The following is a 70,779-nucleotide window of genomic DNA, read 5'->3' on the forward strand; positions in this document are numbered from 1 at the left end:
TTTAAGTTAAAAAATTTAAGTTAATTGTAAAAAAAAAATAATTTTAATTTAATTTTTAATTTTAATTTGATTTTACTTTTAATTTAATCTTTAATTTTAATTTTAAGTGAGTCCTTAGTCATCTCACCCGATTTATGTTTTCAATCAGAGAATTCTATAATTTTGTGAGATGAATTAGGTTCAATTTTAGAGTTTGTTTTTAACTTGTGTTAGATTCAGGTTTAGCTTTGGATTCAACAAATAGGCGTTCTCTGGATAAACTGCTGGGCTATGGTGAGTCACTTGGACATCATTAAAGTAACCATGCCTTCGAGGTTTTCCAAATAGTCATATTCACTGGACTTAGTACAAAATCTTGGTCTAACTGGTTAGGATCCATAAAGGGTAGCTTTGGTCAGTTCCACTTAGCCAAATGCACCAGGTCGAAGGCATATCTTCCTAGACATGCATAGACTAAGCTTCCCTAACGTATTATCATCCAAAATTTCACCAGTACCATTTTTCAAGTTAAACTTGAGTCCCTTTCCTAATTGGTCCTAGGTACCCTGCCGGGTAGATTAGTTTAAGTTACCCTTTCGGGTACGTTAGTTTTGGAGGTGCCAGCTATTCTGGAGCCTCCCCTGAATTATTGGTCGTTAATTTAATTTTTCATTTTGGGTTTATGTCTATTTTTTTTATAGTTATAATTTACTTGGTGATAGTCTAAGTTTTGGTGAGTTTTAAAATATTTAGATTTTGAGTTTTTTTGTTTAGGTTTGTATTTTGGGTTTTGATTTGGTTTATTTGGATTTATATAATATATTTTTTCTTTAGGTATATAGTATTGGTTAAATCCTACTTGCGTGATTAAACACGCTTTCGGAACCCAGGCTTTGCTCATTGGTTTGTGTTGGGTTATTAATGATTTAAAAGTTTTATTTGAGTTTGACTTGTATCCAAGTCCGGTTTTGTTATAACATGCTTTTTGATTATTTAAAATTAGATCTAAGTTTTTAGATCTTGTTGTGAATTTTTCTAACATTTCTTTTAAATTATTAATTTCTGATTTTAGTGATAGATTCTCCTCCTCAAGTATTAGATCTTGAGTTGGTTTGTTATTTGTGACTTGTTCCTTGTGGTTTTGATTTTCCTCAAGGAACAATTTGTTTTCATTTTCTAATTTAACTAACTTATTATTTAAGCAAGAAATAATTTTAAAAAACTTTCGGTTTAAGTTTAGGTATACCTCTTCGGAACCTTCGGAAATGAGTACGGACTCGTGGCTCGATTCGAGTTCGGACCCGTCTTCCGATTCATCTTCCGACTCTGCTTCGCGGGCCATCAGCGCGAGGTGACTCTAATGTTTTTGATCTTCGACCTCCGATTCGTCCGAGGAGGAGTCATTCTACGTCGCTTTGAGGGCCTTCTTTTCGGTCGGCTTCGTTTTGTCGATCTTCAGTCTTGGACACTCGTTCTTGTAGTGCCCCTTTTTGTTGCATCCGAAGCATGTTATGTTCCTCGAATCGGCTGGAGAATTGATCTTTTGTAGATCCTTCTTGCTGAAGCTCCTCTTCCTCCTGGTGAACATCTTCCTTACCAGGTTCACCAGGTGTTCTTCATCTTCAGAGTTCTGGTCAGAGTCTTCTTCAGGTTCAGGCTTGTTCTTCTTTTCTTTGGAGCAACCTGCAAATAAGGTAACACCTTTCTCAGCTTCAGCGTTAGTCTGCTCATGTAACTCCAATTCACAAAACAATTCATCTAATTTAAGTTTAGATAAATTCTTAGAAATTTTGTAGGCATCCACGATGGATGCCCACAAACTATTGCGTCGGAATGCGTTTAACGCGTACCTGATTAGGTCTCTGTTGTCCATCTGGTGGCCTATCGCATGGAGTCCGTTGAGGATATCCTTGATCCTCGCGTGCAGCTGAATCACTGTTTCTCCTTCCTGCATTTTTATATTAAATATTTTATTTAATAATAAATCTCTTTTTGTTACCTTAGCGTCGCTAGTTCCTTCGTGCAGCTCGATCAATTTATCCCATAGCTATTTAACGTTCTGATGCGGTCCGACTCGGTTCAGCTCTTATCTTGTTAATCCGCATTGTAATGTATTGATCGACTTGTTCTCCGTTGACGCCTTCTTCTTTATGTCTGCTGTCCATTGTTCTGGATCAAGCATATTTTCAGAGTTGTCAACTGGCGGTTTGTAGGCTTTTGTGACGCTAAGCCATTGATCGAAGTCTGTCTTTAAATAGACTTCCATCCTTTTCTTCTAGTACGAAAAATCGTCCCCGTTGAATAGGGGAGGACGCACCGTACTAAAACCTTCGATCTGAGACATCCTGCATACAAGTAAACAACTAGACAAAATATCCCAAGACTTGGCCTTGGATTAGTAGTGCGGGAAGAATTAAGATATAATGAAAAAGGAACTAAATTGGTGTTGCACTAATTTAGATTTAATTGCAACGGAAAAAATTTCCAAAAAGGTAATAATACTAGTTTGGAATTATACGAAAAACTTAAAACCAAAGACGAAAAGAAATGAAGAAAAAAAATTTAAAACAGATCCCCCCTTTGTTTGATTGGTGGTTACACCAAATCAGAACGATACCTGCTCTGATACCACTTGTTGGATCGTGAAGAATCGATAGAGGGGGGGTGAATATCGATATAAAACTTTCGAACAAAGTAAACGCAGCGGAAAAGTAAAGTAAAAAGGAACAAGGCTAACACAGGTTCTTTTTACTTGGTTCGAAGCCTTTGTCAACTCTTACTCCAATGCCCGCACTCGTCGAGTGCTTTCTTTGGGCAATCCACTAACAATTCGAATAATTGATTACAAGAATTAAGTACAGAAAAGCCAGAAATAAAATACTGACAAATATAAAGCAATAAGAAAAGAACAGAGCTTTGTCGAAGTAGCGTCGCAACGTCGCAGGAGTGTAAGAGAGCATATCGTCAATTTAGAGTTGTTGTTGGAGCTCCGTCTTTGACCCTCCGTATATAGGAGGCTCGGGGCGCCTGGAACCTTTAGGGTGCCTCGACCATGACGTAGCCGATCCAACCAGGAGGCTCCACGTATCGACGTCGCGTCAGGGGATAAAATTTGCCTCCGGACGCCTGGGTACCTCCCGGGCGCCCAGATCCCTTCCGGGCGCCGGACCACCTTTCTCCAGAAAAGTCCTTCTCCTGTAAGATAAGGTTAGTCCGAGACAAATATAATGAATTTCCTACAAAACAACGTATTAGCACAGTTTATAAATTCAACATAAAGAGTATGACTTAGATTCCGTCTCTCCAAAACCGGAATCTAGTCAAGATCTCGACTTAGAGTTCCAAAATGGTTCTAAGTCGGATTGGTGCCTAAGTTCCCTTCCCAGGAATACGTCCTCATAGTCACTCCCTTCCAGTGACTTACCTTTACTCACCTGCCAAACGTCTGGTCAACCCTTCGACCCGTCTGGACTTCTCGCCAGCTATCCGGTCAGCCCGTCGACCTAGCTGGACTTCGTGCCAAGCGTTCGGTCAGCCCGTCGACCCGTTTGGACTTCTCGCCAGCTATCCGGTCGGCCCGTTGACCTAGCTGGGCTTCGTGCCAGACATCCAGTCAACCCGTCGATCTGTTTGGACTTCGCCTGCACACTCGATCAGAGTGTTAGACAATGACAAACCTAACTTAACCTAATTTACTATTCATTAAAACCTTAGTTAGACCGTTAGTGCTAACCACACCAACACTTTTAACAAAGAAGATTATTGGTGAAGGACATGATCCAGGAGGCCTTTACATTCTTGTTACACCACTCCCAAATTCTTTTGCTCGTGTGAGTATCACTTCTCCTTTCAAAGCTCATTGTAGGTTGTGACATCCATCTCTCCCTTTGCTAAAAAAACTTTACTCATAATATGGTAAGATATCTTCATTAGATTGTGAGTAATATCAATTTACAAAATATCACCGTCTTAGTTTCAGTCCTAGAGTAAATATACATTCTACTATTCCTTTTAAATTAGTTCATTATGATATTTAAGGTCCTTATCTTATTTTGACTAAACTTGGTGTTAGGTATTCTGTTACTTTTATGAATGATTATTCTCATATAACTTAGTTATATTTAATGAAAAATTATTTAGAGTAATTTTCTTTATTTTGTGCCTTTTGTATTGAAATTAAAACTTAGTTCAATGCATCCATCTGTACTTTGCGAAGTGATAATGCCAAGGAATATATGTTCGATTTATTCCAACCTTATATGAGTCAGAATGGTATGTTTTATAAAACCTCTTGTGTTGATACTCCATCCTAATATGATGTGGTTGTATGTAAAAACAAATATCCTTTTGAAATTGCATGGACCATTTTATTTCAAATGAATGTTTCCAAACCTTTCGAGCTTGATGTAGTTTCTACAACATGTTTTCTTATTAATCGCATGTCATCCACAGTTCTTCATAGTTAGATCCCTTACAAAATTATTGTTCCCAATAAGTCATTGTTTGTAGGATATTTGGTAGCACTTATTTTGTTCGGGATGTTCGTCCGCATGTCACTAAATTAAATCTCAAATCTTTGAAGTGTATCTTCCTTGGTTATTCGTGTTTTCAGAAAGGCTATAGGTGTTATTATCCTACTATTAACAAATATATTGTCTCAATTGATGTTATCTTTATAAAAAACATACCTTATTTCCCATCCTCACCTATTTTCACTCTTCAAAAGGAGGATGATTTGTTGGTGTATTCTATCAGATCCTCTACATCAATCCTAGAGCCACCTCATGTCAAATCACATATTATTCAAATATATTCCAAGAGTTAACCTCTAGTTCATCTCTTGCCCCTACTAGTTCATCATTAGATCCATTCCCAAGCGATGATCTTCCTATTGCGTTATGCAAAGGTAAACGTTAGTGTACTTATCCTACTTTTTCTTTTATTTCTTATAATGACTTGTCATCTTCCTCTTGTTCTTGTATTGTTTCACTTGACTCTATCTCTATTCTAAAACTGTCTATGAAGTCATATTTCATCCTGGTTGGAAAGATGCAATGATAGAGGAAATGAATGCTTTAGATGACAATAATACTTGGGACTTGGTCGATCTACCTTCAAGAAAATAAGCTATTGGATGCAAATGAGTATTCGCAGCTAAAGTTAATCCAGATGGGTCAATTATCATATTAAAATATTGTCTTGTCGCTAAAGGTTATGCTCAGACCTATGATATATATTATTCTAACATTTTTTTTCTTGTTGTAAAGTTGATATCTGTTCGATTGCTTATTTCAATAGTCGTTACTCATCATTGGCCTTTACATCAACTTAATATCAAGAATACTTTTCTTTATAGTGATCATCTGGAGGAGGTGTATATGGAATAATCTCCTGATTTTGTTGCTCAGGGAGAGTCACAAGTTTGCCATCTTCAAAAATCTTTGTATGATTTGAAATAGAGTCCTCATACTTGGTTTGAAAAATTTAGTCAGATTGTTAAAAAATTTGATATGATGAAAAGCAAGTCTAACCATTTTGTGTTCTATAAGTAGTCAGGAGATGATATCATTCTATTAGTTGTATACGTAGATGGTATTGTTATCACTAATAGTGATATTACGGGAATGTCATCTCTCAAATCCTCCATTCGTACTTAGTTTCACACAAAAGACTTAGGGGTGCTAAAGTATTTCTTAGGTGTTGAAGTTACAAGAGTAAAAAAGGTATATTTCTATCTCAAAGAAAATATGTCCTCGATCTATTAACTAAGATAGAAAAATTAGGGACAAAGCCTTGTAGTGCCCCAATGACTCAAAACATGCACCTCACAAGAGATGGAGAACTATTTGAACATCTTAAGAGATATTAAAAATTGGTTGGGAAGTTGAATTTGTTGGGTTACAATGGTTGCAAACAAAGTCCCACATAAAACACATTGAAAGCATCATAGACTTACAAGGGAAAGATATCTCCATTAGTATGAGACATTTTGGGTAGCACTTAAAAGTAAAACCATGAGAACTTAGACTTAAAGTGGATAATATCATATTATTATGGAAATATCTAAATTCTTTTGGCCCTAACAATTGGTATCAGAGTCAGGACTATCAGAAGAACTAACTGCCAACTGTGCATAATTGTCATGGTCTAATCGAGTCATGTGGATGGAATATTGGGCTCAAACAAAAGAAATGAGGACTCCTATATCTGGATCAAGATGACCATATACTAGGTAGAGATAGGGCTGCAAATGAGCCAAGCCGAGCTCGAGCTTAGGTCGACTCGAGCTCGAGAAAATTAAAGAGTCTCGAGCTTGAGCGAGTTTCTGAATTTGAGCTCGAGCTTAGCTCAGCCATTTAATCATGGGCTCGAGCTCGACTCGAAAGCAGTGAATTTAAATGTAAAACAAGTGTGCACAAGATGGGATTCAAACCTTCAACCTCTAACAACCTTATGAAACACTCTAACCACAAACACCTCCTCAACTTATTACTTAACTTTAAAGTAGTAATTATTTTAAATATTAAAATATTAAATTAGTCGAGCTCAAACAGGCTCAACGAGCCTTCGAGCCAGTATTAAATGGGTTCGAGATCGACTCGAATATTAAACAAGTGGGCTCGAGCTCGATTAACTCCGAGCTCGAGTCAAGCTTTGACCGAGCTGCTCGCGAGTGGCTTGACTCATTTACACCCCTAGGTAGAGAAACCTTAGTTGTGATTAGACAAGTAAGTCATGGTAGGCGGATGGTTGTTAATCCAAGACAGTTGAAGCTCACTAAGATTCTCCTTTCGTGGTAGGCGGAGTAGTCTCTTACAGTCGTTGAAAGCACAAAAACAACTAACAAAATTCGTAGATGAAATACAAGTGTTTTGTACTGAATGAAGAAGACTAGGGCTCTATTTATATCTCACTGGTCGAAACTAGCCATTTGCTGATGTGGCATCTCCAAGCGCCATGTCTGAGCGCTCGAATTGTTGCTGACGTAGACCCAAAAGTGATCAACGCAACAATGACATTGCGACGGGGCACTCGTTGGGCACCCTGGTGGTTCGGGCACCAGGATCAGTCAGCCTCGGGCTGACTGTCTAGCACATTCTCTAATCGCTGGCTCCTTCTCCAGTCGCTTGGGTGATCCTCTGGCCTTCCAAAGTTGAGCTCACTCAAACTCAACTCCATCCTTCTCCTTGAGTAGTCTTTCACTCTGACTTCTCGTTCTTCAGAAGCGCTGCGCGTGCCCTTCTTGCTCCATCGGTGTACTCTTCCGTAGCTTGTTGCTTGTTGTCTCTTGAATGCACTGAGCCTGTCGACTCAATTCCCATGTCATCCTTCTCGCCCGCTGCGTGTTCCGCTCGACTTCTTGTGATCCTAAGCTCCTGCACACTTAAACATAAGGATCAAATACACATGACGTAACTTAACTTGGTTGATCATTTCAAAATCATCATGGAGTACTTACAAAAAGTATCATGTGTAAAATACCGGAAATAGGCGAATATTAATAAGGGAATTTTCCGGAATTTTTGGAAATTTTTCGGGAATTTTTCGGAGCTCGTACGAACGAGTTAACGGGGATAAAATTTGGGTTCCGGGAAAGCCTATTTAGGTTACCCATTTAAGTGAGGAAAAGTTTACTTTTTTCTTTATTTTTCTTTTATTTCTTTTCTTTATTCTCTTTTCCTCCGTTTCTCTTCTTCGCCGAACCCACGCGCGCCTATTCTCCTTGCCCTAACCACACTCGGCGGTTCCATCTCCCTCCGAGCGTTTATGTTGTGATCAAGGGAGAAGCCGAGCACTCCTCTTCGTTTTCTTTCTTCTTCTTTGCCTTCCGATTCCGATTCCTTGGCCACAGAAGCTTCGAGCGCCGGCCACAGGTTGCCAAACCATTTCCGGTCTCCCTCTTTGGATCACGGCCAACAGGGGCTCGCCGGAAGTCTGATCTCTGCCCACTGACGCCGGCCATCTTCCTCTTCATCATTTCTCCCGAGCCGCACACCGCCGGCCGCTTGTCCTCAGCAAAGCAGCATCGCCACACCTTTGCCAGTGCCGAGCCGTCCAATTCTGTGCCTATTTTGGGTTCACAGTCGGCCCGATCACTGCCGACCTCGCGCATCACAGCAGAACAATCCCTCACTGGTCTCTTTTGATCTGCCCTCTTCCGTGCTTAGTTTGGATCCACCTGGTCGCCGGTGCCGATCACCAGCAGAGCCGGCACAAGGAATTGGGTAAGACATCTTGATTTTTTTTATAAGTTTGTTGAGGTTTGGATGCAAAGTGTGTACATTAAGTGAGGATTGACTCAATTACAGGATTGGGGCTGTTTAATCTGTGCAGCTTGAGTAGTGAGTGATTAGTTGTTTGTTTCAGGTGATGGATTATAATTTGAGTTTTATGCTCAAGGGTTAATGTGTTGATTTTGATCCAGAGTGCAGATTTGGGAAATCAACAACTTCACCTTGCCAGTTTGCAACGACCGGCATCACACTCTTCGGCTGTGAGTCATTAGAAGTGGCTGTGAATTGAGGTAAGAAGTAGAGGGTTGTATTCGTGTTGTAGATTGAGTTGGAATTAAGAATAGATTGTTATGTGTTGATTAGGGTTCATTAATTGTGTTGGAAGGATTAGTTGGATCCAATTTAGAATTTCTTTAATTGGATTAGAATGTAGTTTGGCTAATTGTGGTATTATAGAAATAGCTAAACTAGACATTATGTTTGATATACAGGACCTTGACGCGAGACGAGTATCTCGGCGTCGGATTTGGACTGATTGGACTTTTCCTATTGGAGGCGGGTACTTTTGACTTATGTCATTTGATATACATTGTAGTGAATTTAACAAGTTGCATTAATTATGTCATTTATTTCTTTCGGTTAGTCACTACCCATTATCTGATACATGATTGATTGATTGCTTGATTTACATCTCATGTATACTTTATTTGTTTATACATGCTTATAGGGGGTAGTGATATACCATGCTTCACCATGTTCAGTACCTAGGTTTTTATACCTTCTGTGTACCTTTGATTCGATATGATCCGTTGACCTAGGGTGCACTTTTCTATATATATGGATTAGGTCAGGATGTTTTTATGGTTATTGTCATGCACCATTTGCATGATTGCATGCTGTGCGATAGTCCGCTCCATTATTGTTGAGCACATCGCCAGTTACATGGATCTGCACACACCACCACTCATGGGTTAGTGGTCGATTCAGGCAGAGTGTGTTGCAGCAGGGACTCTGTTAGGCACCGTTGGTCCACTCATGGGTAGTGAGACACAACGTGTTATCCGGCAGGGATTCCTGTACCGGGAGTTGAGAGCATCAGCGCCCCCATTTATGATTTGGGGTAGGAGGATAGGTGTACTCGACAAGATCCCGTCCACTCGGTCACTCATCGGGAGTAGTGACGACAGAGTGCACTGTCACAACCCTACCCACTCGGCTTCACTATTGTGTGAGATGATCGATCGGTGGGGTGACCAGACGCATCATTGGCATCATATGCATGATGCATTTATTGCTGTGTTTGCTGCATTTATGCTGCACATTGTTCGATACCTATGTTTGACATGCATACAGATTTCCTTATCCCTCGGATTTGACGACCTTATACTCTTATACCGGTTCTGGTTAGTACAATATTCTCCTTATCTTTCGGTTCTGTATTTTCTATATGTTATATCAGGAGATTGTACGCATAGTTATGGCTATTTGTTATACCGTTATTGATTTATATGGATTTCCAGTCGCTGGCCCCCCATCTGCACGTAGAGCCAGTTCTCTACTAGTTCGTTATTTGTTTTATTTTGGCCTTTTGCTATATCAGACTTTGTTTTAGTATTGTCTTTGGATTTTTCCTATGGATATTGTATGGAGTGATACCTTTTGATGGATTTTTGATATGATGTTGGGTTTCATTCTACTACGTGCCTGCCTGGACGGCAGAAGAGGTGAGTTCGCTGGATTTGAGTTTTACGAGTGTAGTGGAGTAGGGTGGATTTCGAGTTAGAATCCTATTGTTATTGATTACTATTATTAACTGCGTGGTTGTGACAGCCAGAGGCTGAATATCTTTATAAACTGCGTGGTGTTTGTTTTTATTTTTGTTATCATTCCAGCCGCTTGTGGCTGATGTATATGTGATATGTAGAAAGTTTCATATTGTCCACCGTACAGGGGAGATGCTGTCGAAATTTCTTCGGACAGAGACTCCTCTGGGGCGTGACATCATGGACTTATAAGGGAAAAATATCTCTATTGGTATAAAATATTTTGGATAGAGTCTAAAAGTAAAATCATGAGTGCTTAGACTCAAAGTCGACAATATCATTATAAAGATATCTAAATTTTTTTGGTCATAACTGTATTATCTTACCATAACTCATCTAGATATTGTATATATTCAGTTAATGTTGTCAGTCAATTCTTGTCATCTCCAACTGTTCATCATTGGACAATGTTAGAGTAAATTTTGTGTTACTTAAAGGGAGCATCTGGGTGGGGTATCATATATGTAAATTATGGGCACACTCATATTGAATGTTTTTCAGATGTAGATTGGACAAATTCCAAAATTGATAGAATATCTACTTTATGTTATTGTATCTTTGTGGGAGAAAATTTAGTCTTATGGAAGAGTTAGAAGCAAAACGTTATATCATGATCTAGTGCAGAGTAAAAATATAGAGCTATAGCATAGTCTGTGTATGAGACAATGTGGATATATCAACTATTGACTAAAGTAAGATTTAAAATTTCAATACTAGCAAAATTGTGATGTGATAACCAAGCAATTCTTTATATTGCATCGAATCCTGTGTTTCATAAGTCAACTAAGCACATTGAAATTAATTATCACTTTGTTCGTGAGAATATTCAGCAAAGTTTGATTTCTACAAGATATGTGAAGACTAAAGAACAACTCAAGGACATCTTCACAAAAAAATTTTAAACGGGATTCGAGTTGATTATCTTTGTGTTGGGTATAATTAATATTTATGCTCCAACTTGAGGGGAGTATTATATATATATATATTGGTTGATATATCTATCAAATTAGTTTAGGTTAATTGTCAATTAATCTAATTATAATTTCCTAAGATAGATTTCTAGTGTGTATATAAATATATGTCACTCTTGAATAAAGGGTATGAATAATTATTATTTTGTGTAACAATAAAGAATAGATTGCTTCTAGTAAAAAGTGATTACACCCTCACAATTTATTTTAGGATTCATTTTAAGGTATGTGAAAGAAGGTAAATTATAGGTTAACTTATAGTGGTCGCCAAATGGTTAGGGCGTGAAAAGAATTTTTCTCCGAGAACATGTATCCATTGAAAATTGATCTCTGTTCTACTGAAATAAATTTGTCATCGAGATGGCTTCTTAAGACACTTATTACTATTCCAGTTGTTACTTTATATTTAATTGAGGGTTAAATTATACGAGAGATTGATTTTTTATAATGGATTTGATTGTAATAGAAGGTTGGCTTTGGTGTGAATCCATTACACATCAACCCACAACTGGCTATTCAACCCGATAACCCGTTCCATAACCTTAACCTTTGTTAAGCCTCATAGTGCCGCATGCCGATCTTCCTCTTCTTACTTTCTCTATCCCTATTTCCTTCTTCCGCTCGTGATCCCCATTCTGCTCACAACCTTCGATCTTGCTCGACTCCTCTACTTGGACGGCAAACGGTGGCCTATCAAAGTCTGCTGTCGGAAAAGGCTGAAGCGGATCTACTCGAATTTGAGGCACGTGGTTTCCTCAAGCGACGATCCAAAAACAACGTCGGTACTCGTCCTCTGTACGTCTTTTGATCCTTGTTTCATGGGTTTTGATATGAGACAAGGCTGATGGAAAGCGAAAATTAAACTGAAAAATATTCCTTTTTTTTTTGTAAACGTTGCGAGCTTTTTGCTAAGAGAATTGAGGATAACTTAAGCATGATTTGGCTTACCTCCTTTTGAATGCAAGTTGGCATGGTAGGTGTTGGAAAATTAAACTAATTATACAGGTGGTTTAGAGTAATGGATATGATGATTGACAATGGTATATTATTCCTATTTTATAGCAATCGTAGCATGATGAAAATAATAGAGACATACATTAAACAAACAAAATAGTCAAAAAATTTCTTCCTGGAGTCATAGCAAATTAAAAAGGAATTTACCTTGTAATCTCCTTCCTTTAACATCCTCTCAAACAGAAGATGATGCAAGTATGTTTAGTTATGATCTAACAGAATTAAGATGATGTATAATTAGGCGTTACAAATATTTTCAGATTAATAAGGTCGGGACACATGGCTTTGACGAAGATGCAAAAGCTTCTCGGTAACAAACTTCTGCCTGGTATTAGAAAAATAAAACAAATTTTTTTTTGGAATATTTTCTGTATTATGGACTTCTTTTTAATTTATGAGGCCCAACTTGCATGTTTTCATAATCTTTTCACAGTCCGGATCTTCTGGACTGCTTTTTACGATTTAGGGGATGGTCCCTTGTTGTAGATTGGTGGGGATGAATGGTCCCCACCTATTTTATGAATGGGGACCATTCATTTCACCAATCCATACTAAGGGACCATCCCCTAGACCGCAAAAAGTGGTCTAGAGGATCTGCCCTCGTCTTTCCAATTCTCTATTTACGTTATTAATGTATCGTGTCAATGTCAGTTACGATAAATAAAATAAATAAGGATTAATCGAAGTATTATCTTATAATTTTTTTTAAATTTTTTTTTAATTTAAACAAAAGTTAAATCTATTACACTTTGAGAAAGCAATATGGGAAGGGGAAAATTTATATGCAGCCCCAATGACAAAATCTTTATTTTCATTTCTTAGCTAAATATAATAGACATTAATTTACCTAATTGCTCGTGATATTTTTATATAAAAAATCTAAAAATAAATATAATTTATTTTAAATTGCACATTGAACTAAAATCTAGTATATAATATATTAGATTTTTTTTAGATTATGTTAAATTTAGGAGAAATTATATAAAGTAGAAAAAGTCACGCTCAATTTGTTAGAAAATATATTTAATTTTAATTTAAAGTATTAAATTTAATCGAAATTATGTTTATTTTTATATTTTTTATATTAAAAAGTTCTGAGAAATAATTTTGATAGAAAATATATTTTATTTTAATTTAAAATCTTGAATTTAAGTGGAATTATATTTATTTTTAAAAATTTTATTAAAAAGTATAAGGATAATTAAGTAAAGATGTTTGGATAAAGGAGTTAATGTAAAATTAAAATCATTAAAATTGTTAGAGGAGAACGTATGGAGATTAATTTAATAAAGTTATAATTAATTAATCTAACTATAAATACTCCCGCTCCCTCCCCCCTTTCGTCCCGTGCCCTAGACCTCTAACGCCGCACCGTCGCCATCTCTCTGTCGTCGCCGCCGTGTAGCTGTAGCCGTCGGCCTGGTGAGAGCCGCCGTCGCCCTTTCGGCAGAGCCACGCCCAGCCGATCGATCCACCGCCTCTCATTCTTCAACGAGCCGTGCTCTAGCCTCCGCCGATTCTCCTCTCCATCGCCGCCTTTTCTCTCCCGATCCACTCTCGCCGCCACCCCTCTTTGCTGTGCTCGTGCTCATTTCAGAGAGCCAGTCGACGCCGCCTTTCCTCTGCACCGGTCGCCACAGCCACAGCGGCCAGGCGCGAGCGGCTGTACACGGCGCCACCATCGCGCCGCCATTCTGCTGTTCCGGCCATCGCAACTGTGCAACTAGATGCGGGTAGAAATTCTGTGGCCACCGCAGTTGGTATGCGACCACCATTAGCCGTTTGTTTTTACTAGCAACTCAGCTCACCATCGCCGGCCATCCTTCCGGCTGTGAGTCGCTCTCCGATCGTGAGCCACCATCAACCACCACTGCATTTGGTGAGTATTATAGATGATGTTAATCTGTATGTTGAACCAATTGGTTAATGGAATTGTATTTGGTGGATTAAATCTGGATTAGCTTCAAATAGCTTAGTAAATCCATGAATAAGAGTGGTAGTATTGTGATGATATTAATCCAAATATGATTATTGATAGGGGTGATTTAATTGAGTTAGGAGATGAACTAGGATGTTTGATTCATGAAGAGTTCGATTGAATCACTAGGTTAATTAACAGGTGGTTAATATTGATATGTGATGGATTGATTAATTGGTAATTACTGATTAGATTGATTAATGGATTAATAATGTGAGCAAATTCAGTGGCAGATCTAATTAATGGGTCTATTACACGACTATAGAATTGTTTAAAGTAAGAGTTGACTAATTAGTAAATGGATTTTTACATGGATTAATTAATGAGTTGATGATGGTGGGTTCAACCTAATTCAATCAATGGATTTGATGAATCGAGGTTAATCAATTCAATTAGGGTTTTTCTTAATCAGAAAGAGATTGGGTTGTAGGTTAACTAATTGATCAAGGAAATGGGGATTTATTTGAAGTTAATCATTAATTAAGGTTAATTAATGATCGTTTCGGTAGAATTTTCCCTAATTAGTTTGGGATTTGGTTTATTTAGTTGTTGTTAGGGATGTAAACGAGCCGAACCGAGCCGAACAGTATTAGGCTTGAGCTCGGCTCATTTAAGTTATATTCGGGCTCGAGCTCGGCTCGAGCTCGAATCAAGCTTTTATCACAAGGCTCGAGCTCGGCTCGTTTTAGAATTATCAAGCTTGTGAACAGTTCAAGCTCGGCTCGTTATTAGCTCGATTATCAAAGTTAACGAGCTTAACTCGTTAAGCGAGCTCGGGCTCGTTTTCGGGCTCGTTTAGAGCTCGTTTTTTGGCTCATTTTAAAGTTCATTTTAAGGTTTGTTTTAGAGTTCGTTTTTTTGGCTCGTTTTAGAGCTCGTTTTTTTGGCTCGGTTTAAGGCTCGTTTTTTTGGCTCACGAGCCTATAAACGAACATGTTCACGAGCTCACGAGCCGAATGTCATTAAGCTCGAGCTCGGCTCGATAAAACTGTCGAGCTCGAAATCGAGCTCGAGCTCGGCTCGATAAGATAAACGAACGAACTCGAACGAGCTTTTTACCGAATCGAGCTCCGAATAGCTCGCGAACTGTTTGGTTCATTTACATCCCTAGTTGTTGTATATGTGATTAGTTAAACTGTACATTATGTGATTTCAGGACTTTGATTCGAGACTACCATTTCGACGTGGAAGTTAATGTGCTGATTATGCATATGTTGTAGTGTGTACATGTGTATGGTGTGTACTATAGGAGTTATCATATTTGATTGTATATAGTCTATAGTGTACACACAAGAATGGTGTGTATAATAAGTATTACTATTTACTATACATGTTGTTTAGTAGACACATGTTAGATCTTTTCATACATTTAGATATATGTGATTGATAGATCATATTTCTGGATATACTTATGTTTATTATGTTGTTGCATTGATGATGACTATGTTTGAGTCATGGATATTAGTATCGTGCACATTATTTCATTGATTGTATGTTGATGGACTGTCTCCCTTGTGGTTGAGAGAGTCATCAGTCATGTTCGCTGTGCACTAGGCCACTCAGGGATAGTGGTAGCTAGAGTTGGGGGCAGTTTGTCCTGTAGTGCCCATTTGGCCATTTGAGGTAGTAGCTGCAGAGACCTCCTTGTTATGCAGCTACATAGCTACTCTGCATTTTGTATGACTGACCACTCAGATGTAGTGGTAGCTGAAGTTGTGAGCTATTATCACAATCCTACCCACTCGGCCACACAAATGTCGTGGTAGCTGGAGTGGTGTGTAATTTCCATAAGCGAAGATCCAAAAATAACTTAGGTACTTGTACTTTATGCGTCTTCCAATCCTTGATTCATGGGTTTCAATCTACGACAAGGCTGATGGAAAGTGAAAATTAAACAGAGAAATATTCGTTTTCTTTTGAAATGTTGTGAGCTTTCTTGTTGAGTGAAGTGTCCTCAACTTGCTAGGAGAATTGAGGATCACTTAAGCATGATTTGGCTTACCTCCTTTTGAATGCAAGTTGGCATGGGAGGTGTTGGAAAATTAAACGGATTATGCAGGTGTTTTAGAGTAATGGATATGATGATTGACAATGGTATATTAGCCCTATTTTATAGCGGTCATAGCATAATGAAAATGGTAGAGACATACATTAAACAAACAAAATAGTCAGAAATTATCTTTCAGGAGTCATAGCAAATTAGAAGGGAAATTTACCTTGTAATCTCCTTTAACATCCTCTCAAACAGAAGATGATGCAAGTATGTTTAGTTATGATCTAACAGGATCAAGATGATGGATAATTAGACGTTACAAATATTTTCAGATTAATAAGATCAGAACACATGGCTTTGACAATGATATACCCAAGTTTCTGGGTAACAGGCTTCTGCCCAGTTTTAGAAAAATAAAACAAGTTTTTTTTTGGAATATTCTCTTTATTGACTTCATGTTAATTTATGAGGTCCAACTTGCATGTTTATATAGATCAGGTTATTCCTAGTAATGCCATATCAGTCTTTCCAATTCTCTGTTTACTGTGTTAAATACTTGATTGTTGAATTATTTGATCTTATTCTTGTTTGACCTTTTCATGGTTTCAATTTCTCTTTTTTTTCAGATATTTTAATTGATTTTTTTAATTTCATTACACAGTGTGGCTTGCTAGAAGTAGTGATCGGATTAATTTCTGCAATCTTTCCGGATTTATAGTTGCTGAAAGTTGACTGAGACTATGAGCTCGGGTAGAAAGAATTTCAAGAGGGCGTTGAAAGAAGACAACCTTTCTCTCCATGAAAGCCAGAGTGTGATGCAAGTTGTATCTCTTCGTGGCTCAAATGTAATTGAGGTTAGTTGACCATAACGGGATAATACCAATCATTACTGGAACATGCACAAGTTTGGACTCTTAGGAAACATGCATAAAAGTTAATGTAGTAAAGACAAAAATATTGAGATAGAAGCACAGAGTTATATAAATGAGAAGATGAAAATGTTAATATTTGAGAGTGATTAAGTGTAGGCTAGATAGATTATGAAATGAGATACGATAAACTGAATGACTAGTTAATTATATAGTTCACAAGAGTCGAGTGTATGTGAGTGAAAGTGTAAGAATAGAGGGAGACTAAAGAATATTAGTCAATGCATAAAATATGATTTAAATAATTTCAATATTACTAGTGATATTGCAACGCATAGTGCTCCATAGAGTGATAAAATTCATATTAGATAACTCCTAATATTTGAGACAAAAACTGTTAGACGACGATGAATATGTGTTTTCCAATATGGTCCTTTGTAAATCAACTTTTATTTGCATCTCTTATGAATGATAAAAAATTAGTTTTTAAACTGTAGAGTAGTGTGGAGATGCCATCTTGGTTTTGTTAAATTGATTATTGAACTTGAGCTTTTGTTACCCAACATAATTCACTCATTGTTCCTTCATATTCAGTAACGTTTTTTATATTTCTTTTTTACTAGGTCATGGATGCTAAATCTATTAAGTCTCTGGCCCTAGTTCCTGCCAAATTCCGCAAGAGCTTTTGGATTAAAAGAGGTATGTAGTTCTCAACCACAGATTTGGTACCATAATTTCTTTTAGTCATTTTACCTTTATGAGTATTTTTTTTAACTTGAATATAATACTAATTGGTTTTTTCTTTCCATTTCTCCAACTGACATTTTCTTTCTAAAAAGGAATTGGATTATCCAACTGACTTTGATTAGTCCAATTGTTCAGGAAGCTTTGTTGTGGTGGATGAAGGTGGAAGGGAGAAAGCTCTCGAGTCAGGTAGCAAGATAGCATGTATTGTTTCTCAGGTGCTCTTCCACGATCAAGTTCGAGCACTTAGAAAATCTTCAGATTGGTGAGTTGTACAGAAATGTAGCAAGTTAACTTAGTATGATTCAGATAGTTTCATTCATTATTTTTCTAAACTAATGCAAAAATGTTTTAAGCACAAAACTCATCAGTTGGGACTGCATCACCTTCAACCTTGGAACTAACTATACTCCACTTACACAATTCGATCATGGTTAGCAGCCGAGGATGGGGATAGTGCTAACACTTGTATGGGATAGGCTTTTTTTATTTTTTATTTTTAAATTCTGGATGAGGTTCAATTGCTGGAAGACTTCCCAGAAGGCAACTATATCACAGTTTAGCATACTTGTGCATGGAATTTTAGCAATTGTAAGGATCAGAATTTTAAAAAGCTTGTGCTTGATTTTAAACAAAATTAATACTTGGATTATATATAATTGAAAAAGCAAACTAAAAAATGTTACTAACAGAAGCATCAACAAGGTGTACTTATTGTTCAGTTACATAAAAAAACGACATAGTTTGGTGAAATCTGAGTACATTGGCTAGAGTGTCTGCCATGCTTGCAGGCCTGCTGCTTTCCATGCTACAATGCTGGAGGAGCCACCCCAAGATCCCAGATTAGAATGCGAGGAAGAAATTGATTCTAGTGAAGATGATGATTACCTACCACCACTTGAGGCTAACCCGAATAGAAGAAATGTGATGCACATGGCTTCCTGTTCTGGTTCAGATGACGGTTCTGAATAGCAAAGAGGCTCTTTCTTCCATTATTCATCAGACAATTGTTGGTGCTTCAATGAATTTTGGTACGCCATTATTGATCCTAACTAATGCTTTTATATTTGATCCAACCTCATTTCACTTGAAATAACTCTTCGAAAATTGGGATTGAAGAACTGAAATAGACATCCTATGGATTTATGACTTTTCATATTGAATCAGTCAAAAATACAAATCAATTACAAGTCTTCTACAATTTCATATGCATCAAATTGACCTTCCATTACCAACAGCAATTCTATCTAGAAATAGATAGAACTAGATTTGAAGGATCTTTTACTTCCTAAGTTTCACACTGCACATTTCTATGATTAATATGACATGTTTTTTTTAGAAAATAATTTATATGTACATATAAAACAAATTGCAACATAAGTTGGATTTATTGATTCATTTTTTCCTTTGGTATTTGGCTCATGTGGTTTTGACTAACTTAAGAAAAAAATTAGAAATTATCCTGATGGTAATTGATCAGTGATCAGACTTGAGTTCAGTGTTTTAATGTAATTTTATACTAAATATTATTTATTGGAACCTTTCAATTTAATGAGAAATTTGTTATTTTTTACATTTTTAAAACAATTTCCCCCCATCATATTTAAGCGCATAATTTTGATTTAAAACATTATTTATCAAGTTTGGTTATAGGGAAGCTTGGTTCAGGAATTTCTTGCGTTATTAGGAACCGAGCTGGGAATTTACTGAATTGTCGTAGTGAAGAACAATAAATGTAGTCTTAATTACAAACAAAAAAAAAGTTTAGTCTTCTTGATTAAGTGTTTCATTCAATCCACTTCTATAACATTGCACTCAATTGCAATGTACTTCAATTGAATTTTAAGCAAACTATTATCTGTGTTTTGTTCATGCACACATATATTTGCAAGAAATAATGGTTACACTTGTTTTTTTTTTTTTTTGTAAACAAGAGATGAAAGCTTGGCCCCTAAAGAGACCAAGAGAAGACGAGTAATAAAATGTTAGTGTTCTTAGAAATAGCTAACTGGTAGTTATTTTCCTTTTATCTTCCTATCTTGAGATCATCTATTGAGAATCATGATTATAATAAGATTTGAGTTATTGCTAGGAATACTCGATCTATTGGATAAAATCTAGTCTAAGTTTCTCATCATGGAAGCCAAAATTAGGAATTTTCTCCTTTTTAATCTGATCTCCTATGTCCTATCATGTGTGTGTGTGTATTATCTTATCAGTGATTCGTAGTCTTTGCTTGCTCTGTTTACATATTATTAGTTTATTACTAGGGCATTTCTACTTCTTCCAGGTTTCTTATCATGGTTCCCTTCTTGTAGGATCCAATATCACCTTTACTATCCATGACCACCACCATTGCTGATCCAGATGACCAATTTAATGAAACACTGCCCAGCTCTAGTTTGCAAGCTGCAAACAAAACTTGTGCCAGATCTTACTCCGAATGCATCAATAAAACCACAATACAATACCACTGGAATTGAGTTTACCTGTGATCAATTATCACTTATGTTAATTTATTAGAATGTAATGTTTCAGTCATCTCAAGTCTTCTAATGTAATGTAATGCAGCATGAACCGATGCAATACCTTAGCTAAGGTGTTTGACCTTTTTTCAATTATACTTTTTTTTTTATTTCTAACAATTTTATTTTGGACAAAACTTAAAAATGATGTTTTTTGTATATTTTTTTATTTTAAAAATATATTTATTTTAGCATTGTTTTAATAGTTATATTATAGCTACTATAATCCATTAAGAGTGCTATTGTAGCATTTATATATAAAAATAAATGTTCTATGTATAATATTTTTAATTAAGTTAAATTTTTTAAAAAATTAACACATTGTAATAACTATGGTGTAACTATATATTGTAATAGTTACTATGTGACTTACAATAACATCGAAATATTTTTACATAAAAAATAATTATAATAAATATATTTAAGGAGAATGTAAATTTATAAATATTAGGTGAAATATAGATTTTAATATAATATAAGATAAGATGATATTAAAATTAAAATAATAATTAAAGATATTTATAGAATAATTCAAAGTGAAAAAAAAGAAGACAAGAGATCTTATCAAAATAAAATGTATTAAAAATAAATATAATAAGATATTAGTAAATAATGGAAAAATAAAAAAAAAAGGGTGAAAGAGGTATTTTTATCATTTTTTTAATAAATATTTAAGTAACTAACTTAGATAATTTAAGTAGGTCAAATGAGTATAGAAATTTAAATTTTTATTATAGAATTCAAATTTCAGGAGTAGAATAAGCTTTAAATGAGATATATAATGGAAAAGTCGTTGGATCAAATGATATTTCGATAAATATATGGAAGTGCTTAGGGAAACAAGGTATTGAATGACTTACGAAATTATTTAACATGATATTGAAAATGAAAAAAAAATATATAATCAACGACGGATAAATACTCTAGTTCTCTTATATAAGAATAAGGGACATATATAAAATTGAGGAAACTATAGGAGTATTAAACTAATGAGTCATACCATAAAATTTTGAAAAAAATTAATTGAAAAAAGATTAAGAAAGGAAACCATGGTGATTAAAAATTAATTTAGATTCATACTTGGAAGGTCAACGATAGAAGTTATATATTTTCTTAGATAATTAATTAAAAAATATCATGAGAAAAAAAAGATCTACACTTGGTATTCATTAACTTGAAAAAAAATATGATAAAATCTTAAGAGAAATTATATGTAGAATTCTAGAAAATAGAGCTATTAGCTTAACATATATTGAACTAATTAAGGATATGTACGAGGATATAATGACTAGAGTAAAAGACTTCATGCGAAGTAACTGAAGCATTTTCAATAAAAATAGGGTTACATCAAAGATTAACTTTTAATCTCTATGTTTTTACACTAATTATGGATGAACTTACTACACACATTCAAGACACAATACCGTAGTACATGTTATTTGTAGATGATATTATTTTGGCAGATAAAATACGTGAAGGAGTAAATGTTAAACTAGAATCTTGACAAGAAACACTAGAAGGAAAAAGTTTTAAGGTTAGTAGAATAAAGACAGAATATATGGAATTTAAGTTTAGCAATATTAGACATAATGAAACAATTGTTAAGATAGAAGATGACGAGTTACTCCGAACCAAAGGTTTTAGATATTAGATTATTTTTACCAAATGATAGAGGAATTGAAAGAGATGTCTTATATAGAATACAAGCAGGATGGTTGAAATTGAGGAAAGCGTCGGATGTTTTATGTGACCATAAAATACCTCTAAAATTAAAGAAATTTTTTACAAAATCACAGTTAGACTTGCTATGTTATATGGAGTTGAATGTTGACTATGACTCGAGCACATGAGCAAAAGATGAGAGTTGCAGAGATGATGATGTTAAGATTAATGAGTGGACATACGAGAATGACAGAATAAGAAATAAGAGCATTAGAAAAAAAATCAGAGTCGTTTCTATTGAGGAAAAACTCCGAGATACACGTTTAAGATGTTACGGATATGTACTTAAACGATCAATAAATACTATAGTTAGACGATATGAAATTATGACAAATACGTATATCAAACGAGGAAGGGGAAGACTAAAAAGAGTTGATTAGTAATAATAAAATAATATAAAGTATAAATGATAATATAATAGAAAATAGAATCCAATGACATAAAAGGATCTAAATAGTCGATCTCACCTACTAGGATAAGACTTGATTGTTATTATTATATTTTTAAAAGAAAAAAGGTACTATTTTGATTATTTTAATAATTAAGTGTGATTTTTAATATTTGTCCGTTTATATATATATATATATATATAAAAGAGATTGATGGAAAGTAATATCGAATTTGGGGATGACTAATTTAGTTTTATAGAAGTAGCATCTTACGATTATACGCTCTATTTGAAAAAAAAAAAATATTACAAATATATCTAAATGAGGGATCAATTATGGATGTTTGGGTAATAATTTAATACCCTTTCGTGTTTAATTTGTAATATAAGGTTATGCATTATGATACAACATCTTAGCTATGTCAGTAATATATTTTTAGATTTTCAGTAATTTTATTTTTATATTTTTATAAGTAGCACCAAATTACTCTTATAGTTTCATCACAATTTTATTAATATCTTTTTTAAATCTTTGACAAGAATGTGTGGCCTGCAGTGCAATAATAGTGAAACTATATGGTGCATTTTGAAAATAAAAAAAAAATATGGGAGGGAGAATGAAATTTTTTTTGGAGTTTATAAATAGCCATCACACGTCAGCAACTGCTCACTCCATCTGCACCGTCCATCGAAAAAATTAGAAAGCTGCAATTTGTGATCGAGGAGTTCAAACTTGTTCGCCCTCTCGCTTTGGCTTCTTTGGGCTTCGAGTTCGGTGGTTGTGATGGCGACGGCCTCGGCGAAGGGCGCGCGCAACCACCAGAGATTCTGCGCGCCGCCTCCGTCCCCGATCGCAACAGGCAAGGGGCTGCGGTCTGCCGCCGCCGACGATCGCGTTCTCTCCGACTTCCTCGACGTTTCGCTCCGCGTCCCCGATCTTTCCCTCCCGCTGTCCCACTTCCCCTCGAAGTCGCCGGTTAAGGTTCCGGCAGAGGTCGATCTTGACGCCCTAGTGTCCGGAGATGAATGCGCGGTCCGAGGAGTGCTCGACGCTGCCGCGGAGATCGGGGCGGTGTGCGTGGTCGGAGGCGAGGCATTGGGCGAGAATGTGAGGGCCGCGATCGAGGTGGGCAAGGGGGTATTCGAGACTCGGGATGGCGAGACTTCGAGGCCGGATCTTCACAAGAAGTGGTTCGGGCGGAGGGATGGAATCGTGGATGAGTTCATTTGGTACCGAATGCGGAGCCTGGAGATGGAGCGGCTTCTGCAGCGGACCTGGCCTGAATCGTATTGGGCCCTTAGGTATGTTCTAATCAGAGACATTTTGTCTTCCTCCTACCTAAAAATGTTCATTTTCTTCCCTTTTTGAGATTATCAACTTGGATCGGTGCTGTAGGCCTAATAATTCAACAGCCTCCCAAAATCTGAGTTCCATCATGTTTTGCAGACTTACAAATTGTAATTCCTTCTCCAAGTTACGCGTGTTGTTCAATACCCTAAAAAAATCAAACAGGAAAAAAGTAGCTAGTTGTTCGTTGATTCATGTCAGAAATCAAAAGTTTTTGCGAGATTTAAATTATAGCTGATCGGCTTATGGATTTGAATTTGGAAGGGAGTTCTACATGCGATGGCTGTTTGACAATGCACCAACCTATAGAGATCTTGGTTTATTTACTGGCTTCATCTTCACTTCCACTTCCAATGACTAAGCATGCTTCACATGACAAGTTTTTGCTAAAAAATCAAATTTGCTTCACTATGATTTGTTCCCAAATTCTGATTATAGTCTTAATAGGCACATTGCATCCGTAATTCCTTCTTATTGTTTCTTTTGTGCATATCTAAGCATGCCAGATAGCTCTTTAAACTTTGGTTTGAAAACTTTGGTGAACTTTTGCAAATTGCCGACAACAGATTCTTTGTTGTTGGCAATGTGTATCGTTTAATTGAATTTGTGTTGTAGATTACATTGCTTGAGGTTTGACAAGGAAAACACAGTGCTGCTAAAAGAGAATCGATTTCAACTGGATTTTTCTTTTTCTGCCAATATGAAATTTATACATACATGTATAGAGGCATGCACACGATAAGATAAAAATTGAATAATCAAGGCCGTGATAGTTCAAAGTTCAAACATCAAAGAATCTGATCAACATGCACTGAATTTCTATTAACTTTCTCCTGAGTTATTTTTTTCCCCTGTTAATTTTTGACTTTGTATGAAGTTATATAGACTTGACCCTGCCAAGCATTGCAAGGAAAAGCTTATTACTACCAAAATGAATTCCAGAAATCTAATTCTTTCATATTTTGATTTGAGACATAAATTTGCAATGGCATTACTCTTTTCAGAGATAAAATGGAGTCTGTTGCCACAAGGCTAGAGACTATTGCGGAGTGCATTGCATGCATTCTTTCTGAGCATGCCACAAGTCAAGCACCGTCGAAAAGAATTCGCGAGGCTCAATCAGCACTCTATCTGAGAAAGCAAAAATTGCCTTATGGGAGAAATAACACAAGGGAGTCGGCCCACACCAGTTCACATCATCGTCATGCTTTGAATCTCAACATTTGTGGGGATAACCATGAATTCTGCATCCGTCATCCAGAAGGCTCTGCGATTATCATGTTGCCCGCGGGTGGCATTCTAGTTACGATCAGTAAAAGACTTCAGGTAAGATTTTCTTGTATCGGTAGGAAAACCATAGCCAAAGTAGGTCGTAGAATTGTTAGTTGAAGTAGCTTAATTCTGTGATTCAGGAATTTTACAATGGAGAGTTTAAGAGTGCCTCAGCAGAAGCACTTTTTCAGCCAGCAGACGATCTCTTTGCTTCATTCTCGCTTGAATACATGTGCTCTCCATTAGCTTTGTCTCATGCACCAGACGATGGGACCAGGACAATTTCATTAAGTGATCAGTTGTTAATGGCACTTGTTCTTATTATATTGTGCCACCTCTGGACCAGTGTGTTCTCCTAGTACATACCATTCCCATGGTGTTTTAATTTCTTTCTTTTTTTAAAAAAAAAAAAAGTTAGGAAAGTGGTTTATCGTCCACCTTTGGCTTCATATGGAGAAGCAGGATAGATTTTCATGTATCAGCCTTACATCTTGAAAATTTGACAGCGTCAGAACTTTTGATTTTGAGCTTGGTTGTTTAAAACTTTTACATTTGTAAAGCTTATCTAGTTAATCAATAAACTTGATAAACTGTATAATCTATTAACTATTCAATTTCCATGAATTCTCAAGATCCATCCTCAACTGGAGGAGAAAAACCTGGAGAAAAAATTGGAGGGTTTTGATTTCTCCTGCAGGCACGCGACATGAGCATACCTCCCGAGTTTGTCCACTTGCCTCGGCTCTCCCCTCGTGTCTTTCTTGCACACCTTGCAGGTCTTGTCCACCCAACCTTCCTCCACGTACTGCCCTTCCACTGCATACGCACGACAAATGCAACGAAGGATATATACAAAGATCAGTTTGTTTATGTCCCCTAAAACCCCAAACCCTTATACTTTACTGAAGTTAGGGGCCTCCGAAGTTTACCATCGACGTAGGACTTGAAGAAATCCTTGTAAGTGCCTCCGATTTTTCTCCTCAAAGCTCCGTACTGCATGATTAGCGAGATAGATTAATGTAACCCTCTACTGAAATATTTAGTTAATTAATTAATACTTAATTACCTGTTCCCTGTTCATCTTCTTGCCGGATTGGGTGGCCTCCCTGGCCTCCTCCAGTAGCATGGCGTCCTTCGTGGACCTGACCTGGGAGAAGTCGAGGGCTTCCGTGATGCTCCCGAGCAACGACTGCTTGCTCTTGCTCTCGCTCTTGCTCTTGCCCGCTTCCTTCTCCCCTGCTGCATCCGCCGCTGCACGGGCTAGGGCGAGCCGGGCAGCAGGGATCCTAGTCGGCTTCAAGGTCATGGCGTAGTTGCTGCATGATGATCTCAGGGATGGAGGGGAGCAGTTGTGGGACGAGGACAGTGGAAGAGTCCTCATCGTCGTCGGCCTTCGTTACTGCTCTGCACAGGGAGAGAAGGAACGCAACGCTTGATGTATTTATAATGGCGGTGGCTCAGAGGGTAGGGAAGAAGATGACGGATTGGATGGGCGCCATGGAAATGGGAGTTTGAGTTGTGGTGGGTGAAGGAGGACGTGGCGTTTTGTTTAACCGGTCGAAGTAGAGGAGGTGGGGTGAGAGACGGAGGGAAATATCTGGCTCGCATTAGAAAGAAGAGGATCAACTAGTTGTAATTATAAACGTGGTTCGATCATAATTGGATGAATTTTTTTTTTGTATGTTCGTTTACGAAATTATAATTTAAAGAGTATTTAGTTAAATGATGAGAATGATTATAGGTATGAATTTGATAGTAGAATGGAATGGAAATAAGAATGAAAATGAAACTCATCAAGTTATATGAGTTTGGTTGTTTCCCATAAATCTAGTAATCATTCCTAAAATATCATTCCCAAACTCATAATCCAAATACTATCTTTTATTATCATTCCATTCCATCATTCCCAAACTCATCAACCAAACATCCTCTAAATCAAACAGATGGCCGAAGATTATCTGGAGACTGTGGGCAAGTGGTTAGATTATCAAGCACCGAGCGAGGAACAACCTTTAATCATCTATCCTAATCTAAACCATAATTTAAAGGGACGATAACAATTAATTATGATATCATCGCGATCATAATCAGATTTTAATTATATGTGATAGATCCACTAGTCACGTTTTTTGGACCAAGATCTGCTGGCCCTAGGGTCGTGATGACGTGCTGACAAACATCTGTTTTTAATTAATCAAAGGTAAGATTTGAATATCTGATAAAAAATAAATAACGTTACATGGGTGTTTTGTAGTGGTAAAGTGTTTAATAGTTTACATAATTACTGATAATTTGAATGTTAATTAGTTACTGCACACGATAAGATATTTGTTTCTATTGTGAAATAAAAATTTTAAGACGTTATTTGATGAACAAATCAGGAAAGAAAGAGCCTCCATCACAAGTTAGTTGAGTTAAAGATTGATCATACACCATGAGAAGCCTCTTTGTAGTTGTCCAAGTTGGTGAGATCAAAGAGCAACATCTATATAGTCAAATTATAAAGTAGATGATTTTTTTATATATAATTTAGATAGGTAGATTTTGTCTATTAATTTTAGAGATAGATGATTTTTTTTAATTTATCTAGTAAATTTGGAACAACTATGTAAAGTTAGAGCATCCACACTAGATTATGTAAAATCAATTATTACAATAAATTTTATATTTTTTATTAAAATATCATTTAAATCATATTCCCTTTCAATTCCAAAAATTTAAATTTATGTTATAGTACTTCTATAATTATAAAGAACTAAACTATCTAAACTACTAATAAAATAATATTTTTTTAATCTCTCTCTTTTTTTTTCCGTGTCTCTAGCCCATTAAACTCTCTACTATTACAAATATCTTACTAATTTATTAAGAATCTCATTCTTTACTAACTAATTTTAGTGAAATCCAAAATGAAAGTACGTAAATGTCCTTTTTGTTATAAAATAATTCTAAGATTTATTAGTAATTTTCATAAATACATCAATCAGTGATCTAAAGTTCGAGACTCAGCTACAGCGTATTATTGAGAATTTTTCTCATTAATCAATTAGAAATCTAAAGTTCTCTTTAGTCTTATATTTTAGAATTAGCAACATTATGAGCAAAGAAGCTTCTATAAATATTTTGAGTCGGTGATGTTAAAAAATATACTTTTCTCAACTTTTTAGCTAAGATCAAGTATGATATTAAATTAATTTTTTTATAAAGGAGAATATGTTACAATAGCTTGCTGCTGGGATTCTCGAGTGTCACCCTAGCACTGTACTATTGCATGGGTTTGGCGTATCCTTACCAAATTTTTGAGCGGCCTTTTGGCTAAGATTAAATGTAGTATTTGTTCTTATCAATTTAATATTTGATATAAAATATTAAATTAATTTTTTATGAAGGAAAGTACGTTACCAGCATGTTCACGTATTATTTTACACACGCAACCAGGTATGGAGCCATGTATAACTTTGGTGGGGCAGTTATATATATATATATTAAAAATTAAATATGTTAGTACTAACCATAGTACCAATTATGAGATAATTGTAAAGGACTAAATTTTGTATCATATTCTATTATTAATAAAAGGTAAAGTTGGTTATTATATTTGTTTCAATTCAGTATCGATTGAATAAGTATAATAATATCCTTGGGTAGTAGGCTCTTATCTACAGCATAACAATTGGTTGAATTAATAGTGAGATATTGTAGATATACATAGAACACTACTCTTAACTCTTCCTAGTCAAGTATTAATATACAATGACAATATTAATGCGTTGAGATTAGCATGTAGGTCGACGGATGACTTAATCTCACAAGTCATGAATATGAGATATCAGGTCGACACATGTGTATATATTAGAGAATATATATTGAATGACCCGCCATAAGAATGTTTCATGGATCGTTATATGAGTGTACATAAACATTCTCATGTGAGTATTGGTATGAATAGTGCTTAGACCTGAAATCACTACGGTTCCTTGCATAAGGAGTTGTGTACTTTGGTATCGACAAACGTCACCTGTAACAAGGTGGATAATAAAGTCATCACTGGTATGCAATGAATTATGGAGAGGGATGTGAGTGATGTAGATGAGATATATCCCTTCCATATGACGGAAGCGATATCTGTGGGCCCCTTGATTAGTAGGCAGGGGCGGACCGACTGGGGGGCTGAGGGAGGCTTCAGCCCCCCCCCCCCCCCAGCTTGGCTGCCGTCCACTAGACATCACTGGACGGCAAGAAATTTTCCGCACAAAGGAAGAGGATGAGGAGGCTTCAGCCTCCCCCACCTGGACGGCTGGACGCCGGCTCGCCGCCCACTGCCATTGTTGGACGCCGGTGTAGCCATGTAGCGGTGTAGCCAGCGCAGACACGCAGTGCACTGCCACTGCAGAGAAGACGAAGGCACGAAGCGTTTTATTTTTTTTTCATTTCCTTACCAATTCTAATTAAAGCAGAGTGGGGCCCAAAGTCAAATAAATAAAATAATAAAAAATCAAAAAACATTAAACCGGACTGTAACTTTGTAAATTGTAAATATGTTTTTTTATTCTTTAGCCCCAATCCATTGCTGCAGTGCTGCTGCTCCGCATTTCGCAGACGGCGGAAACCTCAAACCCTAACTCCCTGACTTCTTAAGTTCTTCCTCCTCTCCGGCTCTCCCATAGGCCACAGTCCCACTCCCACTCAACTCTCCTCCAACTCCAAGGCTCTAGACTCTAGAGTCTAAGGAGCAAGGCTCCAAGCCTCCAACTCGCGGTCTCTCTCGCGAACAGCCAGGTAGCAACTGCAAGCGCCAGGCGGCGACGCCGACGCCAACAGTAGTCTGAACTCTGAAGTCTCCATTCTCCAACCAGCAACCTGCAAGGTTGCAACCAAGTCTCTAAGACTCTAACTCGAAGGCTCCAAGCTCCAACATCATTTTTTCATAAGGTTAGAACTTAGATTTGCTATGTTTTAACTTTTTTTTATTATTTGATTTTTTTTGGAAATGTACAGTCTACAGAATACCATATTACAATTTACCATTATAGTTTAGTTTTCTATTAGATTGATAGTTTTCCATTATTATTTATTTTATTTTTTTATAAAATATATAGAATTACATTTGTAGTTTAGACTGTTTAGTTTTCCATGAGTATTCTATTAGATTGGTAGAATGGTAGTGGTACGGTACTGTGGTAGTTTATTAAAGTTTTAGTTCAACATATATTTTTCCATTACATTTGTAGTTGTCCATTACATAATTTATTTTTAGTTATTTATTTGTGTAGGATATGGAGAGATTTTTTAAACGAACTCATAGTTCCGGCTCTAGCTCCTCTAATGAGCTAAATGTTATTGAACAAGTAGAAAATTAATCCCGTGTAGAATTAAATTTGGATGATATTGTTAGTGATCCAGGATTACGAAAACCAATTGAAGAATTTGATATTACTATTCGAGATCAAGCTCGAAGAGAGTATGCGCTCCAAGGGCCTTGTCAACCAAATGGTCATGTGTATCCGAAAATAAATTTTGGTAATCAAGAAAGAAGTTTTCAAAGAACTTGGTATAAAAAATATACATGGCTAGAGTATAACATATCAAAAGATGCTGCATTTTGTTTTTAGTGTTATCTTTTCAAACCTTTAAATAAAGAAAATGTAGATAATGCCTTTATAAAAGATGGATACAACAATTGGAAAAGGGCATTAGAAAGATTCAATCGTCATATGGGGACTGTGAATAGTTGTCACAATGAAGCTAGAATACAATTTGAGGCTTTTCAAGATCAAAGGCATAGTGTGGGGAATATTTTACGAGTACATAGTCGCGATATGGAAATTGATTATCCACTACAAGAAATTTTAGATTTAACCACACTTAATAGACAACAGTTTTTCGAGAAACTGTTGTCTTTTTGCCATTTAACAACGGTTTTATTGAAAACCGTTGTTGTTCACCATAATTTTTTTTAAATGACAACGGTTTTTAAAAAACTGTTGTCTAATGTATGTCAAAGACAATGATTTTTAAAAAACTGTTGTCTAATGTATGTCAAAGACAACGGTTTTAAAAAACTGTTGTCTTTTAGCGTTGCTTACTGTTGGTGCAACATCCCTCAGGTCAAGGTTGACCTGGTTGACCAAGCTGAGTCTTGGTTTGAGTTTAGATGTTTGACAATAAGAAATTGATTGAAGAAGAGTCAAGTAGGTCAAGGTTGACCGGATACTTGACTGGGAAGTCCTAACTGGGATGTTAGGTACAATGAAAGTCCTGGTGAGTGAAGCCAGGTGAAAGCCCTAGTGAGTGAAGCTAGGCAGATGGAAAACCCTAGTGAGTGAAGCTAGGTGAAAGTCCTGGTGAGTGAAACCAGGCAAGGGAAAATCCAGATGGATCAAGGATGATCGGACATCTGGTGTTGAGAAGTCCAAGTAGGTCAAAGGATTGACTGGATACTTGGCACGAGGAAATACAGATAGGTCAAAGGGATTGACCAGACATCTGATGGAAGTCCAAGTAGGTCAAAGGGAGTGATCAGATACTTGGCATGAATAGAAAAGTCCAAGTGGGTCAAAGGGATTGACCAGACACTTGGTGGGAAGTCCTAGCAGGTCAAAGGAGTGACCAGATGCTAGGCATGGTGTACCAACAGGTCAAGGTTGACCGGGTGTTGGTTTGGTAGGCTTGGGACTTGGTTTTGGGCAAAATCCAAGTACTGGATCGATCAGTGGATCGATCCAAGAGCTAGATCGATCAGTGGATCAATCCAAGCCTTTCCTAGCGAACAGAGAGCCTCTGGATCGATCCGTGGATCGATCCAGATGTCCCAATCGATCAGTGGATCGATTGGGACGCGGCTGCTTCGCGCGATAAGCGCTGGATCGATCCAGGCATTTTTCCCAGAGCACAGAGGCGCTCTGGATCGATCCGTGGATCGATCCAAAGCCTCCCCGATCGATTGGGAACATTCGAATCGATCGGGATCCGACTGTTGGCGTCGATAAAGGCCGCAGGCGCATGATTCCTTCGGCATCGCTTCTCCGATTCACTCCAGATCTCTCGCCAGCTCCTCCACAGCACTCACAAAGCTCAGATCGCTAGTTCTTGAAGGATCTTGGAAGTTCTCCAAGTCAAGAGACAGATCAAAGCCAAGAAGAGAAGCTAGGGTTAGGGTTTATACTTATTGTAAGCTTGTAAGCTTGTATTTCTTGTATCCTTTCCCTCTCTTCTTGTATTGAGTCTTGTAGGGCTTCTCCGCCCTTGGTAGTTACCATAAAGGAGAGTTTTATTTAGTGGAGGGTGTGTGTGTTGGTGTGGATCCTTGGATTAGTCACCTCTTGTGAGGTGGATACCAAGTAAACCAACCGTGTTAGCGTTGTGTGATTGTTTCTTTGTATTTCCGCTGCACATCTTTGAAGAAACAAGCAACGCCGAGCAACGAGCGAACGCGACGAGCTATTCACCCCCCCCCCCCCCCTAGCTACTTTTGGTCCTAACAAGTGGTATCAGAGCGAGCCCGCTCTTCACCGGAATCATCGCCGGAAGGTGGTCAAGGCTCAAGGAGGCACTAGTCAAGGGGGAGCCTCCAAGGTAAAGAAGAAGGTATCTTTTATTGAGCCTACCCCTTTACATTATGGTAAAAAGCATGATAGTTCTAATTTTTATCATTTTAATGCGATTTACAATAAGAATAGGAAGCATGAGGGCTTTAAGGAAAAGCATGTGGCTCTACATGCCAAAACTACCCAACCTAAGGTTAGGAAGGTAGATGGACACTTGGGCAAGAACACTAAGGATAATAGATACAAGCCCAAAAACAAAAATGCTCATGAGTGTAATGAAAAATCAAAATCTAAGGATTTAATGATAGAAAATCAAGTCTTGAGATCAAGACTTGATAAAATGGAAAAGACCCTAAAAAGGATGGAAAATATCCTAAAAGGGCAAAATGAGCATAACCTAGGGTTAGGGGTACAAAAGCCATCCAATGCCCATAGAGGTTTGGGATACAAACCCAAAGCAAAAAGGGATGTGCCTAGTTATCATAGGGTTCCATATAGCTATGGAACAAACCCTAAGTCTAGAGGTCAAGTCAAAGATACAAGGGAAGATATCCCTAGAAGTATCTTTGCAACCAAAGTGACTAAGACTTCTAAGAAGTCTAAGAAAGTCACTAACAAGGTCACAAGGGAGGCTATCCCTAGAGTTGACCTAGAAAATGTGACCAAGGCTTCTAAGAAGCCCAACAAGGTCACTAGGAAGGTATCTGAAGTTATCCCTAGTGAGTACCTAGAGCATCCAAGGAGCACCAATAGGTGTTGGGTTCCTAGGAGCATTTTCTCTACCCCATAAATGGGTTAGAGAGTGTCAACTCCGATTAGAAGGGTAGTTAACCCAACTTTGAGGAAATTGACACTCAAGGAGCATTTTCAAGGTTTTGTTAACCTTTGAAAATGAAATGGAATTATTATTTACTCCTTGAAAGAGTAAAATGTGCCTAATGATGGAAGAATTGATTTTAATCTTAAACGGCACATATTGGGAAATTCATAAGAACTACCAAGTTGGGAGTGTGGTATGTTCTTAGGAAATTGAAGGCAATCCGGGCCTTATTTTAAAAGTGCTACTCTTGTGGAAAAATGAAATATGCCAACATTTGAGGATATGCTTAATTTCGACTGGCACAAATTAATCAAGGGAATTAGAAATGTCAATTTAGGCTTTGGCATTTTCATGAAGCACTTTAGGGCAATCTAGGTTTAAGTTGTAAGTTTAGCTAAGATTTTAAGGATACTTAGATAGTTAATCTAGGTATATTTTAGTTATGCTAAATCTTGCCATGATTGTTTGCCCATCATATGCCATGACATCATGTCTATTTTTGCATTCATGTTTTATTATGAAAAATCCAAAAATACCATGTCATGACATTCATACATCATGTAGTTATAGGATATTTTCTTTTGAAAATTATTTCTTTTTGATGTATGTCATAACAGTATCATGCATTAAGTTTAATTCCTTGTAATTAAGGACAAATGGCATTTAACAACACTTATTAACAAGTGACATCCTAGGTAGATGTCTAATATCTTTAAAATGCCTAGATAGATATGCATGATCCCTAGTTTAGGGCAAAACCAAAATCTACATCTCACAAAGACTATAAGGTGACTTGTATGTGCTTTAGTGCACATTAGATACAAGTGAGATGTTAGGATGATGAACAAAGCTCAAGATGTTGATTTAGTGCATTCTTTTGAGCTTTTAGGTTCATCAAAACACAATAGTTATGTGTTTTCCCATCATTGGGAAAGCTAATGTACAAGTCATGTGCATTATGCCCAAGGAACATGATGGGATATTGGTTTTGAAAATGTTTTAAAAATGCTTTTGGAAAACCATAGTGAAGGCTATCTTTTGATAGTAATCACCATTGAATAGTTAGACACAAACTTGAAGAAAACGCTAAAGTTTTAGCAAGTTTTCAAGTTTGTGTCAATCTTTGAAAATCTGATGTATTTTCATAGAAAACTATTTTTCCATGATTAAGTATGCCCTAAATAATGTCTACACGAAATTTCATGATTTTTGGATTTTTGTAGAATTTTCTAGGGGTTTCTGAAGTTGACTGAAATGGAATTTCAGCAACTATCAGAGCTCTGATCGATCCATGGATCGATTGGAGTTCCTGAATCGATCCATGGATCGATTCAGAAGGCAAGTCCCCCGCGAGAAGAAGCTCGCTGGATCGATCAGCCGATCGATCCAGGTAGTCTGAATCGATCAGTGGATCGATTCAGAAAGGTTCAATCGATTGGAACCCAACTCCAATCGATCCAAGTTGCTGATTTTGGCTGGGAATGTCTGATTTCAGCATCTTTGAACCCCTTTGAGTCTAGGTAACCATTCCAAACCCACCAAAATACATTTGTATACATACAAAGGGTGTTTTCATGTGAAAACAAGGATGGATTGGTTAAGGAAGGCTTCATTGAAGTTTAGGTTGAGGTTTGTTTCAAATTTTGAGTATTTGAACCTCAAAACTTCTAAATTTGGGTTTCCTAAAGGTTTAGGGATTCCAAGTCATTGTTGGTGCAATGACAGAAGTTACCACCATGTCTTTAGGGGGAGGGACTCTTTAAAGACATGAAAAATTATTTTTAATAAACCTTGGAAGGTGGTTAACCTTCTTTAAAGAAAATGCTCATGTATGAGTTTTTGAACTTGAAATGGGGAGTGGATATCCTCATTATTTCAAGTGGGAACTCAAGTGGTTAGAAAATGCTCAAGGTTGGGTATTTGTCTACATTGAGGGAGAAGTTAAGGATAAATGAAGGGTATGGGACCTTCATTATCGTGTTGATCACAACAAGTGATGTTGTGAACAACGAGGAGCAACTCTTCAGGGGGAGAGTCGTCAACAAATGGATTTGTTGATGTGTACCCAAAATTGGGGCATGGGTTGATGTGTGCCCAAAGATGGGTTGATGTGTGCCAATAGGGGGAGAATGAAAGGACCTGTGAATGGGTGTAAGTTAGGCTTTCATTACCTAGAAGGAGTGTGCCCTCTTAGGAGGAGAATGAAGAGCTTAATTTATGTGTTCATTACCTAGTGGCATGAAGATTGAGGCTATAGGATTAGCCTAACTTACATGTGGTATTGTAAGTGTTATTGTGGTATTGTCAAACATCAAAAAGGGGGAGATTGTTGGTGCAACATCCCTCAGGTCAAGGTTGACCTGGTTGACCAAGCTGAGTCTTGGTTTGAGTTTAGATGTTTGACAATAAGAAATTGATTGAAGAAGAGTCAAGTAGGTCAAGGTTGACCGGATACTTGACTGGGAAGTCCTAACTGGGATGTTAGGTAGAATGAAAGTCCTGGTGAGTGAAGCCAGGTGAAAGCCCTAGTGAGTGAAGCTAGGCAGATGGAAAACCCTAGTGAGTGAAGCTAGGTGAAAGTCCTGGTGAGTGAAACCAGGCAAGGGAAAATCCAGATGGATCAAGGATGATCGGACATCTGGTGTTGGGAAGTCCAAGTAGGTCAAAAGATTGACTGGATACTTGGCACGAGGAAATACAGATAGGTCAAAGGGATTGACCAGACATCTGATGGAAGTCCAAGTAGGTCAAAGGGAGTGACCAGATACTTGGCATGAATAGAAAAGTCCAAGTGGGTCAAAGGGATTGACCAGACACTTGGTGGGAAGTCCTAGCAGGTCAAAGGAGTGACCAGATGCTAGGCATGGTGTACCAACAGGTCAAGGTTGACCGGGTGTTGGTTTGGTAGGCTTGGGACTTGGTTTTGGGCAAAAACCAAGTACTGGATTGATCAGTGGATCGTTCCAGGAGCTAGATCGATCAGTGGATCGATCCAAGCCTTTCCTAGCGAACAGAGAGCCTCTGGATCGATCCGTGGATCGATCCAGATGTCCCAATCGATCAGTGGATCGATTGGGACGCGGCTGCTTCGCGCGATAAGCGCTGGATCGATCCATGGATCGATCCAGGCGTTTTTCCCAGAGCACAGAGGCGCTCTGGATCGATCCGTGGATCGATCCAAAGCCTCCCCGATCGATTGGGAACATTCGAATCGATCGGGATCCGACCGTTGGCGTCGATAAAGGCCGCAGGCGCATGATTCCTTCGGCATCGCTTCTCCGATTCACTCCAGATCTCTCGCCAGCTCCTCCACAGCACTCACAAAGCTCAGATCGCCAGTTCTTGAAGGATCTTGGAAGTTCTCCAAGTCAAGAGGCGGATCAAAGCCAAGAAGAGAAGCTAGGGTTAGGGTTTATACTTATTGTAAGCTTGTATTTCTTGTATCCTTTCCCTCTCTTCTTGTATTGAGTCTTGTAGGGCTTCTCCGCCCTTGGTAGTTACCATAAAGGAGAGTTTTATTTAGTGGAGGGTGTGTGTGTTGGTGTGGATCCTTGGATTAGTCACCTCTTGTGAGGTGGATACCAAGTAAACCAACCGTGTTAGCGTTGTGTGATTGTTTCTTTGTATTTCCGTTGCACATCTTTGAAGAAACAAGCAACACCGAGCAACGAGCGAACGCGATGAGCTATTCACCCCCCCCCCTCTAGCTACTTTTGGTCCTAACACTTACATGATAATATACAACAGTTTTATTAAACTGTTGTCTATTGAATGTTGTTGAATCCCAAAAAAATAATAGTTTTTTTAACTTCACGGAAAAAACTCACGAACAAAGAGTTTTTTTGTTCGCGTGAGGCTAGGTCACCACTGTCGATTCCCCTTTCCCCTCCTTCCCAACCCGACGCTGATCCTCGCCGGCTATCGACGCCGCGATACTTCTTCTCCCCGCATACATAACCACCAGCCAAGAGTTACTCAACGCCGGCTGAAGCCTCATTGAGTCGTGCCTTGCTCCGATCAACGCCATAGCTGCCGTCGCCGAGCCTTAACTCTTCCCCGACGCCGGAGCCACGAGGAAATCGATCGCGCTAGCACTAAGTGTCCACCGCCGGCTAAGGCTCTTCTCCACTAAAACCTAAGTTTTGCTGAAATCACTTAGCATTCTTTTCCTTCACGTTTTCCCCCGACGGCAGCTTCTCCTTCTCATTTTCCTCGATAGTCTTCTTCGCGTCCCCCCTCCCGACGGCAGCCTTCTTCTTCACGTTTTCCCCACGGTAGCCTTCTCCTTCACATTTTCCCCCGACAGCAGCCTTCTCCTTCGTGTTTTACCCTGACGGCAGCCTTCTCCTTCGCGTTTTCACCTGACGACAGACAACCTTCTTGTTTATCCCCAACACAAAGCCTTTGCATTGAGACACCTCCACTTCCTCTTCTCTCTGCTCGGTAGGTTTCTTCCCTCTCCACCCCTTCTTTTTTTTCCTCTATGTTGTGCCATTAGTGTTCTTCCTCTCTGTAATGCCACTAGAGAATCGACCTTCGATTGGTCATCCTCTTTGAGGTTTCCTGGCCATGGGAAGAAGGCAAGTGCTTTGTAGCAGTTAGAGCTAGAGGCCACCGAACTTCTCAAGCCCCCTTCCCTTCAAGATATGTAGTTCATCCTAGGTTTGTAACCCTAATCCATCCATTCGTCCCTGTTTTTGCAATTGTATGAGATGCTACAAATCTGGCACAGGTCAAGGCCGCGGAGTGGATACCATGGTCATTGATGACTCTATGGTCGTCTTGTGTTGCTTCGATTGCCAATCTATTTGGATGATTTCTCCAGATAAATGCTTCCTAGAGGTTTAGAAACTTTTCCTCATTAGTGTTCAAGGTTTCTGTAAGATGAAGCTTATTTTAGTACCCAATATTTATTGAGCTCATATCAATCTTCGCCTTATGTTTTTTGTGATACCCGCTTGTTTTTTTTTTCTTTTTTTTTCAGTTATGTTGTCAGTTTGAATATATGGTATGAAAGTCTTGTTTGCTGTTACAATTGAAAGATAAATATTATACTATTAATGAGTGCTCATCATAGGCAATTCTGTAGGAAAAGAAGAGAGTTATAACTAAGTAAAAATACTATGCTGATAGTGTATTATTGCTTTTGTGTCATGTGCTTTTTTGTCTAGGTAATTACAATCTACTAGATACTTATTAAGTATTCAGATAGCTTACATTGCCACATATATAGCAGTATAATATTTCATAAATTTAATATTAGGATAAAACATCACATCCCCTTGTTAGTGTGGTGCCTTATTGCAATATAATTCGTATTGATTTAGAAGATGCATGGTTCCATTCTATCGAAATATGAGGTTGTGGTAAGGTGTCATGCAAAATATGAATGAGTTTTCTTTCCGTTGTTAAAATTATTTAATGTTTCTATTATGTTGTACAATATATCCATATTGAATCATCTGGCTACCTTATAAGAGCTCAGCATTCTAAACTCAACTTAGACACTGATTATTCAGTACATTTCATATCATTTCTCACATTTTTTTAATATCCTTAGATGCTTTAACTGATTACCTCTAAATGCGCTTAACAGTAGTTGAATGCCCTTGTTCAATTTAGGTTATTTATTTTGATGATGAGCTATAAAGTATTTAACTTTCGTTAATAATGTAAATTGCTTTTTGGTTTAAGTTATGTTATGAAGCAGTAAAGATTGTATACCTCTTTCACTCAAGACTATTTCTCAAGCTGGAACAAGTTAATTTTGTTAATCTATGTGATGCTTTGAATCCAGTCCTGCAGATGATTGGCATGAGAACATCTATCTTTTTTTAATTGTGTGTGTAAGTAATTGATTCTTTCTTAATTTTCTTAATCTCTTCTTCTATCTACTTTTTTATCATGCATGTTTTCATCATCCTATAGCATGTGTCATATTATGTTCACATAAGACATTAACATGGAGAAACAAATAGAAATATGTAGTCAAGTTACAAAATTTTCAAACTCAGATGTCAGTGCTTAGTAAAGTTACAAAATTTACAAAAATGTCCAAGATTATGACAAATATGTCAGTGCTTAGTATATATTTGCAGCTAGATAAGTTGGAATGCTTTACACCCTTGTTTGATGTGTCTCATGCATTCACAGCCAACTGTTAAATCTTCCAACTACTTGTGTTTTTTTGGGTTAGAGGTTAGCACTGAGTGCAATGCAGAAAGAAAGTAGACTACATTATTTGTTTGGAGAGACCAAGGAAGAGGTCTATTTAGATAAAGGAAACAATCTAGTCACTAAGTTTGTTCCTACTATATTAACTGATGAGAAGTTTCTGGAAGGAAATTGCATCTTTTCTGAGGTAGTCTACTGGTTAGTTTCAGTCTCTTGACAAGTATTTAAGAAACTTAATTATTTAGATCTTGCTTATGTTGTTGGTATTATCCCCCCATGTTCTGCTGAAATAAGAACTAGAGGAGCCTCCTGAACATGTAGCCTACCTTGCTTTTGAGATTTTTCTTGCAGGAGGTGAAGTGCAACAGCAACAAGAAGGTGAGGGGTTTTTCTCGTGATCAATGGTTCTCAAGGTCAGTCGATAGGTCCTTAATAATAATCAGATGAAGTTTGACTGCACTCCTACTCTACATCAATATAAATAATCACGCTCAAAGAAAGACTGCAATATCTTTAGTCAATCTTCTGGAATTTTTACATAGTTAACTAGAAAAATAGTTTAATATCGCTACTAGTATTTCATGTTTGGAAATTGATTTAAGCGAGAAGTTTGCAGGCTAACGACATCTTTGCCATGTGCAATTCAATCTTTGTAGGATCTTGAAGCACAAACAAAGTGATTGTTTGTGTTTTATCTAAGTGATTGTTTGAACAGTTTTATAGCATGCATCTTGACAATTAATATAATTTTAAAGATCACTATCAAGGAAGAATGTTCAAAGGAAAGTAAATTAGGCTAAGGAGAAGATCACGTAATTAACTATATGGGTAGGTTTCCATAATAATTCAACTTTTTCTTGATCTATTCTTATGTAGTCCATGGTACACATTAAAGATTTCACTGTAGCTTATTTTCAGTATTCTAACATGTAAATTAATACACTTCTGTGGATCCTCCAAACAATCTAAGTTGTGATGGATTGATATCCCGTTATGTTCCAAACCTTTGTTTTTTTTTTTGGAGCTTGTAATTTTCATTGCAAACAATCCATATGGTGTATGAATTACATTCAGTCCAGTATAAACTTAGCACTTTCGCTTCAGAGGCAATTTATGGGTTTTATTCTACAATCATGTTTACTAATTGATCAGATTGATTAAGAAGGGCGTTGGAGTAGCTTGGTAAATTTGTTTTGCTAGGTTATGATAAATTAGCATTCAGCAGAATAGATGTTTGGATTTCTTATTCAAATCACACAATAATATTTCTCTTGTCATTGGTGAAACAATCAATCCACTCTCATTATAACTTCCACAACAGAAAATTTTATGTTATTTGCCTACTACCAATGCAGTTTAATTGATTTTACATTGACTGAACAAGGCTGATTTTATTTAGGTATCAAACTCTCCCATTTGTTTTAGATATTACATGTCTTGTTTGTTAATTTCTCCAAACCATTATTTCTCAATTTGTTAACAAGGAAACTCATGTTAGCATAGTCATGATCAGAGCCTAATTATAGTTTACAATTATCTGAGTGTTATTGATTAACTATTCTGTCCTTTCTTCTGGTTCTTTTTTTTTTAAAATTTGTGCACTCATTTAGATGGTTTATTATTCTTGTTGTGATGAATTCAGGTCTAGTGAAAATACTGAAGAAGTATGACAAGAGAACATGAGCACTTATCAGGCAGCCCTTCAGCAGCCATTCTTTACAACTGATCTCCTATACAAACTCGTGAAGGAGTGTGTGGCTATGCTCGACCACCTCTTCCCCAGCAACAACTTGTCAATTTTAGCAGAATGCGACGGATAAAATGGAGTGCCAAAGCCGACACAATCAGGTGGGAGGGTTCCGGAGTTGGAGGAGATTAAATATACGCAGAGCTTATACATGAAGAGCACCGTAGCAGCGCTGCAGTCCTTGAAACATATTAGGAGCAAAAGGTCAACAGTCAAAACAGATTAGAAAATCTCGTGTTATATTGTTCTACCTTTGTTTTAATAGTGTTATCATTTTGTTGGTTGCTTATGAAATTTCTTCAGAATGTTATAGATATTATTTTTGAATGTTAGAAAATTGTATATTAAATTTTATTTTGAATTTTAGTATTTTGAATGATTTATAATATTGGAAAATTGTGTATTAATTTTTTTTTTATTTTTTATCTAAAAAAGACAACGGTTTTTCACCGTTGTTGTAGATAGTTTAAAACTGTTGTTGAAGACCCTGTTATTAAAGGTAGACGCTCAAAGACAACGGTGAAAAACTGTTGTCTTTGAAGGAAAAGACAACGATTTTTCATCGTTGTAAAACTATTGTCTTTGCCTTCAAAGACAACGGTTAAAAACTGTTGTCTTTGGGCACCCCTTTTAACAACACGGCCTTTAACAACAGTCCGAAAGAGGCTACGACAACGGTGAAAAATCATTGTTGTTAGGCTTTTTTCTTGTAGTGATCGGACTCGTTTAACAGCAATGTTGGATGTGACACGCTTTCTATTGAAGCAAGGGTTGCCCTTTCGTGGACACGATGAGTCAACTAGTTCTTCAAATAGAGGTAATTTTCTTGAGGTGCTTGAATGGTATAGTCAACGAAATGAAGAGGTTTCTAAAGTTATAAAACAAAATGCTCCTGCAAACAATCAATTGACTTCCCCAAAAATTTAAAAGGATTTAACACGTGCTTGTGCTTCAGAGATCACACTTGCTATAATCAATGATATTGGAGATAAATTCTTTTCTTTGATGGTTGATGAGGCTCGGGACAGTTCAGTGAAGGAGCATATGGGAGTTGTTTTGAGGTATGTGAATCAAAAAGAATGTGTGATTGAAAGATTTCTTACAGTTGTGCATGTGCCTGACACTAGTTCTCATTCTTTGAAAATGGCTATTGATGCTTTATTTGTGCAACATGATTTATCATTATCTAGATTGAGAGGCCAAGGTATGATGGAGCTTCAAATATGCGTGATGAGTTCAATGGATTGGAATCTCTGATACTACAAGAAAATCCATTTGCAATGTATATTCACTGTTTCTCTCACCAGCTCCAATTAATTCTTGTTGTTGTTGCCCATGACAATTTTACTATGAATGAATTTTTTGGGTATATCACTATGATTGTGAATATATCTGGAGCATCTTGTAAGAGGAGAGATCAACTTAGAAAGATTCAACATGATAAAATAATTGCTGAATTGGAAAATGGAGAAATTACTACTGGAAAAGGAAAAAATCAAGAAACTAGTTTAGCAAGACCTGGAGATACTCGTTGGGGATCACACTACTTAACATTATTTCGTTTATGCTCTATGTGGTCTTCAGTGATAGAAGTGTTAGGAAATGTACATGATGACGCCTCTTATTCTGCAAATAAAGGTATTGCCGTAGGTTTAATTGAGAATATGGAGAGTTATCAATTTGTTTTTGTGTTACATTTGATGAAATATATATTGGGAATTACAAATGAGTTATCACTTTCCCTACAACAAGGGGATCAAAATATTAATTATTCAAGCCATGCCCTTGGTTAGAAGTGTGAAATGTCGACTACAAGACTTCAGGGAAGATTGATGGCAGATAATTTTGGAATAAGTTAACACATTTTGTGAATTGAATATGATTCCAATACTTGATATGGAGGGCAACATGCTAACTCGTGGTCATGGTAGGCGTAGAGGGCAACTCATCACCAATTTTCATCATTATCATATGGAGATTTTTTGTCATGTATTATTTCTAAAAATATTTTTTTTTGTTAAAGAGATTTCATTGATTATTAATGTTATCATGGTTACAAATTTGAATGCTAGGTTGTTGATTTAATTATACAAGAGATAAATAATCAGTTTTCAGAAGTTAGTACGGAATTGCTTGGTTGCATATCATGTCTTCATCCAAGAAATTCTTTCTCTCAATTTGATGTTCACAAACTCATCCATCTTGCTTATTTTTATCCCGAGGACTTCTATGGTACTGATTATTTATTTTTGGAATAACAACTTATGAGTTACTTTTATAATCTGCGAGATGATCCTTACTTTTTTTCAATTGATGACTTGAGAATTCTTGCTCAGAAATTGGTTGAGACTGAAAAACATTTGGTGTTCCCATTGGTTTATCGTATGATAGAGTTGACATTAGTTTTACCAGTTGCAACTATTTCGGTTGAACGAGTTTTTTCTGCAATGAAGACTGTGAAGACTAATTTGCGCAATAGAATGAGAGATGAATGACAGTCTAGTTGTATACATTGAAATGGATATTTTTTTCTACAATTGACAATGAGCAAATATTACAACATTTTCAACAAATGCAGTATCGTAGAATCCAATTGCCTCCTCTTGTACTGACTCGTCGGCCGTCGCAGACTTCTGTGCCAACCAGGAAATGAAGCTCACCTATGGAAGAAAGGTAGACTAATCTTTCCTAAACTTCTAGTTTTTTTTCCTTTTGCAAGTTAGATTAAATGTTCTCAATGTTAATTTATCAGGTTATGGAGAATTGGTCGAGTATTATGTGGGACAAGGGAAAGGCTCTCGAGTTCTAGTCTCTTGGACTCTTGGTAAACTCTAACAATATCATTTCAATCACATATTGTAATTTGTAAGTATTAGTATTGCAGCCTGTTATATGGTTTAAATGAGATCCTAAGTGTTCAATAAGATCAATTAGTTGTGATTAACTTAATAGGCTAAATGGCTAATAGCTTTTGCATAGAGAGTGTTTCATGTTGTTAGTCATCAAGTGGGTTGCAAAATGAGATGTAGACCTATTTCTTATTGCTTCTGTATTGACAGAAACATTTGCTATTAAAGTGTTCTTTGTTCATCGTTGATTCCTTAAAATTCTGAACCTTTTTTTTTTTTTTTTTGCTCTGTTCTACACTATCTCTCATAAGAATTCCATGCATATTATGATTTATGTGAGTGACGTTCATGTTTATTTGGCTGCAGTTTCTGGAGCAACGTATATTATGCAAGAGTTGGAGCTTTGGAGGGATAAACACAGTGGAAATGAATAGATAGAGTCTAGAGCTTAACTCCTTTGTCCGTTAGATTTCAGACTTTATGTGTATAGTTTCTGCAGTATCGTATATTATGTAAGAGTTGATGTAAAACTTTAATTATTAAATATTTTTATTTAGTCGTAAAAAAAATATCTGTACAATTCAGTCCCCTGAAATTTTTTTTCTGGTTCCGCCCCTGTTAGTAGGACACAAGAAAGCATGGTCATGCTCAAATAAGTCAATATAAGATATTGAGATTATTTGATTGAGTGTATCTACTTAGATATCAAGAAACACAAAGGTTGATAAGAGGATGACACGGTCTATGCCTCATTAATCAATTTACATATCAAGGATAGAGGGACCAAGTCATACAAGATAATAGTCACGGACAGATTAGGTCGGATCTCAACTTTCTCGTCACTTGGGTAGCGGTGATGCCTTACTAAATGTCACTCATTGCTTATGTATCTAAATGTTGATTTGGGTACATTACCAATGTTACGAGAACCTATTGGATCACACACAAAGAACAAGTAGATATGGAGATGGGTTCATTGGATTTAGTATAATCCGAATTGGACTTATTGAGTAAGACTCAATTGGATCTAATTGTTGTATTAAGTTCAATTTAAACTAGACTCATTGAATCAATTCGAATGATTGGAATGGTGATTCATTGAATTCGAAATTGCATGAGAATCAATGAGTTAGACTCATTGGGTGAACTTGAGTTCACCATGAAAGTTGAATGGTCAAAATTGAACTATTGGACTGAATGGTCAATTTCGAGCCATTGGATTGGAAGATGAAAGAGTAAAACCCTTTGGTATTCATGAGATGGGTATATATATCATTTTGGATGATATTTTCATTATGTGAAAACTTTTAGTCTTCTTCTTCTTCCTCCTTCCCTCTCTTGGCCGAAACCCCTTGTGTGATTGTTATAACCTTAGGTGGTTTCCATCTCTTTCTTGTGAGTTTGTGAGACAAACGAAGGCAAGACTTGTTCGTGCGGATACCATAGAGGCGTGAACGTATGATCGTACTGAGATCCAAGCTGTATGGAGTTCGTGAGCACTCATCAAAGGTATAACCACTATCATGCAACTTAGTATAGATTGTTTTAAGCAATGTTTCTTCCCTTCGCATGGATCTGCTGGATAAAGGAACTAGAAGTTTTCTGCTGCGCTTTTGCGTGTTTAGCACCCCAGTTTCTTACAAAATATCCTTTTATGACCATCATTGGCTTCAAAAAACCTATTGTTATCTCGATCTCTCCTTCCTCTACCCCTTCCTCTAGAGTTTGAGAAATGAGTAGAGATAGAAGCTTTTAAAGCTTGCTCCTCTAAAGTTGAACTTTGGTTCATCTTCTGTTCATGGACCAACAAGGATCATCTTCCGTTCGCACCCTTACCTAATTTATGGGCGATTTTTTGGCTAAGATTAAATATAGTATTTATTCTTATCAGTTTAATATCTGATATAAAGAATTAAATTATTTTTTTATAAAAGATAGTGTTATCCGCACGTGCGTTCATGTATTATATTACACATGCAAGCAGGGGTAAAGCCATGTATAGCTTTGGTGGGGCAGTTGCCCCATCTCAATTTTTTGTAACCTTTAGAGGTGTATACAATATAAAAATAGTAGAGTCTTGCCTCACTAAAAAAAATAAAAGTAAGGGCAATCCTTAAAAATTAAAACTATTTTTTATATGTCAATTATTCTTCCCTCAAATATCTCCCTGCACTAGTTCACCTGATATAAGGGGCCTAGGTCATGCAACGCGTGTGCATAGTCACTAGTAATAATGAAAAAAGTGAAAAAGAGAAAAAAAATAATAAAAATTTTAGAATAACATGTAGTATGTAGTAAAAAATGATTGTTTAAATTTAATAAAATAGATAATTTATCCTAAATTTTAGAAATATTAGAGACCGAACTTCTTTATCGCTATTAAAATGTAAATTATAAGTTCCTAATTTATTTTCTTAAATGTTTTATGCCTTATACTCTAATAATTGATTTTAAAGGAAGTCGCTCTTTCTAATACAAAGGAATTATGATGATCCTATTTTCTCTAACAATTGCACTGCTTATTGATCTTACAATAATTAACAATTTATGAAGTGGTTGGTGAAGTCTCTTTAGGATTAGTCGATTTAAAACATTAAATATTTAATTATCCAAAAATAATAAAAATAATTAACAACTTATGCATACTTCATAGCTTAGATATCTAAGTATTTCTATCTTTCATTCACTTGAAAGTGATCGATTTGACCTCATAGAAATTTTCTATTGATTACCGAATAAATTTGAGAAGTACGGACATTTCATGGAGACGATTCAACATCTTGAGGATAAGCTATGAGGTGTATCTGGGATAAGTATAATCATCTTTTGTTACAATAGCCGAAAGATGAATAAATTCAAAAAGTACAGATAGGCCATGGGGACGATCAGACATCTCAAATGATTTGAACGCCACAAATGTTATGTTTATTTGTGTTGCGTTAGAATTAAACCTTCATTACTTAGAAAACTCATTCATTTACTAATCATCGCACTAAACTCTATACGTATAATTTTTTTAATACCAAGTATGTAGATCTTATAATCCAACTAATTCTGAAATAGACAATCCGATCCTATATTTCAACCACCAAATAAATCATAAAAATGTGACAGCTCCTAATGTAGCACTCATGCATCGCTAGAAATTTGATGGTCGCAAGTGCACCATATATAGGTGAGAATCCAACCCTGATCGCTTGGGATAAATGTTCAGTCTCTTACCACCTATATATCTATTTGAGTTATAGATTAGGGACCATACCCCATAACTATAATCGAATTGGTTCTAGGATGACAGAATTATTTCATTGGATAAAGATTGATTTTCAGATTTCATTTCTCTGAAAATTAAATGTCCTCTCGCTTTAGAAGTTGTTCAGTATAATAGATTTATTTCTTTTTATCTCGATGTGGGAGCTGTGGGACCGACGAGGAATACTTGAGGAGGACGAACCATAAACTGTCAATCAATTTAAACCAATCTCTTACCATTTAGAGCGTCTTGAACATTTATATCTCATTTGCCTAACAAATTAGTTTATCATGAGCTGCACGTGAAATAATCTATTTATGTTCCTATTTGATCGATTGCCTCTGACAACTAATTTCGACCTAGATAAAAATCTGCACTGCATGTGCGCTTCACGTGCAATAAAGTTTTAAAATTAGATGCAACAAACAGCCAGCACGTGGTGCGGCCATGCAAATGCTTATGAATGCAAACATGGGCCGTCCGACTAATACACGTGTACGGCGCTCCCCTTCATGTTTTTTTGACGAAGGAAGAAGGAGAAGATGTCTCCTTCACCTTCTTCTATAAGTCTGAGTCATTTATATTAATGATTATGATTTATTTTTTTAATCTAGAAATAAATTGACAGAAATATTAAAAGTAAATAAATCGGATTCTCATGTAGTAAAAGATGATTCGTTCATTCCTAGTGTTTCCGTCAATTTATTTTTAGGTCAATACGGAAGAAGTAAATCACGAATGATTATTAATCATTAATATAAATGATCAAAATATGGATAAATAAATTAGATACTCGAGATGATAGATAATGGATTTAAGGCCCGCTTTTGAGGAGCTCTCATCTTTAAAGAATATAATAAGATATTTATGATTCAATTCTTAATAATAATATATTTATAAAAAAATTTACTTTAAATGAAAGTTAAAGAAGGTTGGATTTCTAGGTTTCTTTGTTTATTTTTAAAAACAAATACTTTTAAAAATATCCAATTTGATGTTTTCTATCAATTTTAAAGTTACAAGCTAATTTACAAATTGATCCCCCAAAAATTAGCTTTTTGACAGCTTGTAATCCACTGTCGACCAATCTAAATAAAACACCCTTGCAAGGGATGTTTTTTTTGAATATTTGAAGTAGGGTATTTCTAGAATAAATAGTAAGTATAGGTTTATTTTGAGAAATTTCTCTCATAAATCATAATTGACTATAAAGCTAATAATAAATGATGCGTCTATATTTAAAGACATTGATTGACTGACTGATTCCGTTTAGAAAATTAAAGTAAACATTTGATATTGTTTCTAATTTTTAATACAATTATCCTCCTTTTCATTTTATCATATTATTAAAATATTTTTAGAAATTATTTCACTTTGGAATTATGTATTGAATTATTATTTTTTAATAATTCAAATTCAGTCATTTTAATCGATCAATAAAAATCGAGAAGTACGGTCCATCCAAATTATCAACCCATTTTTCAATTATTATTGCAAGTATTGAATTATGCACGAGTTTAAAATGGTTATCATCATTAATTTCGTTCTCATATCGCTTATTAAACAATTCTTATTCTATTTTATGTTTCAAAAAATAAATCAGGAGCACGACGGGGGAAACCCTATCTGGAGTCTTCGTTCTCCTGACGCGCCTCTCCGTTTTCCCGAGTCGCCACCGGATCTCTTCTCTCTCCTCGCCCCATGTGGCCGCCGTGGGCGAAGACATCCAGGTCCTCCGCCGCCGCCGGTTCGGCCGTCAGCTGCCGTTCCCCTTCCTTCTCCTCCTTCACCACCCTCAAGGACATCCAGTCCCTCCTGCGGGAGGACCAGCCGTCTTCCTCCCCCGCCCTCCGCCGCATCCTGCACCGCGCGCTCCTCGCCTCCTCCGCCCTACGCGCCCTCCGCCCGTCTCCGCCCCGCCGCTCCGCCTCCGTCGTCCTCTACTTCACCTCCCTCCGGGTAGTCAGGCGCACCTTCGAGGACTGCCGCGCCGTCAGCTCCATCCTGCGCGGCCTCCGCGTCGCCGTCGACGAGCGCGACCTCTCCATGGACGCCCGCTTCCTCCCCGAGCTCCAAGCCGCCCTCGGCAGCCGCCAGATCGCCCTCCCCCAGATCTTCCTCGCCGGCCGCTGCCTCGGCGGCGCGGACGAGATCCGCCGCCTCCACGAGTCCGGCGAGCTCAAGACCCTCATCGATGGCACCTCCACAGACGCCGCCGCCGCCTCCTCTTCCTCCTCCTGCGACGCCTGCGACGGCCTGCGCTTCGTCCTCTGCGCCGCCTGCAGCGGCAGTCACAAGCGCTACAACTCCGACAAAACCGGCGCCTCCTTCAAGACCTGCGGCGAATGCAACGAGAACGGGCTCGTCCGCTGCCCCCGCTGCTGCCCGGCCGTGACTCTCTAACCCTAATTTCATCCCTCATTCGCTATCGATCCTCTATTTTCCTTCTCTCCTTTTCAAATCAAAGGGAGATGGAAAACCGACATAGTTGTATATCAATTGCCTTTTGCTTTGGGACCAATTCTAATTTTTCAACATTAGATTGAATCAAAAATAACACCCTTTATTTTCCTTCTTCTTCTTCTTCCTCTTTCCAATCTCGTTCTCTAACATTCAAAACCAGATACAGTTGAGTTTCCCTCTTCTCCTGCTTCGCTATGCAGTTTGGAGACGGAGTTGATCAGGGAAGAAGAAAAGCACGCCATTATCACATGATTCAACCGACCACTGCTTCTGCTCCATTTGTCAACAACTTCTGCGACAAAGCTCGGTACGCTCCTACACACAGCTCAGTCCCCACTACTAATCATTGTTCTCCCATTTCCTCTTGCTTTTATTTCAATTCCCAGTGGGTTTCAGCTTTTTTATGCAAGTTGTTTTTTTATTTTAAATATGATTTTATTTATTGATAAATCTTTCATTAATTTAAACTAATGGATCATTGATATATTTGGTATCAATTTAAAAAATATTAATAATATGGATTTATTATTATTATTATTAATTAGGTGTCAAGGTTAATATTATAGTGATGGGTCATGGGTCGGACTGGATGAAGGACTTATTTATTGCTTTTGTTTCGCCTCGTTAAGACTTGGGTGCTTATGGTTTGTTTTATATGTTTTGTTCCGAATTCACTGAGTTCGGTCGTCTAACTAACCGATCGAGCAGATTTGCATTTTGATCTCATCCTTAGGATGGATCTCATTAGGACAAAGCATTTGTCATTTCTAATCTATATGTTCATTATATTTTTATTTATACTTTTATTTTTTTTAATTAGTACTATGTATCCAAGTTTTGACTGATCAATTTGGTTCTATAAAATTTTTTCACTCAGGTCTATCTTCACCATTAGTAATACATGGCAATTAAATTTTGAATTCTAAATGTCTGATTTATTATTGGAGAGTAACCATGACAGTTTACTCTTGGGGGCTATATTTTCATCGTATTCACATGATGAGATCGTAGATCGATTCGATTTGATCAATTTTCTAGGTTTTGGGAGTAGTAATGAATGTTCTGAATTATTGAACTTCATAATATTTTTCCATCAATCGCTTTTCATTATCAACGTGACTTGTGAGCTAACGTTGTTTAATAGTGTTAGTTCCTTTGTCTATATCATCAATTTCTTTCCGTAATGTTACTATTTTATTAAAAATCTCTCTCCCTTTACTAACTAACTTTGGTGAAGCCTAAAATGAATTTACGTTAATATCCTTTTTTCTATTCACACTAAAAATAATTTCAAAATTTATTAGTAATTTCATAAGAGAAACAATTAGTTATCTAGAGTTCGAGACTCAGTTGCGGCGTATTATTATGAATTTTTTTTATCTGGTTGTTTTATATAAAAAATATAGTTCTCTTTAGTCCCACATATTAGAATTGATAACAATATGATCAAAGAAGCTTCTATAAATATTTTAGGTCGACAATGTTAAAAAATATACTTTTCTTAGTTTTTTTTACTAAGATAAGTATAATATTAAATTATATTAATTTTTTCATAGGGAAGCCCGTTACAACAGCAGTTTGTTGCTTGGATTTCACCCTTGCATTATTCACTATTGCATGAGTTTGACGAATAAGGGTGACACTCGAAAATCCAAACAATTTGAATTTTTAAAGATCCAAATAATTCAGATTTTCAAAAGTCATGTATTTTATCCTAATGACTCTACTAATGACTCTACTTTATTATTTTAATACTAAAATACTTTAATTAATATAATTTCATTATAAAGGGTCAATGTGATTTCAATGTATTATATTACACACGCGACGCGTGTGCACGATCACTAATATAAAGAAAAGAAGATAAACGAGATCTACAAATTTATTTGCAACATGCGGAGTAAATTTATTTGTCTTATCTATGAATTAAAAATTTATGTTTTGATTAAAGCTCTCTTCTAAATGTATTAAATTTAAATTCAAGCAGAAGTTTAGTAAAAATATTTATCAAATTATTTATCAACTTGTAAATTGAGGTGGCTCGTAATCGGAACCATGGGCGTAGCTACCTTAGAGGGGTGTGGTCGCCCCTTCTCACATTTTATTAAAAAATTATATATATATATATACCATTTAATGTTGAAAATTGAAATTGGTCATATATTTGAAAATTTTATGACCTAAGTTATCCATTGGTACCACTTGAGGAAATATCGCGATTTGGAATGTTAAGTACTGAATTTTAAAAATAAAGTATATAATAATAAATGAATGAATTAAATTGTAGGGCACAAATTAAGGAAGTTAAATTAAAATTGAATCTAGTTTGAATTAAATTCAACGGGTAAATATGGAGATAAGTATTATGTTGATTTAAATTGTAATTGATTTGAAATTGAGTTATGACCAAACCAAATTTAATGTTTAAACAAGTTCGAACGATTTAAAAAAAATTAGAATATTTTTTACGAAACCTTTCATTTTTTTTCTCCCTCTTCTTTCTATGCATGTTACATTTCAACTGTACCATATGCCATCGCTTCGCTCATTCCTCTCTTTTATTTTTTTTCTCTTCTTCCTTATTTGCTTTTTCTCCTTCTCTTCTCCAACGTTAGTAAATCTATAATTTTTTCCTCTCCTCTTCTAAAGCACAAGAGTTTTTTTCTTCTCCTTTCTCTTCTCCAATAAGCAAGAAATGCAACACCAGTTGCTACCCTCTTCTAGCAACAAGATCAAGCAGCCATCAACTCCTCTATCTTCTTCCTCTTTTGATATTTTTTAGGATTTTATTGGCACATCAAAATAGTCATCTCTTGTCTTACCTTACTCTTTGTGTTATTGCCGAGCTCACCGAAACTAGTCAAGATTGCTAATAAAGAAAGTAAAGTTCTCCTTTTTTTTATTTCTTCCTCTCTATTTTATCTTCTCTATTTTTCTCAAAAACAATGATCTTTCAAGAGTTGTAAATTATTTCTTCCTTATTTTATGAATTTTTAAAAATTATCCCTCCTAATTGAAAATTCTGACTACGCCCTTAATCGGAACCTGGTTGACTGTCAAAAATTAGGAACACACATTATTTCTTTCTTGAGTTTTAATTCTGATATTAGAATTTAATGGTGTTGGAGTCGAACCCATTTTTTTTAAAACAAAAAAATATCAAGTGAACCTGGATCAAAATCCTTTCCGGTCAGCTGGGTTCAGATATTCTATATTTCTATAGAGATATCTTTCATTCATTTCAGTCCTTCGGGAAATTGTTTGGAAAAAATAACTCCGGACGGCTAAATTCCTATTTTCATGAGTCCAAATCCTTCCATCCGTAATTTTTGATCCCGTTTGATTTCTTTCGTAATTTATACATCAGATCTTGATTGGAATTCGGTCCAAATTAGGTGTGATCTCTTCTATTTTTATCTTCATATTCAGATTGTAATTTAGGTCGAAATAAGTGGCTAGAGATCACCAACGGTAGAAATAGAAGTTCAGACCTTTTGGTTCATAATTTTTGATCTCCTCCTAGTCCTTTTCACAATTTACACATCGGATCATAATCGGAATATGACTAAAATTTATTGTGATTTTTCCTGGGTTCACTTTCTACTTGAATTGTAATTTGGATCGAGGTAAACGGACGGAGATCGACGATAGTGGGTGGACCACCTCCTGTTAGAATTATGAACTAGATGATCTAAACTTCTATTTCTACCATCTTATACTTGAGAGCAAATCCTCTCATTCATTTTTCCATAGTCCTCTCTGTAATTACGATCGGATTCTAGTTGGAATCTGATCGCAATTAAGTACAATCCCTCGCTAGGTTCACATCCCCATTCAAATTATATTTGGGTTGAGACAAGCGATTGGAGATTACTTGGAGGTGGGGCCAAGTGGGGAGCGGCCTTCTGATCCGCTCCAAAGGTGAAGGCCAAATGTGGGTGATCTTCGGGCTGCTTCGGTGGTCCCGTATCAAAGTATAATCTAGATAGAAATGTAAATCCAAAAGATTTCAGTTAAAATCTAACTATAATTACGAAGAAGTTCGGCCTCTGATACTTTTGTGATGCATTAACCTGTTAGCGTTGAATCTTGACCGTTGAACGGTCAGAGTCGATTCCATTGACATTTTCCCTGACGTAAGCCCACGATGGTGCGAGGCTTTTGCCTTTTGGAAGGTTCCGCCCCCGCACAATTTGCCGCCTTCTCCACGCGTTAATTCCTCAACGACCGCTGCAATTGAAGCCGGAAGTCACATCGACTTCTTCCAGAAATTTCTTGAAAATTCCTTTCTGTCCTCGATGTTTCCTCGTCCATATCCCTCTCCCTCTCTTTGTATAGCTATATAGCTATAGATCTTGCATCCCATGAATCCAACGCCATCAGACCAGTGCTGATTTCTCATACACATATCGATCGAGACAATCTCTCATGGATCTCCGAGCAGTTTTCCAGTCCATGGACAAAGACGGCGACGGGAGGCTCTCCGCGGCCGAGCTGGCACTCTGCGTGGCCACCACCGGCGCGGAGTTCTCGCTCGAGGACGCCGAGGCGCTCGTCGGCGTCGGAGGGTCTCTCGACTTCGAGGCCTTCGAGGAGCTCGCCGCGGCGGCCGCGGCGGAGCCGTCGGAAGAGGAGGGGAGTGACGGGGAGCTGAGGGCGGCGTTCACGGTGTACGAGCAGGAGGGCGAGGGGGGCATCACGCCCTGGAGCCTCAGACGGACGCTGAGCCGGCTGGGCGAGAGGAGGGACATCGACGAGTGCCGCAGCATGATCTGCAGCTTCGATCTCGACGGAGATGGAGTCATCAGCTTTGACGAGTTCAGGATGATGATGATGGCGGTGGTGGTGCAGTCTTCTTGAACAGACGAGGAATATTCCGGCCATCTGCACTAGCTAGCTAGCTAGCTAGCTTGGAGTTTATGTAAAAAAATTCATGTTCATTTATTCCTTCATTCATTATTATAAATAATATTTTCTCTCTTATAATTAGTATTTTCAAGATTAATCTGGATTTGGTCAATTCAACAAAATTTTAATTCGATCTCTGGAAAATAAAAATAAAAATAAAATAAAATTTTAGTCAAATGGCGTTGGCTGCTTGATGGATAAATTTAGTTGAGCAATTCAAAGTTTTGGAGAAAATAAAATTAAGAATCTTATTTATAAAAGCCTTGGAGGGTATTTGAATGGTTATACATTTTTATTTTTATTTTCTAATCCAGTAAATTAATCTTGATTATGGAGGTGGATATTAGGACGTGGCACTCTTACTTACCTCTAGCACAAGTAGCGTCGGTGCTGAGTCAAGGAAGGGGTCCCAACGATGGCCCTCTGACACTCAAGTTAATCTCCGGCGAAACAAGAAGCAAAGGGAACTGTAGCGTAACTGTAGAGATTGCGAGAAAATCATACTTTCACCGATGCCTGGACCCCCCCTTTATACAGGGCTCTTGTAGCGTATGTGCACACTTCTTAAAGCGAGTACGTAATCCCAAGTTTTCCATGAAGAGACATGTCAGTAAAGTATCTCTGACACAGTATCTTAACGGGCCGAGCATATCTCTAAAGTGACAGTGGAAGCTTCCGCTGTACTATTCTCTGTCTGATCATATCGTCCGTCAGCGGCACTAACTCCCAAAAAGATGTTGAAGGATATCCTGCTATGTCTGTTGCCTAGGCGAACGGACTGGCCGCTCGACTGAAAGTCTCTTGTTCATGTGTTGTCTGCTTATGGGCCGAGCGGGATGGCCGCTCGGTCGAAAGTCCACTGTCGTGCTGAACGATAGAGCTGCTTGGCTAATTGCCCTTGATTCATGTCATCCGTCGCTGTGCCGAGCAGAAAAGTCGTTCGACTTAGCTTCTATGCGTTCTTTGGACGTCGATTTGATTACTTCATGTCAGAGATGGTGGGTCGACGTTTAACCTCCGATCGGGCTATGTCCCATCCGACCGGCCAAGACATTCCGTCCGTCGATCGTATTGATTTTGACCTTTGTTGACCTTCACCGTGGTAGTGGGACGAGACCCCTTCCTTATCACCGTATCAAATCCAATGACCTTCTCTCTAATTTGTTTATGGAATAAATCCGGAAGTACAGACCACTCTTCTCTTAACAATTTCATGGCTCTAATTTTTCATCCCACTATATGACATTAATTGGAATGAGGGTGAAATACTTTAACTAATACGCTTAATTAGAAAATTTTAGTTTAGGTTATTGCTTATTCATCCCTCGCTTTTAGTGGAAACATGTTATACATCCCATTCTCATCCTCTAGGGTTTAGGGACCATATTTTGATGATCTTTTGTGTGGAATCATAACTCTTCAATAGCTTTTATAGATAGATAGACCTCTAGTGACACTATTTTTACTTAACTCTAGTCGATTATACCAACTTTCAATTGATTAATAGGACAAAATTAGTAGTTGCACAATTAACAACAAATTGAATGATCACTTGAATGGCTCCCGGGTGCCACGTGAGATTTTGAAGTCGAAACTCAGTGTAGTATGCTTTTTTTTTCATGCATTGTCATTATATTTGTACTAATGGCTAGTAGTCATCTATAATTTACTTTCTTCGTATTAGTCTAGGGACGGATTAATGAGGACGTTAGGGTGAGTGAATCACCTTTTGCCATACTTGAATTGCTCCCTGGGTAATGGTACAATGACATGTCGCCTTTTCTGTTTTCAGGCATCTAAGAATCGAGTTTTAGATTCGGTAAATTAACATATGAATTTTTCTTAATGGGCGGTTGACCTAAGAATATTGGATTGCTAGACCGTCCATTGAGAGTGCTTCCAAATTTACTCTGGCGATCAATGAAAAATTTTCATATGACCGAGTTGATCATCCTCGAAATTAATTGGCATAAACGAGATATCATGCCAACTAAAAAAATGATCATCCGAATCGAGTTTTAATTAATTAAAATTGAATAAATAGTTTTCTTTTTTTTTAAAATTAGTATTATTATTTTAATTTTTTAGTTGACATATATATTCAGTTTATGTTGATTAATCTTAAAGATGACTTATTTGGTCATAGTAGACAGTCTATCAACTCAGTGTTCTAAAGTCAATCAGCCCTTAAAAAAAATTTTCTATTAATTCATCGTTTGGTCCGATAAAAATTTTCCACCGACTACTAAAATAAATTGAGAAGCGCTCACAATGAGTTGTCCTTCAATCCAACATTTTTAAGTTAACTATTCATCAAAAGAAATTCATCCGTTAATTTCTCAAACCTAAGAATTAATTTTTTAATATTTTTATTCTTTGAACCTTACATTCAATCAACTTTTGAGTTGATTGAACATTCCAATCAACTAAGCCTCACCTCTTGCAAACTAGATCTACTTGAATACTTACATCTTCGTAAACTATCCAAAATTATAGAATCAAACTTAACCATAGACTACAAGTCTACCACCCATAACTTGCTATCACTTACTCTAAGGCTTCACTCAAACTAACAAATTAAATAATATACCTCTAATTAGGTAAACACTTCCAGCTCTCAATAATATTGCTCAAAGACTCTAACTTAAATTTAAAATTATATTTTACTTATTATTTCTTATAGTTGTCGTAGTTCAAATCCAACGATATAATTATAGAATTTTTTTTCTTCATATAGAGGGTGTAATTAAAAGATATCGGATTTTTAAACGGACCATCATGTATACTTTTCGATTTAACGGATCACAAATAAGAAACTTCCATAGAATAAAATTAATCTTCTTTAAAAAAAATTAGTAAATAAATCTAACTAAGATTATTATTATTTTTATACTTCTTTGGCCTATATATCTTAAACCTTTTCTAATTGATCATAGAAACGAATCGATTATGGGTAGTCGGTTGAGTTGAATATCTAGACTTAAAAAAAAATCAAGGCCTTTCGCCACGCCACCTCCAATTAGTTTGAGCAGTGGCAGGAAAGGAAAGCTTCTCGCATTAACGATCGAAATGCTCTGCTCCATTGCCAGTTCCACGGCCGCCGCCTCCAATTCCAAGTCCACCTCCAATTGGCTCCAACGCCTCCACAGTTCTCGCGGCCTCTCCGTCCCCGTCCACCACCACCTCGATCACTTCCTCTCCTCTGATCCCAGCCCCGATCCCACCACCGTGCCCGACCCTAGCCTTAACCTTCCTCTTACAGTCCTCCGCTCGGAGGCCCCCGATCTCCCTTCGCTTGGCACCGCACTCGATGAGAAGCAGAAGATCTTCGATCTCGTCGGCGGCGGTCTCGCGGAGCTCTTCGTCATGGAAGGGCCGGCGGGGATCAAGGCCAAGAAGAGCGCCCGGAAGCAGCCCAACCCTAGGGTTTGTATTCCCTCCGTCTCCGACAGCATCGACGGGTGCCGCGAACCCCCCGCGGCCTCCCCTCCCTCCAGCGCGGACAACAGCGTGGCCGAGGCCAAGAAGAGCCGAACCAAAATGCGTCGAAAGAGGGGCACGGCTAGGGGTTCGACGGACTTGGACTTGTCGGCGTGCTCGAGGACCGATGTGACCGTCATTGATACCAGCCACCCGGGTTGGAAGTCGGAGAAGGTCATCTTTAGGAACGGAAATATGTGGAAGGTGCGGGATAAGAAAGTTTGGAATTTGAACAGGAAGAAGAGAAGGTTGGGTGTCGTAGGGCGATTAGGCAACGATAGACAGAAGGAACAACCTCTTCCTGGACCAAAAATTCCAGCATCCATGGAGCTTTCGGTACCAATTGAAGTAAGATAACCAAAATTTCCTTCTTTTTATTGCCAATTATTCTTCTAGGTGGGTTAAAAATGTTAGATTAAGGTGTTCGTTTCGTTTTAATTCTTCTAGCAGTAGTAGCTAGCTTACCGTTCCAAGTGTATGTGCTCCAGTCGCCCCCCTTGACACCTCTAAGACTATAGATATTGTGATGGATAATCGGTAGCAGTGGGTACTACGCAATAGCAGTATGAATTCCAGTAATAAACCAACTAAATTTCTGTTCATGATGACCAATGTAGCACAATCAAAATGTTGTATTCTAAGTTATTATTGCATTTGTTGTGCAATACAATGTTGCATGATGATCTCCCCATACACTAATTGCTTTCTGACACGAGAACATTTATTGTGAATACCATTTTTAGTGTTAATTGTGAGAACATTTTTACTGAGAGAAGACCATGGCAGAACCCCATGGATTCTATTGATCAGTAGATCCATGGCCATGAAATTAGTTAGAAAAATCAGGCAATGATGATCAAATTTTTACATTCTTCCACGGAATATAAGAAAAATTTGAAATAGATGGAAATGGTATAAAAATGAATGCAAAATTTACCAAAACACAACAACAATAACAACTAAGTCTTATCCCACAAGGTGATGTTGGCTATATTGATCCTTCTACGCCATTGGGTTCTGCCCCCTATTATATCATCATCTATACTTAAATAAAATTATCTTATTTTATTGTTGCTAATCAAGTCTTTTTTGGCGTTCCTCTTCCTCGTTTGATATGTACATTTGTCATAATTTCACATCGCCGAACCGGAGCATTTATTGATACATGTTTGTACCATCTTAAACGTGTCTTTTGGAGTTTTCCTTCAACAGATGCAACCCCGACTTTTTCTCTAATACTCTCATTTCTTATTTTGTTCATCCTTGTATGTTCACACATTCACCTTAACATCCTCATCTTTGCAACTCATGTGCTCGAATCATAGTCTAGCATTCAAAGTCATATAACATAGCAGGTCTAACCATCGTTTTGTAAAACTTCCCTTTAAATTTTAGATATATTCGATCACATAAAACACTCGATGCTTTTCTACATTTCAATCATCCTGCTTGTATTCTTAATCTCTCTATCGTTTTGCAAAAATTATCCTAAATACTTAAAGCTCTTAGTTTCGGATAACTTGTCATCTCCTATTTTAACAATTGTCTCATTACGTCTAATATTACTAAACTTAAATTCCATAGATTTTGTCTTTACTCTACTAAGCATAAAACCTTTCACTTCTAGTGTTTTCCACCAAAATTCTAATTTAGCATTTACTCCTTTATGGGTCTCATCTACCAAAATAATATTATTTGCAAATAACATGCATCACGGTACTATGTCTTGAATGTGTCCATGATTAGTGGACTTAGTACTGAATTCTATATTTATTGAAAATTTACCAAAACACATCCTTTATAATTAAGAATGATAAAAAGCACCCCTATAATTGTTTTTACCAAAAAGTGCCTCTTTTTCTAATTATCTCAATTTAGGTATCAAGTTGTTGTACAAAATAGCTTGCTATCAGATTTTATCAAAATAAACTCCTTTAGACAAGAGAAAATATCAACACTCTATTTAAAGTACCTAGAAACTCATATGAACAAAATCTTGATTTTAAAAAGGCAAGATGATTGCAATCAACATGCAATTTGAAAATTAACATGAAATAGATCCCAAGTTGAGTTGCAGATCAACTTGCAATTGAATTATTCATGAAAACAACTAAACAAGTATTTTTGACACACAAAATTTGATACATATTCTAGTTAGACTGGTTAAAATGATTTTCTTTTGCTTAATTGGTATAAAATAGAAAGGGAACCGTAGCACAACGGTAAAATTGTTGCCTTGTGACCTTGTCATGGGTTCGAGTCACATAATACAAGATAAGACTGTATAGACCAAATGTGATCCGACCACGCATAAAGACTGTATAGACCAAATGTGATCCGACCACGCATAAAGACTGTATAGACCAAATGTGATCCGACCAAACCCCGCATAAAGACTGTATAGACCAAATCTGATCCGACCAAGCCCCGCATTAGTGAGAGCTTTGTGTACTGAGTTGCTCTTTTTTTAATTGGTACAAAATAGGTGTGAACTACTTTTGAATTATTATTAATATTACTAAGGTCTAGCTTAAGTAGAACTTATCTGGCTTGCATTTTAGAATATTCAACTTGATGAAAAGTGAAATCGTAATATGCTTTGTAATTAGCATGCACTATTTTTGCCAAAATTTTTGGCATAAGTAGATTTGCTAATCAACTTGTCCTTCAAAATTAAGGATTTTGATCATTAAGATCTTTTAAACACCTCAAGTAGAATAGTGATGCATTCTTGTATTCAAAAGAGTTCATACTGATGAAAAATTGAATCTTAAAATGATTTATATATTAGATTGTGCCCATTCCATTCTAGTCAATTTTTAAAGTGCAAGCTTAGCTTGCGCCTTCAAAATTTAACCATCATGAGCTTTTAAATATCCTAAGTTATTCATTGATGTGTCCCTTTGTCAAAAAGAATTCAATTTGACTAAAAGTATGATCACAAGCAAATTTATAAATTAGCTTGCACTTATTACTTGCCTATCTTCAATTTGTGTCAAATTTCAGTGTGCAAGATGATTCACAAATCAGCTTGCTCCTTCAAATTAAAAAATTTGGACCATTACAAGCAACTTAATTCCTTAAGAAAAATATTAATATTTTTGTGTCAAAAAAAAATTATTTTGATTGGAAATTTAATTGCAAGCTGGTTTCTAATAAAGGGAATTCTAGAAAGAGGGATAATTTTGGTAAAAAGCAATTATAGTGGCACTTTTGTTCACTCTCAATTATAAAGGACATGTTTTGATAAATTCTACAGAACAAATTACTATTAATCCTCATCAGTAGAGAACCTACATTTTTATTTGTATCTCACTTTGGCTTAGCATTTTAAGAAATCTAGATATATTCATTTTGAGATATAGTAGTCATGGACTGAGTTTTACCAATTCTTTCTATCAATGTAACCATTAAAATCTTATGATCCTGGAGTACCTTTCTTACTCTTATCAGCAATTGCAAGATTATTTGCTCCTATTGCACCATGACCATGTGTCAATGTGATAGGTCATTTCATTAAAAAAATCTTTCCCCACCATTTTTTGCATTGGAGTGTGCTTCATTACTTCCTGCAACAGCTAGCATTCATATAGATATAACTACTGACAATTTCATGTTGGTAATAAGACTAAACCCACAACCCAACTACATTAACCATATACACATGCTGGGAGATAAGTTTTTATCTTATCTATGTTGATAAAACTTGACAAACAAATTATCTTAGTACTGCGACCTGGCAAAGCAGTGTCCAACATTGTCCACGCGGGCAGTAAACTAGGAACTTGGAATATCTTACATATTTTATTTTGGTATAGAGTTCCTTCTTAATATTTCTGTGTCTATTTCAAATATGTTGATCATTAAATTCACCTTTGATTTATTATTACAAGTACATATGGCAACTCTGACCAGATAAATCTATGGCTTGGTTGCTTACCAGCCTTAAAGATGGATAAACATAGTTAATGTCCAACTGGACATGCATTAGCTACAATACATTCTACATATTGGTCGACAGCAATAATTCTATACAAAATAGGCTATAGTATAGGTGATGAAATCAGATTGGTATGCCAATGTGTAAGATCAAGACTAAATAGGCTTGCTTTGGCAGGCAGCAGTAGATCATGTATCACTTATCAGAAAATGATAGGGGAATTTTTTTGGTTGATTAGTGCCTGCATGATACTTCAAATAGGGCATCACTGTAGCAGACTAAATGAATCTGGAAATTACTCCAATGCTGTAAAGAAATCAAACTATGATTAGGGCTATAATTTATAGCATTTTTAAAAAGTTGGATGTCTCTAAAGAATCCTCTTGGTTTTCTTTTGTAACAATTTTCTATTTGGGGCTGATTATAAGGATCTTATCCTCCATTTTCCCTCCATTTAAGTTTATACGAAGCTATATCATTACTACTAGTAAATGAATATTGAGCTAGCTAAAGTATGGTTAAGATTCACGCTCATAGAGTTGTATGAATTTTATGTTGTCAGGCAATGCCTCGTGACTTTTTACATCTAAACTTGACCTAAATGGAAGGTTTTATGACATAACATCATCATTATACTTCGTTCAGCTGGGCTTTTGACGGTGATGGTTTATGGCATTTTTCTGCTCTGAAAATCTTACAAGGATCGAATCCTTATGTAAATACAGATCGCTAAATCATCAAAATAATTGTTTCTAAAGGACACAGAGTAAATAGGCTCTAATTTGTTCTGTAGATAGAGTGTATATAGGACTCAGGCTGAGAACATATTACTGGCTGAGCATGTACAAGTTTTAAAGACACACAGGGCATGGTATCACATTGATGATAGCTAGCATTCGTCAGTAAAAGGGACAACATAATATCTCTCGAATTCTCTGAGACAAGAGAATGCTGATCCTTTTGGAAATGGGTAAAGAAGAAGGAATTTTAGATCCACCGTATTTTCTATTTGTCTTTTGTTACTGTAAAAAACACATTATGGGCTAATCCTGCAGAATGAACTCTTTCATAATACTTTGATCCCATAGTCAACGAACTCCCTATAATCTCTCTTTCAATCGGAATCAATTACATTTATGTGACTTGGTAATTCAAATATGTTAGTTTTTCTTTCCTTTCAGAAAAAATGATGCATTTATCATGTAAAAATGATATATTACATTTGCAGGGCGAAGGCGCATAAGGATGATATCTACTTGTTTGCTTGTAACTGCTCCAAATTGCATATGCACAATGGATGGTTTCGTTCTTTTGTCGCGGCTGATAGTATTTTGTCATTCCGTGTTTTCGTCGACAGAAGTTGTAAATTGAAACAACATATATTGCTGTTTCTGGACAAGGTTACCTATCCAAAGCTATGCTTAGTGTTTGAGTATCTCTTTTAGCAAATTGCTTCCCGCTTACTTCCACTGGACCACTCCGGCATGGCTTTCAAGTCTGAAATCACCGATAACATATTTGTAAGATCCCTTTGCGAGATTTGCATTTACGAAAGAGTTATATTAGTTTGAGAGCTATGTCTACTCTTCAATTGGTCTTTCCTTCTAATTGTTTTACATCTCGATTTTCTATCAATCAATGTCGATATAACTGAATAAGGTTTCAAATGGTTGTTTTTTAGGACTTGTAGATACCAGTGGAAAGAGGCCATCTTCAATGTAGATATTGCAAGAGCTTATGGAATGGATTGAAGTATGAATGTGTGTGTGATTAAGATATAAAAGTGATAATGTAATTTCAATAAAAAATATAAATAAGAAATGAACACAACCATAGGTATATATATTACTTATTGAGTCATTTATCTAAAATTACATATTAAATTTGATCAAAGTCGCTATATTTTATAGTATATTTAACAATTTTAAATAAAATTATGTTATATATTATAATAGTTTTAAACAAATCTATTTTTTTAATATAGCCATCAATGTATAGCAATATAAAGTGGTAGGAGAAAGGTACCAACTAAGATTTATCGACCATTTATTTTGTTGGAAATGTGAAAATGTATTAGAGTAGAAATATATTTTATCATCTTTGGATAGAAACTTAGCTGCATTGAATTGGAGGATATTTTTTCTCTAATATTAATAGTTCAGATCTTCTGATCTTTTATTTCTGTCTTCTCCTACATCATTACATATTTCTTTCTGTCTTCTCCTACATCATTACATATTTCGGATGCCTTCATCTAGTAAATTCATCTGAAAAAATAGTATCTAAATTATCTTAATTTTGTGCCTAAATTATAAATTTTTTAATATATTTTTTACTTTATCAATATATTTAATTGAGTTTTTTTTTTTTTTTTTTTTTTGACAATTTAGATGAGAATTTTTTTTCAGATGAATTCATTAGATGAAAGATATTTGAAATATGTGGTGGACTAGGAGAAGAACAGGGATAAGAGATCAGAGAATCCGATTATATTATTGGGTTGAGAAAACATACTATTTGGATAAATCATTACGAGTGTCTTTCAACTTATTTTGAAAGTCAGATGAAAAATTTTGTAAAACGTCATCATTAGGGTATCCATATTAATTTAAACGTTAATATACGTCACATCTTAAAAAACAGATCACGCACCTATTATATTACTATTTCATTTTTATTAATACATTCATATTTATTTAACATTATCTTTCATTATTTATAGATCTCAGTCCTCATTTATGGTTATTGTTTATATTCAAAATTATTTTTCTTAATTTTTTTATAAAATTTGTTCCTCGTTAAAAGATTTGAATATTATTAATATGCAAGTATCTCATTCACATTAATTGTAATATTACATTAATTGTAATATTATTTGGGTGGTATAACACACATATATTAACATCAAAGCTCTACGGATAACTAAGTTATTGCAGGAGATTTTTGCCATCCAGATGAATTTTCATTAACATTTCTGGATTTATAGTTGGTAAAAGTTTTTTATAGGATTGTACTGATTACTTTTAGAATGAGTTTAATCATCTCTACGATTAATAGGTTCGAAGGATTAAATATTTTTTATAAACTAAAAATAATAATAATTATTATTATATAAAAAAAATGCCTTGAGTCGTTTCGAACAACAATGCAACTCAGAAAAAAAACAAAAAAAATGGAAACTTATTTTGCGGAATACGACTCCACGAGGTCCAGCACAAACACGTGTTGGTCTCGTGCTCGTATAGCGATAGCTAGCCGCCCCATTTCTGCCCTAAGCCGCCGCACAATTCTACAAACTCGACGCCACTATCGTCTGCTAGGGTTTTTCTGATAACGAAGAAACCTTCGCAACAATTGTTGATCTCTATTTAATTTTCGTGTTCTGATCCATTCCCTTATTTTTCATCTCCTCCTTTTTGGCGTTTGGGGTTTAAGGGCTTAGCGGGATGTCGGACGACGAAGCGAGGGAGGAGAAGGAGTTGGATCTCACTTCCCAAGATGTTGTCACCAAGTACAAGACCGCGGCCGAGATCGTCAACAGTAATGTTCTCTAACTTTTCTTTGCTTTTCCCCTGTGTAGTGGAGACGTTGTCTGGTAGAGGTTCAATCTATTGTCGTGTGCAGAGGCCCTTCAACTGGTGGTCTCTCAGTGCAAGCCCAAAGCCAAGGTTGTCGATCTCTGCGAAAAAGGCGACTCCTTTATCAGGGAGTACGTTCGTTTTCCTGTTTGGCGCTGTGTTTCTACTCTCTTAATGCGATAGTGCTAAATTGAAGCTTTGTGTTCTTGCGTATAGGCAAACTGGTAACGTGTACAAGAACGTAAAGAGAAAGATTGAAAGGGGCGTAGCATTTCCTACGTGCGTCTCTGTCAATAACACAGTGTGTCATTTCTCGCCCCTTGGCAATGACGAGACTGTTTTGGAAGAGAATGACATTGTTAAAATGTATACGTTCATAAGTTTAGATTGTGTTATGACTATCTACGGATTGTTATTCTGAGTTTTTCTTTTTTAATTTTTTGTTTGTGTTGCAGTGACATGGGGTGTCATATAGATGGGTTTATTGCTGTGGTGGCACACACTCATGTGATACAGGAAGGACCAGTGACTGGTAGAGCAGCGGATGTGATTGCTGCAGCCAACACTGCTGCAGAAGTTGCCTTGCGCCTTGTGAGGCCAGGGAAAAAGGTGCCCATAGCATTGACCAAAAATGATCTTGTTGATCTTGCCTAACTATATTGGAAGATTCTTAGTTTGATTTCCAATAGATGCATTCTAAAGAATTTACATGACTTCTCATTGTTGTATGGTCACACTCCAATTCACGTTGATGTTAATTCTAGCTTCAACGTTACCATCTTCTGGCGGTCATTAGACCACCAGTTGCAATTTAAGAGTAATAATTGTTGTGCCTGGCTCATGGTAACTGAAGGTATATCCAATTGGCAATTATTCAAATTGACTCTTGAAAACAGTCAGTGTTTAAGTAAGTTGGTCCACTATTTATCTAAATTTAACTCTTGAAGACAGTCAGTCTAGTAAAGGAAATTATTTTTTGGTTGTTTTATCTTGGTCTTTACTTCATGTTTTATATTTTATCGCATAACTGCAATTTTTTGTTTGGAGAAAGTGATAGATACCCTATCTTGCATGGATGAATGCCATAGGATATGTATTCTAAGATCCTTGATATTATGATGGAGTTTTTTTTTCATTGTTTATTTATTTAAGGTCTTATTTTATCGAAGAATCTAATGGCTAAAAAGTCTGTGTACTATATATTGACTTTCAAGTGAGTCAATTCAAACAATTAACACTATCAAACTTCATATCAACATTTACCTTGTTTCTGTGCCATCAAATTTGATGTTTGGAGGTTGTCTAGTGGATTTTATTCTGTTTTTGTTGGATAGTAGTCATTTCTACCTGTTAGTAATGTCAAAAGGGACTTGTTGACTTGACAGACCCAATTTGTTAGACTTGATTGAGATTATGGGTTCCCCTCTTGGATGACCCAGTGTTTTTTAAAATATTATTTTTAGTACTTGATTTCTATTTTTTCTTTACTGTGTATTGTATATAAATTTGAATATAATGGAACAATCATGATTCATGTGGTCCAACTAGTTGGCTCACTAATATCTATCAATAATTCAGTAACCTGAAGTTTGGCCGTTTGTTGTCTGATCCGGACCTATTTGTATGCTTTAGTTTTAGCCCCACTATTCTTGACTACAATTATTTTCCAATGCATCAGTTGTGTACGAGATGATTCTGATTTGGATTGTGTATTAAATATAGAATCTAACAACTATTTGTATATAAGCATGAGAAGGTGATATAAATGTGGTTTTTCTTTCATAATTTATGTCAAAATCTTGTTTTGTATCTTATGGTACATTTAAATAGTAATAGTGAAATAAAGTGCTGATCCTAAAGTGCAAGAAACAAGTCTTTCTCTAGAATTTTAAACATTGTACAAAGAGGTCAACCTCCCTGTCATGGAACAGGCATGAATCTCATGTTTAACCTTCATTTGTTCAGTTTCCTCATCAACCCTGTTGCCGTATTATTTGATAATAATAATTGAGAAAAATAAATGCGCTCCTTTAACCTATGATTAATTAGCTAAGAGGATATTTGGTCGTTTATCTATTTTTATTTTTAACCTTGCTAAATATTCTTTACTTATAATTTTCATATTATATTGTTTTCCCTCCTTTTTAATAGATTTATGTACAACTTCATTGTCATTTGGTAGACAACGAATGAGTTATACCATTCTACTCTACAGTTTGTTTGTTTTTCTGTTTTGTTTGATCTTATGGGACATGATTTTGTTTTCTAGCAAGTCCTTGTATTATGCATCTAATTTTTTCAATTTCAGTTCCTAATGCCTATTTTCTATGATAGAATAAGGATGTCACAGAAGCTATTCAGAAGGTAGCTGCAGCTTATGATTGCAAAATTCTGGAAGGAGTTCTTAGTCATCAGCTGAAACAGTTCGTCATTGATGGTAACAAAGTAGTTCTAAGTGTTGGAAATCCAGAAACTCGTGTTGATGAAGTAGAATTTGAAGAAAATGAAGTATATGCGATTGATATTGTGACAAGTACAGGTGAAGGAAAGGTGAGAATGGTGCTCCTACAATTTAATTGTGATCAATGCCACTGATTCACATTGTAATACAAAATTGATTATTTAACCTCTTAAATCTTTGTGTTTAACTTTTGGTGACATTGGTTGTGACTATCTGCAGCCAAAACTCTTGGATGAGAAGCAAACTACTATTTATAAAAGAGCTGTCGATAAAAACTATCAGCTGAAAATGAAGTCTTCCAGGTTTATTTTCAGTGAGATAAGCCAAAAGTTCCCAATCATGCCATTTAGTGCAAGGTTTGTTGCTCTATGTTTTCTGCATGGATTGTTGTCCTCTTTTTCATGATTCTTTTTCCTGTGTAGCTTCAATAATGTGTTTTGATTGACGTCATCAGGGTTTTGGAAGAGAAGCGATCTCGGCTTGGACTTGTTGAATGTGTGAACCATGACCTTTTACAGCCATACCCTGTGTTGCATGAGAGACCTGGTATGACTTCTTTTTGCTTACATGATTATCTGCAATTAGTTGAACCCTTTCATTGCTTTATCATTAATATTCAGGAACACAAACTGATGTTTATTGTTGACCAAGACTCGCCTTTTGGAAAATGTGTGCACTGCACCCATTAAGAGCATCAACTAATTAGGACACCTGATGGTTTATATTTTCAGGGGATCTTGTTGCACACATTAAATTTACAGTATTATTGATGCCAAATGGGTCGGACAAGATTACCTCTCATCCGCTTCAGCTGCTGCAGCCTACCAAATCGATTGACGACCCTGAAATTAAGGCATGGCTGGCCTTGGGAATAAAAACAAAGAAGAAGGGTGGAGGAAAGAAGAAAAAAGGTGTGTAACTATTTGTTCCAATTTGATACATCTACTACCAGTTTAATAACTTGAAGAAAATCATCTTTTAAAACTGGGGTTTCAATTATGTTATTTTTGATACTTGTAGGCAAGAAAGGAGATGCCCAAGATGACTCGGCTGAAGCTGAACCGATGGATACTTCAAATAGCACGACTGCTTAACTGACAAGAAGCAAAAAATTTTGTATTGTTATTTGAACCTCCCAACTTTTCATGAATTTTATTTCAAAATGATTATGGAAACTATAATACAGTACTTTGTTTGAGATGAAAAGCTTTTTGCCATCTACGACATTGAAATGTCTCCGAGTAAAAGGTTTGCATGTTTATTAGATTTGCGACTGTTGCTCAATGGCTGTCTTGCTTCTTGAAGCTATTAATATTGTCATCTATATGGAACTTTGTTAGAAGGATGTTGGTGTCTACCAATCTTGTTTGATAGTGTTCCCAATTGGACCTGCTGAGTCGGTTCGACTATTGTTATCGGTAGTGGAAGTTTGTCAGATTCAGTCGTTTGACAGGTTTGAGTATCGTTTGCTGTTCTAATAGAAATATTTTGTTCTATGCATTGTGTGTTCAGTTGACTCAAAAGTATTGAGATTCTACTCCAGTCAACTTTGTTTTTGAGGATCTAGCTGTGTTAACTACAATACGAGACTTGTCCCTTGAACAATGAGTCAGCAAGCGTCCCTTGGACAAGCGATCTCAAATATTTTTAGCCAATTCCAACCAAATTGAATTCATCGGATTTGAGTTGACTGATGAAAATGTTTATAATTAATAGAGAAGTCAAAGGTAGTATTATCTTAAAATCTTCACACTTGTCGTTTATACAGCCTTAGCCTGGTTGAAACTTTTTATAATTGTTGAAGGGCCAAAAAATCATAGGAGCCTTACTAATTTTCCGAATGATTAAAGTAGCGTTTCGCCTTAATTTTTAATCAATTTTTTTTTTCCCGAATGATGAAAGAAGCATCCCATTTTAATATTTTATATCCTTTTGTAAAATGGCATAGATATCTTGCATCTTACGCACGCAATATCACCTTTTTTCCTGTCTAAATCCGATCGTGTTGTAGCAACTTCATTTCGGTATTGGTTACAATTGTTGTTATAGCTGTAGCAGCTATGAATTCCTCTGATACGTGCATGTATTTGTGTATGTAACTACTATAACTAGAATAACAATTGTAACAATTACACACTCGTAATTACTAAAACGTTATAACAATTATGAACCAATAGTTACTATAACGTTGTGACAGTTAAAAAATTATAGTTATTATAATATTGTAGTCACTACAATTTTATATTAATTACGAAATCGTAGTTATTATAATTACAATAAGAGTTGTAACAATTAAGAACTTGCAATTGTTACAAATGCAATCCTTGTATTGCGGAATCAAAATTTATTTTTTTTTAATTAGGAGAAGAGACACAATTACCTGGATAAGTTGCTACAAATACAACTTCATTTCGGTATCTATTACAATTGTTATAGTGACTATGGGTATGTAACTACTAAAATTACAATAACAATTGTAACAATTACAAACTCGTAATTACTAGAACGTTATAGTAACTACGAACCAATAGCTACTATAACGTTGTGACAGTTAAAAAATCGTAGTTACTATAATATTATAGTCACTATAATATTATATTAATTATGAAACCGTAGTTGTTGCAATTACAATAAGAGGTGTAACAGTTAAGAACTTGCAATTGCTACAAATGCAATCCTTGTATAGCATAATCAAAATT

The 70,779-nt window shown here is 36.4% G+C and overlaps 7 protein-coding genes, 1 non-coding gene and 2 pseudogenes across 9 annotated transcripts; 9 read left to right on the forward strand and 1 right to left on the reverse strand.

Moving 5' to 3' along the window:
- The first annotated feature begins 13,364 nt into the window (after window positions 1–13,364).
- Window positions 13,365–20,243, forward strand: LOC122025317 (probable RNA-binding protein EIF1AD). The gene is made up of 6 exons (XM_042584101.1): window positions 13,365–13,900; window positions 16,654–16,846; window positions 17,485–17,560; window positions 17,744–17,870; window positions 18,397–18,636; window positions 19,924–20,243. Exons 2-5 carry the CDS (start codon window positions 16,733–16,735, stop codon window positions 18,575–18,577), a joined length of 498 nt encoding a protein of 165 aa, XP_042440035.1. The 5' UTR covers window positions 13,365–13,900; window positions 16,654–16,732; the 3' UTR covers window positions 18,578–18,636; window positions 19,924–20,243.
- Window positions 20,244–22,727: 2,484 nt separating this feature from the next.
- On the forward strand, window positions 22,728–25,225 carry LOC122022530. Its single transcript, XM_042580553.1, has 3 exons — window positions 22,728–23,542; window positions 24,593–24,914; window positions 25,001–25,225. Exons 1-3 carry the CDS (start codon window positions 23,025–23,027, stop codon window positions 25,217–25,219), a joined length of 1,059 nt encoding a protein of 352 aa, XP_042436487.1. The 5' UTR covers window positions 22,728–23,024; the 3' UTR covers window positions 25,220–25,225.
- An 86-nt stretch (window positions 25,226–25,311) lies between these two features.
- Window positions 25,312–26,293, reverse strand: LOC122022531. The gene is made up of 3 exons (XM_042580554.1): window positions 25,927–26,293; window positions 25,790–25,853; window positions 25,312–25,676 (listed from the first exon to the last, which is right to left on the reverse strand). Exons 1-3 carry the CDS (start codon window positions 26,239–26,241, stop codon window positions 25,501–25,503), a joined length of 555 nt encoding a protein of 184 aa, XP_042436488.1. The 5' UTR covers window positions 26,242–26,293; the 3' UTR covers window positions 25,312–25,500.
- A 1,713-nt stretch (window positions 26,294–28,006) lies between these two features.
- LOC122025974 lies at window positions 28,007–28,151 on the forward strand (annotated as a pseudogene).
- A 4-nt stretch (window positions 28,152–28,155) lies between these two features.
- On the forward strand, window positions 28,156–28,311 carry LOC122025996 (annotated as a pseudogene).
- Window positions 28,312–45,833: 17,522 nt separating this feature from the next.
- On the forward strand, window positions 45,834–46,026 carry LOC122026018. Its single transcript, XR_006123996.1, has one exon. It is a non-coding gene; the product is annotated as a U2 spliceosomal RNA (small nuclear RNA).
- A 2,793-nt stretch (window positions 46,027–48,819) lies between these two features.
- On the forward strand, window positions 48,820–50,506 carry LOC122022331 (uncharacterized protein At5g39865-like). Its single transcript, XM_042580292.1, has one exon. It carries the CDS (start codon window positions 48,952–48,954, stop codon window positions 49,651–49,653), a length of 702 nt encoding a protein of 233 aa, XP_042436226.1. The 5' UTR covers window positions 48,820–48,951; the 3' UTR covers window positions 49,654–50,506.
- Window positions 50,507–54,053: 3,547 nt separating this feature from the next.
- Window positions 54,054–54,699, forward strand: LOC122024431 (probable calcium-binding protein CML31). The gene has a single exon (XM_042583058.1). The coding sequence runs from the start codon at window positions 54,142–54,144 to the stop codon at window positions 54,571–54,573; it is 432 nt and encodes a 143-aa protein (XP_042438992.1). The 5' UTR covers window positions 54,054–54,141; the 3' UTR covers window positions 54,574–54,699.
- A 2,914-nt stretch (window positions 54,700–57,613) lies between these two features.
- On the forward strand, window positions 57,614–63,634 carry LOC122025727. Its single transcript, XM_042584587.1, has 2 exons — window positions 57,614–58,449; window positions 63,270–63,634. Exons 1-2 carry the CDS (start codon window positions 57,691–57,693, stop codon window positions 63,282–63,284), a joined length of 774 nt encoding a protein of 257 aa, XP_042440521.1. The 5' UTR covers window positions 57,614–57,690; the 3' UTR covers window positions 63,285–63,634.
- Window positions 63,635–65,263: 1,629 nt separating this feature from the next.
- On the forward strand, window positions 65,264–69,304 carry LOC122024284 (ERBB-3 BINDING PROTEIN 1). Of its 2 annotated transcripts, XM_042582876.1 has the most exons (10): window positions 65,264–65,397; window positions 65,477–65,581; window positions 65,666–65,750; window positions 65,836–65,985; window positions 66,075–66,228; window positions 67,954–68,169; window positions 68,300–68,436; window positions 68,535–68,626; window positions 68,812–68,991; window positions 69,101–69,304. In XM_042582876.1, exons 2-10 carry the CDS (start codon window positions 65,488–65,490, stop codon window positions 69,172–69,174), a joined length of 1,182 nt encoding a protein of 393 aa, XP_042438810.1. In that variant the 5' UTR covers window positions 65,264–65,397; window positions 65,477–65,487; the 3' UTR covers window positions 69,175–69,304. The 2 variants fall into 2 exon arrangements, with proteins under 2 accessions (XP_042438810.1, XP_042438809.1); XM_042582875.1 differs by having other exon boundaries at window positions 65,289–65,581.
- The last annotated feature ends 1,475 nt before the right edge of the window (window positions 69,305–70,779 follow it).

This window comes from Zingiber officinale, chromosome 9B (genome assembly GCF_018446385.1).
Source record: "Zingiber officinale cultivar Zhangliang chromosome 9B, Zo_v1.1, whole genome shotgun sequence".
Classification (NCBI taxonomy): Eukaryota; Viridiplantae; Streptophyta; class Magnoliopsida; order Zingiberales; family Zingiberaceae; genus Zingiber; species Zingiber officinale.

Excerpts from the sequence above, each read along its gene's own strand:
- LOC122025317 (XM_042584101.1), top strand. The coding sequence starts at position 16,733 with ATGAGCTCGGGTAGAAAGAATTTCAAGAGGGCGTTGAAAGAAGACAAC. Across the intron at positions 16,847-17,484 it reads GTGGCTCAAATGTAATTGAG|GTCATGGATGCTAAATCTAT; the intron begins GTTAGTTGACCA and ends CTTTTTTACTAG. Across the intron at positions 17,561-17,743 it reads GAGCTTTTGGATTAAAAGAG|GAAGCTTTGTTGTGGTGGAT; the intron begins GTATGTAGTTCT and ends CCAATTGTTCAG.
- LOC122022530 (XM_042580553.1), top strand. The coding sequence starts at position 23,025 with ATGGCGACGGCCTCGGCGAAGGGCGCGCGCAACCACCAGAGATTCTGC. Across the intron at positions 23,543-24,592 it reads GAATCGTATTGGGCCCTTAG|AGATAAAATGGAGTCTGTTG; the intron begins GTATGTTCTAAT and ends TACTCTTTTCAG. Across the intron at positions 24,915-25,000 it reads CGATCAGTAAAAGACTTCAG|GAATTTTACAATGGAGAGTT; the intron begins GTAAGATTTTCT and ends TCTGTGATTCAG.
- LOC122024284 (XM_042582876.1), top strand. The coding sequence starts at position 65,488 with ATGTCGGACGACGAAGCGAGGGAGGAGAAGGAGTTGGATCTCACTTCC. Across the intron at positions 66,229-67,953 it reads TTGTGAGGCCAGGGAAAAAG|AATAAGGATGTCACAGAAGC; the intron begins GTGCCCATAGCA and ends TTTCTATGATAG. Across the intron at positions 68,992-69,100 it reads TGGAGGAAAGAAGAAAAAAG|GCAAGAAAGGAGATGCCCAA; the intron begins GTGTGTAACTAT and ends TGATACTTGTAG.
- LOC122025727 (XM_042584587.1), top strand. The coding sequence starts at position 57,691 with ATGCTCTGCTCCATTGCCAGTTCCACGGCCGCCGCCTCCAATTCCAAG.
- LOC122022331 (XM_042580292.1), top strand. The coding sequence starts at position 48,952 with ATGTGGCCGCCGTGGGCGAAGACATCCAGGTCCTCCGCCGCCGCCGGT.
- LOC122022531 (XM_042580554.1), bottom strand. The coding sequence starts at position 26,241 with ATGAGGACTCTTCCACTGTCCTCGTCCCACAACTGCTCCCCTCCATCC. Across the intron at positions 25,854-25,926 it reads AGAAGATGAACAGGGAACAG|TACGGAGCTTTGAGGAGAAA; the intron begins GTAATTAAGTAT and ends CTAATCATGCAG. Across the intron at positions 25,677-25,789 it reads CTTCAAGTCCTACGTCGATG|TGGAAGGGCAGTACGTGGAG; the intron begins GTAAACTTCGGA and ends GTGCGTATGCAG.
- LOC122024431 (XM_042583058.1), top strand. The coding sequence starts at position 54,142 with ATGGATCTCCGAGCAGTTTTCCAGTCCATGGACAAAGACGGCGACGGG.